Below are 64651 nucleotides of genomic sequence, written 5' to 3' on the forward strand. Positions count from 1 at the left end.
GGCATGTATTTGAAAATACAGCTGACATGGCAGAAGTTTTTCTAGACTTCGTATTTTTCTGACAGAAAATGACAGACTTATCAGAGCTGAAATGTTCTCAGGAATATGTTGACAAAACATTTGACTGATTAAAGGATGGTTGCCATGGAAATCTGCTTGGTCGCTGGCCCTTTTGCCCTCTCCTCTTTCCTCCCCTCATCTTTCCAATGACCAACATGGCAGGGAGTCATCAAGCCAGGAGTGAAACAGTAAGCAGTTCCAGAGTCAAGGAGCTGGATTCCTAGGGAGCTCATGAAGTCTGTTCTGCTTTTGAAACAGTTTTTGAAAGACTGTATTTTGCAGTGGTCCAGGATAGGAATCTAACCTAGGACCTTCATACCCACAGAAGCTTCCTCCCTTTTGAGACAGATGCAGGGGACTTTGAGATGCTCAGCTTCTACTACGTTTACTGAAAGCATGGCCTTCTGTGGTGCATCTTCCCACACACCTCAGTATAAATTGTCTTATAGTAAGTAGCCTCTTGGATGAAATAGTGCACCATTTCAAAGTAATGGACCCAGACAACAAGCTACCTCCTTTGAAGTAAGTATTTTGCTGGCAGGGAAGGTTATCTTGATGACAAGGTCGCCTAACAGGCATCTGCTGTTACCAAAACAAAGGTAATCATAAAGTTGCTTCAGGGACTGGAAAACTTACAAGGTCCACACTCTTTCCTCTTGTTTTGGCCTGTTTTCCTTAGAAAGGGAAATGAGACAGGCTTAATACACATAAGAGTGCACTGAAACTCAGACATTAGGAGGACATCTGTGGATCTGAGCCAGTCCCTTGTGGTTTTGTTCTTTGAAGGGGATGCTAAACAGGAGTTTGGGCCAAGTTCCCTAAGAGCTGCTTGGTGACTTAAAAAAGACTAATTTACCAAGGTCACCTCTAAGCAGACTGAACTAAGCTGCTTTGCAGATGTAGTGTGGACTTTCTAGTGGGGGCTTAGCTGACCTTTGGCTGTCAGATGACATTCTGTTTTAGGATGCAAATTCCCATATTGCCTGTGTCTGAAGTCAGGCAGAGAGAATCCCACCCATAGCACCAAGCAATTCGATATGCATTTTCAAACACAGTATAAACTGGGTTTTTTCCACATGGACACAAGATCTTTCTGTCCTTGGAAAGGTTCCACCAAATTCATTTCAGGGGGGTGATTACATGTGATTCTCGCTGTGCTTATTTCATTTTTTTCCTTAGTCCAGATCAGGCATGCAGAATGGTTATTTTCCTATTTAATAAAGTGCCTTCAGATCACTCTGGGAGGAGAGCTAAATGCCATCTCCTTGCCCTCAGGAAATCGTGTCTGCCTTGTCTGAACCATAATGATACACAGGAGTCTTAAGCAGTACAAGTCTAACCAACGATGATTAGTCTAACCAACAAGTTAGAAAATGTGTGTTTGTACACTAGATTCTAGTCCTTTAAATACAGAATAACAAATTGCAAAGGGCACATGATTATGTTTGGTGCTCAGGGCTTAGTTCCAGGATAAATTACTAAACAACTGAATTTTACCACCATCAGGAATGGCAAGAAGTGTTAAGACACACAGCTTTCTTGAGTTCACGATTAATGTTGAAGCACAAGGGGTCTAGGCTGATTTAACTTGGCCCACATCTTGAGAGACATTAACAAAGAAGGCGGTTTCTTTTCTGATTTTTTTTTGAGGGGGTGGTAGTATAATTATATAAAGTTTTAATTCAATAACTAGAACTACCAAACTCAGCAATAGAAATAAGATGTGACATGTAGAAGTTAGAGAAGAAGGATGCAAAACTCATTAAGGCTGTAGCTGTATCATTTATAAGAACAACATAGCCTGAAGGAAGATTGTGTACATTTTAAAAGGGTGACCCAAGAAACCAGACTTACACAGAATTAACAAACGAGTGTAATCTATTGCTTGTGACAGGTAACAAACCGACAACCTTGGCAACAGAGTTGTTTATCCCGGGACCATGGACAGCCTGGACAACACCACCAGCAATAAACTACTTCCCACTTCACAGAGAGCTGTCCACAACCCTAATGTGAAAAGATTACATTCAAAAACAGATAACATGACTGTGTTTCTATGGTCCTTCTTTCTTGGATACTCATCAGCTGACGACCAAGCTTACTAAAACAATTTTTGTCTTTCCACACAGTCCCCATTGCCACTGAAGTCCAAATACAGACTTATCTTATTCTTCATCCATAAGCTCTCCACTAAATATTTGGATTCCTCATTTGGGAAATTCAAAACTGGTAAAGACAACTTCTGTATTCTAAAGAGAGATACATATACTCCTCTTCTTCTGTGACACAGTCATTTTCTTTTTGTAGATCTCAGAGATATCCCATCTTTGAGGTTCCCTTTGCTTAGATCTGCCTTTGTAGTAGATTTGACAAACTGTTTTTCTTCACATGCCCTTCTTTTTGACATTTTTCATGAAACTGGTGTCTTGGGGTTTCTTCTTATCCTTTGGAGTGTTACTTTCTATTGAAGACTTCGAAGGACACTTTTTCACATACTTTTGGTAAGAAGTCCTGGCCTTGGCCAGCTGATAGCTGGGAGGCTCTGTATCAGAAAAACAGGGAGACAGTAGATCTGTAAAGAGTTATTCTGTTCAATAAAACAGCCCTTGAGAAAAAAGTAATCTGCTGCTCTGCTCTTGCACATCTCCCAAACATGCCAAAATAAGTGAGAAAGACACGCTGTTCTCATTCTGCAGAGCAATCCAGGTGGGGCTCTTGGATCTCTGAGAGGATACAGTCCCAGAGCAGATATACATGGAAACATAAAAAAATATAATGAAAAATCGAAATAATGTAAAAAATTAAAATAATGTTAAAAAATAAAGTAATATAAACTATAAAATTTCTAACCCAGTTAAACTAATTTCAGCAACTTCTCATATTCTTTTGTGTTTCCTTCAAAGTAGCTTGAGTTGTTACATGAAACTTTAGTCAGATGAACTGATAGATGGCAACTTAAATCAAAATCACACTGCCTTTCACAAATGCCACTCTAAACATGGTTCCACCATAAAGTCCTCCCACTGATAACAAATACTCTTTTGTTCATAGCCTCTGGATTTTGGTCTTTTTTCGGTCATATTTACAAGCAGTCTCAATATTTCTGAACGACTGCCAGTCCAAAATTTTCCTTTCCCTCTGTTTTGGTTGTGTAAAAGGACTTCATGTGTTTGGCTCATTAACTTTGTGCTGTCTGGGAAGTGAAGGCAAAAGCTCTGCTTCTAGGCATAATTTGCATGTAGCTGACTGCAGCAGTTCATCAGGTTCTTGGACCTTAATATATCCCAGAATCTGGGGCTCAGTTTAATTTCTAAATTAAGTAAATCTTTAAAGCTATAATCAGACACTGTTTTCTAAAAAAAAAAATCTTATTAGTTAAGATGTTATAATTGTCAAGGTATTATGCAGACTATAAGCAAGGCTATATGCATCTAAAATCGTAAAAGCCTCATTGCTGAAAGGCAACCTGTGACAGAATAATATGTATAGTCACATATACAAATATTCAACCTCTGATATCAGACCTCAAAATCTACCTGGGGGGAAGTTTGGGATTTCTCATTTGTAAGATACTGTTAAGAAGACAATTAAAAAATTCTATACTATATGAACATTTAAAATTACATGTCTTGGTTTACCAATCTTATACTACTACTTTGCACTCTGTATAAGCAATCTATCTTTAAAAACAAGGTTGAAATCACCTCAATTCAAGTTTTACTTGCTGCTCAAACAAGCAGTCATAGAATGTGTTTTCAGTGTTTTGAAGACCACGGTCTTAAATTGAAATAAAATTGTAAAATCCAGTAACTCTTTTGCTCGCTATATGTAGTTGCCCCATATTTCAGCCATCTTTCAGGAAATTTCCCAAATTAACTTGGAATGAATATTTCTATATCTTACACTGGGCTAATTACTACAATGAAGCTACTGTCATTGCAGAAACTTGATTTGTTTAATAAATGAATATCATATTTTTCTCCATGTCTCACTCTTTTGTGATTTATTTGTGCATTATGCATGGTAACCTTTCAAGTGAAGCTTTCCATAACAGTTCACACACTAACCTTCCAAAAATCTAGACTCAACAATGAAAAACAAAAAAAGAAAGAGAAAGCAAACCTGATGAAAGGAAACTGTTAATCACAGAAGCACATATTTTTTTGCTTTGCTGAGTCAAATCAGTCCTTTAAGCTATCCAGGTGCTACAGTTTCAGAGGAGCAGTAGAGTAGAAAACACAAAACTACTCTGATTAAATTTAAAGGGGTTGGTGTATGCAGTTAGTGGGGGTTTTTTAAATGTGAACAGGTCTGAACCATACCAAGGCATGCTTGGTTTTTCCTTAAGTAACTGCACTACAGTTATAAATTCACTCTACTTATGCTTTCTGCTTGGTAGCATGCCAAAAAGGTCCCCTCTTCATCTACACTGCAACGTTCCTGTTTCCTTCTGTTCTGCCTCAGTAACTTCAGAACTTGCCGTCTAGGTACACACACAACCACAGATGCATATAACTACACCCTTTACAGAAAAACATCTGTCTCCAAGGTAAAAATAGTACAGATTGATGGGATCAGTATTAAAATGGTTCCCTCTAATGAGTTAAAGACTCCCATCTGTTTCATATACTAAAATGTGGTTGAAGCCTGCAAGAAAAAAAAAAGATCAATACAAATTTATGTGCTCTTCATAAGCATTAAATTAAGAGCAAGAGAAAAGCAGGGTTCCATGGAAAGGATGCTCATGATGTTCCAGTGAGGCTTATAAAGCTAACTGAGCACAAAATTATGTGATTATGGTGTTAAATAAGACTTCTAGAGTAAAGTACCTAGAGGATAAAAAAAAAAAAAAAAGATGTTTGCTACAGCCTTGGCAATTGAAAAAGTCTTTTCAAAAGGAAATCTGCACCATCAGTCTATCTGTCAGGGATCAGCCATCCCCTTGCTCTCTCCCTTTCTGCCTTTCCAGTTTCTCTTTTTAATCCTTCAGCATTTCCAACTCCCCCATCTAAGGCCCTGCTGCCCCTGTGTGTTTCCCCAGATCTTTACTTCATCAAGGTATAATCTTTTGATGCACAGAGTCAAAGGTTTGCTATTTTCCCCTTTGGGCCTTTTGACCTCTTTCAAAGATGCTTTTATAGTCCAATGATTTACTCTCTCCTCCTGCTGTTAAGTCAGACAGTTCCTTCTGAACTGCAAAGTAAAAATGGTATCTATTGAATCTATTGACATGTAAAAAAAAAATCAAGCAAACGAACTAAAAAAACCTTCAGCTCCTGATGAACCAAACCAAAGTTAATTAAAAAGGGACACCATAGCCACTTCTTGTATGTTACAAAAAAAAAAAATGTACTCATGGTTGCATTTTGCAAAATATCTTTGGGAACATACTATGAGTTTGATAAAAAAGCTTATTAGATAAAGCCCTTTGGAGGAAAACAGGCAGAATAATGACTCTTTTCCATCTCCCAGCTGGTCACCTCTGAAGTCTCTGTCCTGATGAGCCTGGGCAGTAATGAAGATGTGAAGAATTGACAGGCAGCACAGCAGCCACGGCAGATTACTAGGTAGTGGAACAGGATTTTCAGGATCTAAATGCATTCTCAATCTGCCTCTACTCAGCAAAAAAAGTATGCTGTACCACAATAGTCTTTCTTGCCAATGAGTCAGAAATACTTTTATGAATATAGCTTCACATAGTGCTCCTAAGTGTCAAGGGCATAAATAGAATTTTAAATATTAATACGTATAATTAGAATGTTTTCAGGAGTCAGTATTTTCCTTGCTTTTACAGAACTACATAACACAAAAGGACTACATTTCATGTGAAGTCACAGCAACAAACTTGGAAAAAAACATTCCTTTTTGGAGATCATATAAATTTAGAGACAGGTTTTATTTTCTGTTTCTTAGCAAGTTGCTGATAAATAGCGCCAGCCTTTACTGTAGTCTAGTTACCTTTGACACTGAAGAGTGACACACATTAAAATCAACACAGTAAGCATCAACTATGTATCTAAAATTTGAATGTGAAGGAAGGTAGCTTCTCTAAATTTGGAACGAAGCAGTGCTTAGTTGTCATTTGTTGCAGTTTGGTGAATTTTTAAAGTTGGTGCTGCCTACAGAGGTGGCAGAATGGCTGTGGCTTAATTTGTACCAAGACCTTTTTTAAAAGCAGGTTTGGGGCTTTTCAATGAAATCAGTTTCTTTTCCCCTTATTTGTTTTGCAAGAAAGTACTAGGGAGAGTTATCTATTCTTTCAGGTTTTCAGATTGCAGAGGAAAAAGAAAATATATATATATCCAGCTCCAACAAGATCCCTAGAGTTATTCCTGCAAACAATCTACATTAAATGTGTAGAAGTCAGAGGAGGAATTCACAAAGAGTGTGGAATAAGTAACACAAAACCTCTAAGGACATCAGAAAAACACTCTTGGTAAGCCTCAGTGTCCAGAAGTCTTTCATCCTTTCAGATGCTGCACATGTATGAGGTTCAGTCTGGCTAAGAATCACCATTACTTATATGAGAAGAAGGTTTTCCAACATTTTTCAGGTGTACACTAGTGTCCTGTGGTCCTATGCAGTCTAAGGTTTTTCTGCTGCTAAAAGATGACAAGTGAACGAGTCCTGGTGAGAGAGGTACAGGGAAGAGTGGAAAGTTTCCATATGGTATTATGAGCCATTACAGGTATCAGTATTTCCACTACAAGTAATGACTCAGAGCCAAAGGAGATAACTGCAAAACATAAAATCAAAATCAAATTACAAGGTGAATATAATTTGTTTCTGGGTATGCACATAATTGTTACATTCTGCTTTAGTAGGAGGCTCTTTGAATCAAGGAATCCAGACTCGACATTGAGATTAATTAAAATCTTGAGTAAGTTTTGATGTTTACAGTTCTTTGACCGTGTTCAGAAAAGCTTTCCATGTGTTTATTTAAGTTTATAAAACTTAGGGAAGAGCCCTGGCAAGGTAACTGCATAGTATGAAGGCAACCCTCCTCACTCACGAGCAAAGGACACTGGCTTTCATTCTGAGATGAAATTCAATGCCAGGAACAAGAAGTTCCTGTAACTCTGCTAGTAGGTGCAATCAGAATGGAATATCATTTTCTGAACTCAAATAAGCTTGGCACTATTGTCAGTCTCCTTGCAATCCTTGCCCATTAATTCTGGTAAAGCTGTTCCCATAGCTGAAATCCTATATCCCTAGCCTGGTTCAGGTCTTCTCAGCCGGGCAAGATGTGAGCTAAGACTTTGAATCAGGTTAGCAGGCTGCACACCAGCCCAGCAGAGAAGCTCTGAGTGCTGCATCCAAGCAGGTTCTTCCTGAAAGCACCACAACTCATTCCAACCTGAATTAAAGGTCTTCCTCCTTCCAGGAAGACTGTTTTATATGCATACATCTACCTGCTTGTATTGTTAAGTTTTAGGAATGTTCCAACTCCTTTTGTTAGGTCTTGTCACCCCATTACAATTACTGAATAATAACAGAGTTATGAGGTGCTAAACAAGCTGTTTTGCATACTAGCTTCAGGAGTGTTGCACAGACTAGTCCTTGGCTGCCTGGTTCTCTTGTGCTTCCACCTAAGCCTCCCCCCATTCCCTCTCAAGAGAGCTGAACTCAGCTCTCTGCACAGTATTTTCACTACAGTTTGCCTCTTTGCCCCTTCCCAGCCTTGTGGCAGCAATCTTCCTTTTCCTTGTGAATCCATCAGAGCAGAGCTGGTGAACAAGAAGGGAAATGTATGGGTGGGTGAGAGGGATAGCTAATGGGGATGCATCAGCTGCCATGCTTTAGGTCACTGATGGAGATGGACAAAGTCCTGCTGTCATTCTGCTCCGCCATGGGGAGTTTCTATCAGAAAATGCCTATGGCCCCTCTCACCATCCAAATTAGATAGAGGGGTGACTGAGACTAAAAAAGGGCAGAGGATTCTATCTCAACTCACGCATCTGAAACTGTTCAGATTCCTTGGCTAAAAGGTCTAATAATACTGACATACTATACCATTTTTAGCACACTCAATGATGCTGAGAGTATCCCTCTTCATTAACAAAGGACAGTTTTAAAGCCTCATCAGTCCTTGATCCAGAAGGGACCATTAATCTTGTAGTCTAAACCCTGGGACTAGAACTTCACCTAATGTACTCCATATTATCCCTGAATTTTGGCTGAATCTGAATGAAGTATTTCAGAAACATGTCCAGCCAGGTTTCTTAAACTTCTCACAATGGGAATACACCACATCCATTTTGAATTGCTTCAGGAGATAGGCATATTCACCACTTAAAATATTTGCAACTTGTTTAAAATCTTTGTTCACTTAGCTATGTTCCCAGTCTTGAGTTTTGTGTTGTTGGATTAAAGAGCTGTTGGTTTTCTGAAGCTTTTCTTACATCTAGATGTCTGTAGGCAATGAGGAAATCACATCTGCAACATGAATACTTTGAAGTAATTGGTTCAGGTTTCTACCTGTTTGTCAGGTTTTTACCTGTTTTCCAGATGACAGCTTAGACTCTTCCAAAACTTTTTCAATTTTTTCAGAAGAATTCTCAAAATTAGGACCTCAGAGCTGAAGTGCTCCAGTGATGGCCTTGCTAGCGGTGACACAGATGGCCCTGCCTCTCCTCCTACCCATGCCTTTGCTGATACCTCCCCAGGTCACATTAGCTCTTTGGCTAACCATGTCAATGGAAGTGCCCATCCTGCTAGTTGTGTACCTTTTTTTTAAGATCTTTTTGATGTCAGTGTAACAGTATCCTATCTCAAAAGCGGGAACCACATTCTGTGTTTCAAAATCCAGTCTTCAATTCAGTTGTCTTTAAAAGCTCACAACTCAGATCAACTCACTTTACAGAATAATCCAGCTTACTCCGTATGGTTAGTTAGCTTGTCACCTCTCCTTATTTCCTTATCCAGTAGCTTGAAGTCATCTGCAAATTTTTCAAGTAATGATTTTCTATTTTCTCCCAGCTGATTGATATAGTTACAAAGAATGCCTTTAATTTATTCACAGTATACATGTAATCTCCTGTGAGATAAAGGTTCTGGATCTTAGTGAAAGAAGAAATATAGAAGTAACTCTACTGACGTTTCTTCTTTCCTCATTAAGAACGTCTTTTCCAGTTATTGTTGCCAGACATTTTTATCTTGAGCCCAAATTGCAATAGAACTCATTTGCAAAACTCTGTAATTTGGCAACAGCCTCTGAAATAAAATGGATTAACCGTGACATTCACCTTGCAGGCTACTGAGGGTCTTTTTCTATCACTGCTGAGTTTTCATTCAATAAGACAAAGCACATTTACAGAGAAGATTTGCAGGAAGAAAGACTGACATCTATCTGTAATCCAAACCAGCATTTTGATGCTCAGTGCACATGAGAGAGGATCAACAAAGAATAGAGCACACCCTTTTGTTTATGCTTCGTACAGACCCTCCCATTCAGATACTTATGACATCAGAACCTTTTAAATTTTCAGTCCCTCCACCCCCCACACATAACTCCTCTACAACAGTCCCTCATTCAGAACTAGCTTTTTGTCTTCACAAGCTACATCTTCCTATTCTTTCTCTAAGTGAGAAAATGCCAGTTTCAAATCAGCAGCTCAATTCCATCTTCTTTAAACATAATGGAAACTTTCCAGATAGTGCAGTAGATACAAGATGAAATTCCTCAGATACTTGACTCTTAATTGTAATTTTCCAAATGTATGTTTATAAAGTGTGTACTAAGTTCAAAGTTTCAAAGTTGATTGCTCAAGCAGGACAATTTTAATGTTTCTGGTCCCAGGCAGAGCTCCTCATGAGACTTTCCCAAGTTTAAAGCAGGAAAAATATACAGACAAATTCAGTCAGCTAAGCTGTCATTCTTACTGTTGTGTTCAAGTAGTACACAGAAAACTTGAAAAGCAGTTGGCCAGATCGAACGGATCAGCTCCAAAAGCAACAAGTGACTGCCACCTTTCGCGCCCAGACTCACAGAGCTAAACATGCTGACCGCTGAAGGGCAGCCCAAAAGTGATCAGCCCTTGAAAAAATCCTCTTTCAGTCTGCCACCCTCCATATTTGTCCATGGGGCAAGTCAGCATCTGTTGGATTATCCTGAAAGTAAAACTACAAACATGGCAATGATTGAGGCATGTTGATGCAGAAACACATGGTTCTTTCCTGAAGGGAGAAAACACACTCCAAACTTATAAAACAAGCAAGCTGCTTCTCTGATGGACTTGCAAAAAGAGGAATAGAGGGATCAAAAGAAACTTCAGCAGATGTTCGGTGCCACAAAGAGATAAATCGTGAGGCAGTTTTTTTCTGCTAGAAGAATATACTGTACACTATACAGCAGAATCACAGTATGCTACTATTCACCATCAAAAGAAATCAGCTAGTCCATCAAAACCCTCTTCCCTGAGCTGAAAGTGTGCAAAACATTTTCTTTCCTCCCTGACCAAGTTTTGCATAAATATTCACAAAGGACCTGAGGAAAAATATGAAAAGTTATAGAAATGTTTTAAGCAAATAAAATAGTGAAATGGATGATTCTTGCAGTGAATAGCAGGGAGGTTAGAATGAAGATGGAACGTAAAAATTACTGGAATACTGGCAAACAGAAGGAAATACTTCTGATTAAAAAGTGAAAAGGACTCCGAGTAGCACACATAGTAATAAAACCATTTATAGATTACTAAGAAAACATTCCCTGACCATAATTGAGGGCATCTATCATTTTGTGGGTGCAAAATTTGGAATATCTGCAGCAAAACCTTAAGGGAGCAGAGTTCAACCTCTTTCTAGTTGAATGAAGTGTCAAAGTACCATATGTTCTTGTAATAAGTTGCTTGGAAAGCAAAGAACACATTGCAAGCTTTCTCTCTTTCAAGAGAAAGAATGGTTCATTCATGGTCTGTAAATCTCTATTTTGAAATCCTATAATTAAAGTAAATAAGTAATAGTTTCTCAGTTTTATATTTCTGCTCTCCTGGCATTTATTATAGATTTGTATTTGGAGTGAAAAGTGGGGCTTGGGCTTACATATTTCTAAGATCATTATTTTACACAGTCTTGTCTCTGCAACACATGATAGATCTGGTCTTCAGTAGTCTTATGTTACTATCACACGTATGTTCAGATACTGATAGAAAATTGCCAGGTTGTGTGTGGGAAAGAGGGTTAAGCCACTCATTACCCTACATAGCAGGAGATAAAATTTATAATCTGGAGTTGCTAGGATCACTAGATGTTCTAAACATAAAGCATAGGTTCCTCCATTTCTCCTAGAGATTGTATTTTTACATATATGAGTGGGAATTGTGGGAACTCCATTTGAACATCAAGCATAGGATTTGGTCAGCCAACCTCATCTCCCTTGCTTAACTTTTAGAAATCACCTGTGATTAAGACCCATTTTTACAGAGATGTGGGAGCTGCTGTTTATGATCTTGCTCTGAAGCAACTCCATTTCCAGCATGAGTTTCTACCTCAAAGGTGTTGTAGCAATTGCAAGTGTCAGAAGTTTGAGCTGACACAGAAAAAAAATTCATTAAGTAATTTTTCATTTATTAATCTGTCATAGATGAGAACAGCAATAACACATTTGCTGAATGCTATATAGCTGAGACATTCTTCTCTCAACCGCTTTACTACAAAAAGGTTGAAAGCAAGTTAAAGAAAGAAATACATACTAACAGAGAAATGTTTTAATCAGAGATTGCAAAACAAAACAGAACACCAGATGAACCAGGTCTTGTTTATCTGTAAGGGCCATAGTTATGCCATTAGCTTTTCCTCAGTACAATTTGTTCAGGGTAGTGGGAAGTTTCGTGTAAAAAATCAATGGTTCGATCTGGCCCTGTAAACATCAGATAGTGTAGCCATCTAAAGCATTCTGGCAGACTCAGGACAAGATGGATCAGATTCTTTCTTTGAAATTTGCTCTCTGAAAGTAGAAAAATGACCAGAGGGTGGCATACTAAAAAGATCACAGTCTTAAAAAAAATAGTTGCCTAGGATGATTAGAAAAATCAAGTAAATTGTTTACTTTTTCCTAATGCAAAGTGATAGCCACTCCCCAGTGTAACTTGTATCATCCACACCCAAAGAATCAAGTAAAGCAACTACTGTGATGTACACGACTTCCACAGCACAGATGTGCTGCCTCATAGTAACACCCACCATGGCAGCTCTTTGCAAGCAAATGTCAACCCTCTGGCTTCCTTTACAGGCCCTTCCTAAGGAACTCAGGCAGATCATATGAGCAGGTATAGACTGCATGGTAGAAAAAGAGACCATGGCATTGATTTGAGTGTTTAAGCACTGACTATCCCTCCACTCTTACCAAAATGTGGAAACCCCTGAAGAAGTCACTGATTGCTCTAGGGACATTACGAGAGCTCTGGACATCTCTGTGTGACATCCTCTCATACTAGTAACAAGGTGCAGGAAGTGTTAAGTCTCAGTTAAACTCACATTTAGGTGGAAAAGAGGGTGATGACCCCAGCTCTAGTGTGATTGGCTTATCAAATCTTCTCAGAGATAAATCCTTTTTAAACTGTGATCCTTCCCTCATAGCCTATAGATGATAAGTGGTCCTCTGCCTGTTACATCCTCATTGTCTAAGATGTTCTATATAGTTGCTTCAAATTTATTTACATAGAGGTAATGGATTACAACTCTGTAGCCGCTCTCCCCCTTCTGTTTATATTTATTTTCTAAACATGTAATAAAGTACGTTTCCAATTTAATTAAGAAAAAAAAGGGAAGGAAAAAGTTACTGTTGCTCAAACTGCATAGCATATTACTGCATAATTTATGTGCTCACAGCAAACTGCAGATTCATTTATAAATGGCACACACAATGGCATTTTTCTGATAATACAAAACTTCAGGATGTGACTCACGATTAAGTCATGGCTCATAGGCATAAGAGAAATGCTTAAATGCCTTCTCTGGTGCTCAGAAATGTGCTACAGTCATGGTGCTCAGTGCACCAACAATGTCATATAGTTTGCAGCCAAACAGGTGGACCGTAGAGTGCCTGAAACAGCAGCTGTACTCTCTTCTCACTCTGGGCAATGGAAGAGGAATCTTCCAAAATAGCGTTGCCCTCCAGGCTACTGTATCCAGAGGTCAATCCAAAATCATGAACTTAGGGCCATTGCATCTTTTATTTTGGCCATGTCAGTCACTTACTTCAATACTCCATGAAGGTATTGCCCAAAATCAGTTGTGACTCAAAGCCATATGTGGCTTAGATGTCCATGGGAATTCTGTGTAGGGGATGAACAAGTAAGAAGTGTGAGATTTGACCCTTTATGGAGTAACAGAGTGAAGCAGAGATGAGTCAGCCTGTAAGGAACTGATACAACTCTGCATTCAAGGTCACCATAATGAAATTACAGTGTATATTTGAAAGTAATCAGAAGGCCACTCCAATGTTCATTTGGCACAAGGCACTCTCTTATCAAAAGAATCAAATTTTGAGAGCCCTAAATAGACTTCTCACATTTCTGTGCAGCTCCAGTTTAATCCTCTAAATTGCTCATGCTTGGCCCACAATGGCAAATGTAATCAAATAAATTAAGATTATCCTCTAATGTAATTTGCCAAAAACCAAGTTCCATAACAGCTTCTGCACTACAAGAGTATCAAGTACACAAGAATACCTAGTTCTACAGAAGGTTTTCCATGTTGTGGAAACACTCTTCTAGACTGGACATTTAATGGGGAGCCAGATGAAAGAGAGGAGCACAGAAGTTACATACACATGCTGGTTATTTTTCTAAGCATCCCATATTGTACTTTCTTCAGAAGGACAGATCTTCTTTCCTGCGTAGGAGCTGTAATAATTAAGCCTGTAGATCTGAACTAGAACTGCATAAGGTAAATATCTGCCTGATTTGATCTTCTGAAATCTAAAATACATGATTAATCTCATTTAGACCTTAACTATATAGGTCTAACTGAGTCATCTTCAGCTCCTTATGCTTTACATAACAAGAGAGAGGCATAAAGAAATGGTGGCTTTACTTGCTGTTGTGGTTTAACCCCAGTCAGGAGCTCAACCCCCATCTCTGCTGTGGGTTGGATGAGAGAATCAGAAGAGCAAAAAAGAGAAAACTCATTAATTGAGATAAAGACAGTTTAACAGAGAGCCTTCTCTGAAGATTTTGTGTCTTCTTTGGGTAGTGAAGAGATAAGAAAAAGCTGTACATCTAAAATGAGTACAAAGGAACACCAGCTGATGACTCAGAGGGTGTCCTGCACACATTAACTGACTATCAGGTATAGTCACTATGAAAGCAAGTGCCTTCATTGTGAAACCTGTAACAGAAAAGGCAAATTCCCTCTTCAGATTAATTTGAATTTAGTCATGTTTGACTTATGTTTTAGGTAGTATTCTGCATGCAGATGTGAAAAGAATAAGATTACTGTTACTTTAAAAAGCCATAATTTTTACTTAAGACTAGGTATCTGCATGTTTAAGCCTCAGTTTAGCATTGCTTATCATGTTGTTCCCTGGAATATGTTTATATAAAGAAATGGATTGATTTTTTTTTTTTTTTTGAGTAATGCTGCTTTGACTTTCCAGTTTGGCACTTTATTTCAGAAAAATGACACTTTGCTTTCACTGATATCTTTTTGTAAGGATGCCAATAAAACAAACAGACAAAAAAATGTGCATTATGCCTCAAATGCAAATGCATTTCACCCCTGTGACTCTCTTGTCTGGAGATAGAAAGTCCTGGGGGAAACCTAATAGCAATCTTCCAATAGTTAAGGGAAGATAACTGAGACAGAGCCAGGTCTTTTAATGAGGGAACGTGGAAGAACAGACAGTAGTCACAAACAGAAACAGGGAAGGATCCATCTGGATATAAGGGAAAAAAACTAAAAATTTACAATGACATTTCAAGCTTTCAGTCACTACAGAATACCATGTTTGAATGCCCTAATGACAAAGAAGTCTTGAAATTCTCATTCAGGTAGAGGTGTTTTCTGGCTAACCGCAAGCTGAAAACCATGTATTCTCTTTCTCCATTCATGGATCTTCTCTTAGGAAGGTTCAAAACATATCACAAGAATTTATTATTATATTTAGAAATGTGTGATGACTTTTTTCTGCTAAGAAGAAGAAGGAAACTATTGTTTCCACAATACAATAACTCTTCCTTTAAAGGGAAAATCCCATATAAAATAAAGCCTGCTCTGGAACCCAGTTAACTTGATGATAAAAATGCCTTCACTCATGAGTAAATGCCTAAAGGAGCTCAGCAGACTTTCTGCAACTTTTATTGATTTTGGGCTTTGCTGTGCACTGTCTAGCTTGCACACAGAGGCAGCATTTCACTTTATCATTTCTCTGTGCTAATCTAGTGGAAGCCATTGTACAAATTAGAACTGAGCTCCTTAAGATTAAGATTCATAGTTATGGGCTTTGTCAGTGTCTTTAAGTAATTTAATAACGCAGTGTATCTGTTGGATTGAATGGACAGTGTTCAGATAAGTTCAGCTTTTGAAGATAGATGAGACTAATTTCTCCAGTGAAGACCACATGCTGCACAGAAAAAAAGAAAGAAAAAAAGGAAAGAAAAGAGAAGGAAAAAAAAATAAAATTCATAAATGATTCAGAAGTCAAAAATTTGAGAAGAGATGTGAGAGGGCATTACAGTGAGGGAAGTTTATTTTCCATTCCCTTTCTTTAAAAAGTCCCGGTAACTGAAAGGTACATTTCCTTTTCTCCTTTTTTTCCCTAATCTATCTCTTCCACTTACCTGAAAGCACATAATATTTCTTTTGTGTTCCTTTACTGGCAGCAGAGGAGGACAAATGGAGCACTCAGCACTATCCCTCACCATAGTTCATAGGAAGTTTTGTTACACCAAGACTGGCCCAAGAGAAGAGTCATAACTTGGAGGCCCAGCAGTCCAATAGTAGTATTTTGACCTTTCCCATCTTCCACACCTTTGGTAAGAGATAGCACAGAAAAAATTGTCAAAGGTCTATAGAAAGATCCCTTCCCACATGCCTTCTCACATGCATGACTGATTCCTTGTTAATCAAGATTCTGATTTTCTTATAACAACCCCATCGGTTCAGAAAATTAAACACTTACTCTAAAAAAATCTCCATACTAACACAGTTATTATGAGCACTGCGAAGAAAATATTTAAGTCAAAATAGGGGATTAAAACAAAACTAATCATAGCTTGTGGGAAAAGGCATTGTAAATGCATTAGCAATCATTTAACCACTCACTAATTTCAGTGTGTTCAAATGGCTGCTGCATATAAAGCCATCAAAAGTTTTCATTGATTAGGTTGCTTATCCACAGTTATCTGAAGTATTTTGTACAGTCATGAAGAAGTAAAACAAATGACACTGTGTTAGACAACCAGTTCCTTGTATTTTTGGGGCCAAGTGGTGAAATTTCCAAATATTTTATACTTGTGTTTTGTTTCACACACTCTTCTGAACAACCATGCCTGTGACTCTCCAACCAGGGAGCCAGAAAAGTGAATGGCCAAGAGTGTGGGAATTATCAGTCTTTCACCTTGGTGCCTCTAGTTTTTTGCTTTATAAATCAAAAATAATATTGTCACCATTTTTTTCTGGAACGTTTTAAATATTATCAGCCTCACCTACAGGCAACTAATTCTACAGGCCACATATTCTACTCTGGCTCAATTGAGGTCAATGGCAAAGTGCCTGTCTATTTCCAAAAGGGCAGATTTTTCTCTCATTGACTTGAACAACAGATCAGGCCCTGTTGATAAGCCAGAATTTAACAATTATTGTTATTTTAAACTCTATAAGTATTTACTCGAAGCACAAAACCACTTGTGTCAATCCTACCTCATCAGTGGATAAGCACAGGCCTAACACCTATGGCTGTTGGCAGAGTCTGGTCCAGTATTTCAGGTGGGTCTGTTCACAAGCTGCAGGTGAGTGTCTGTTGGTACAGCATATCTGTAACACATTCCAGAGTAGATGTAATAGACAGCAGACAGTGTTTTCTTGAACTGACATCTTAAAGTTGCAAACATTCAGTTGCTGCTTAAACACTCAGAAAACAGCTCTTCTTGAAAGTTTTGCCAATTTTTTATTATCTTTTTAGACTGTGATATAGTTTCAGCACCAGCACATGGCAAAATTCTTGCAGCAATTAAAAGGATCTTGCATGATCATAGAATAGGTATAACTATAACTATGTTCTTGTATGTCCACTGGGGCTCCACAAAGTTCTGTGTCATGTCACACAACTTCATTTAGACAAGTGAAAGTACACCATTCTGATTTTAACAATATATGGCTTTTATCGACTTATCATAAATGAAGATGAGTTTGTCCCTGTCAGGCTAGAACAAATCTAAAGAATGACATTGCTCACCGTTTATCACCATGAGAAATGTTATAGATGATAGAAACTATTTTGATAATGATTCATTGTGCTAATTTAATTATTGCTTATTCCCACTTCCTTTTAAAGGAAGAAAATACCAGCTTTCTGGCAATGAGTAGAGAAATAATAAATCGTGGCAATAATATTAATAAGAACACACTAAAATCTTGGCCAGCATTTCTAAGCCCAGATATCTACAAGTGGATAAAGTCACATCCGACACCTCTGCAGAGGTACAGGAAGAACCTGCATTTCCTCTCTACTCCATTGGCTTTTGGTAACAAATCAGCATGCCTGAAAATTAGGCCTTTTTGTATGCAAGTATCATCTCAGATATAAGTGACTGATTTTAGGAATATGGTTATAGCATGTTTCTTCTCCTCTCACTGGAAGACAAGTTCTGTCTGGACAATACCAAGGTTTCTGCAGCATCTATAGGCCTAGTCTTCAGAGTCTTGGGTAACATATTGGTTGTTTCTCCTTTGGAGATAGGCTAGATATGCTACAATTCTTCAGACTGGAACACGTATCTCTGGGAGGAGGGGGGTCAGATGGGATAAAAAGTCATGAAAAACATGGAAAAGTGGAAAAATAAATAGAAAATAGTTGTTTCCTATTCCTTGTAACAAAAGAACTATGAAATGTTCATTAAATGTTCAAACATGAGGTTTCAAACGAAGACATTGGTTACAATGAAATTGGTTGTTTAGTCTGGAGAAGAGGAGGCTCAGGGGGAGACCTCACCACTCTCTACAACATACTGAAAGGAGGTTGTAGCCGTTTGGGGGTTGGTCTCTTCTCCCAGGCAGCTATCAGTAAGACAAGAGGGCATGATCATAAGCTGTGCCAGGGGAGATTTGGGTTAGATGCTAGGAAGAAATTCTTTACAGAGAGGGTAATCAGGCATTGAAATGGGCTGCCCAGGGAAGTGATAGATTCTCCATCCCTGGAGGATTTTGAGATGAGACTGGATGTGGCACTTAGTGCCATGGTCTAGTAACCACGTAGTTACCGGTAGTGGATCAAGGGTTGGACTTGATGATCTCAGAGGTCCTTTCCAACGCAGCTGATTCTATGATTCTATGAATTTGTCACAGTACATAAATGTATTTTGACTGCCAAATAAAATTGAAGTAGGAGCAAAAATGGTTGAACTAGTTGAAGAAAGATTAATCCACTGGGAGATTTTAAATATAAACAGCCTTCAGACCAAGAAATCCCACTATGACCTGTGCTCAGAATGTGAAAGATCATACTGCAGTGAGGTCTCCCCTCAGTCTCCTCTTCCCCAGGCTGAACAGACCAAGTGCCCTCAGTCGCTCCTCATATGACTTCCCCTCAAGGCCCTTCACCATCTTCCTTGCCCTCCTTTGGATAATCGCTAATAGCTTAATATCTTGCTTATATTGTGGTGCCCAAAACTGCACACAATATTCCAGGTGAGGCTGCACCAGTGCAGAGCAGAGGGACAATCCCCTCCCTTGACCAGCTGCCAATGCTTTGCCTGATGCCCCCCAGGACAGGGTTGGCCCTCCTGGCTGCCAGGGCACTGCTGACTCATATTCAACTTGCCATTGACAAAGAAAGCTTGCTGCTTCCCATCACATTTTCCTAAGCATTTCTAATTGGATATAATGGTGGAGATTTAATCATAGATATTTAGTCTGACCCAAATCTTTTACTCCATCTTGAGATCAAGAGACTAAAAAAAGGAAAAATGGCTAAACAAATGAAAGTGCAGGCAGTTGCAGCCTTCAGTGCTCATTGACCTCCTCATGACCCTGAATTTTGTCCTGATTTGTATGCAAAAATTTTTCATCCGAAATTTTGCAAAATGTTCCAAAATGGAATGCAATTACTTTAAAAGGATCAATAATGTTGTAAGACACCTCGCCTAAAATAAATTCTTCTTTTTTGGAGGGAAAGAGATTTGGAATAAGCTTGTGCGTATGTTCAGAAAATATTAAAGATGTCCCTGAATTAGATTAAGTGCTAGCTCTTTGGGCCCTAATATCTTGGCATGCTGCCAGATAGCAATCTTAGTGATTGAGTCATTTTGTATAGGGAGACGTTCCTCAGATAATGCCCAAGTGAGTCATGAGATCTAATTCCATTAAAAAGAGTCATGAGGCCCACAATATTAATTAAATTTGTGCTACTAAGCAGAGGAATGCTTAATGGAAGAGGACAAGAATAATTCATTTTAAGTCCCTTCCAATGGAACCAGAATAGAAGGAGCATTGCCCATACCTGAAATATAAATTTGTCTCTGTGTGGTCTTCCAGTTATGAGCTCCATAAGTGCTGGAACAGTTAACGATACTATTAGTGAGATTAGAAACATGGGGTGTGGGGTATGGAAGATGCTAGAAGGGATGGTCTGGTGCTTCCCAGAGATTGTAACCTCTGCCTATCTCTCTATACATGAAATTCTCTTAGATATGTTCACATGACAAGATAAAACAATTTAATGACTGCTAAGTCTAGATAAATATAGACTCAGGCAGCACTTCCATTATTCAGACAGTCAGAATCCATGTTTCCCTGTACTAATCAAAGAGTGGCCTTGTTTTCTGTGTCAGCTGGATGTAACAGAGATGGAGTTTTACTCACACAACATAAGGACAGAATTGTATTGTACAGCCTGTAGCCTTTCTAAAAATGCAATTTTTAGAAGAGTCGACACACTTTCATGGTTTCTTTAATACTTTGACCAAACAGGTATTCAGAGATTGGCACCTGTTGAAGTCAAAATAAAGATACATTTTCAAATACTTTTGCTAACTTTTCTGCTGTGGCCCAAAAAGGAGGATTATTAATCTGTATATTTTTTAGTAATCAAATCTTTATTCTGGGGTTCCTGAGTTTAATGTATGATGGGCAAATTTCATTCTGCACCCTTCCTTTTTGCTTTCATTTGTGAGTACCCCAAAGGAGGCAAAAAAAATTCCGCCAACACAGTATACACTTACACCATATATAATATAGACACATACAGGATATACCACACTAACCCACTTGACTTGCAGCCAGTCAAACCACCTGTCATGTATGGCACGAGCTCTGCTCCATCTGCACCAGCAAGCAGCACAGCACTGCACCAGGACTGTAGAGAGGTTGCTGAGGAGCTCCCTTTTTGTGTCAGGGGTGCTTTGGGCTGCTGTGGCTCAAGGACCCAGAAGCCCAGGAGCAGCCAGAGCTCAGTGAGTGTGCTCCTGCAGCACAGCGTCTGGTGACATTCCACCAAAAGGACTGCAGCATTCATAGACCCCTTGAAAAGTAGTGACCTGAGGGACAAATCTTCAGTTAGCACTTCCATTAGTTGTGAAGTGAATATTTTAGTCTCTAAACTCCTCAATTACAATGTTTAACATCATTTCTTCACTGCTTCTTTCTGCAACTAATTAAAAATATTCATCATTAAAATCAGATAAAACCTATTTCAGTTACTACTTCCTACCTTGTCTTGACTGAAAAGGTGGTTTAATGCCTTGACATAACTAAATTGGTTGTAAGTTCCAGACTGCTGAAGCAAGCTTCCTATAACAAGATGATCTGTCTTCAAGTCATTTTTGTCTTGGCAGTTGCAGACAATGATTTCATCAAGTCTAACAAAAAAATGCCATATTTGCTTCTCAAACAAATCCTAATCTTGTAATCCGGGGGGGAAAATGAAGCATGAAAAGGCAGCACTTCAATCAATGAATTTAAAAAGGCTCCAACATACAGTCTTTATTTTGGTTCAAACCAATTACGTTGTAAAAAAAGCACAGTAAATGATGAAAGAGATTGTTACTTAAGTCAGGTGAAAAATCATCTTTAGTAATTTTAGTTTCTTCAAATTGGATTTAACTTTTACATACCACTCTGGAAAATATGCACAGATTCATATTTTATTTTCTTTGTGCGTCTTGATATTGAGAAGACAACTGCACTGAGCCACAGGCTCAACATAAAACCAAACAGTAATTCAAACTACTGATGTAAGCAGGTCTCTCTATTTATTACTTGATCACTTGGTGCTTACTTGTGCAGTTGACTTCAACCTAACAAGGATAAAAATAGAAAAATAAAAAAAGAATATACTTGTCTAAGGATGCCCAAATGTATCACTTACCTCATGCAATTAATTACAATTGTTTGAAAAAATACTTTCTGAAATAGTTAGGAACATTTACACACTATTTTATTTCTCAAATTGTTGGACTAGATCTTCAGTTCTATCTTTATCTTTTCAGGTAGATATTCTAGTGGCACAGAAGGTCAGAAAGCCCCTTTTGCACAAGAAAACAAAGTAAATACAATCTAAAAACCTTAAGAACAATCCACTAATTCCACCCTCACTTGGGTTATTCACTGTACTCCTGCCTAAAGCTCTGTTGCACCTCTGCTATGACCTTTGCAGGACATCAGAGCGGTGACCTGCCACAAACACAGCCACAATGTGCTTAAAGAAACAAGACAGAGGAAGCAGTTGAAAATCTGGGTAAGCATCCTACAGAAATACCATCCTGAAGCTGCAGTGCTATTTTGTTCTCTCCTCCAACACGGTTCTTGCTGAACAGTAAATCGTCCTAATGAATTCATAAGATAAATGGTCATTGGTCAAAGTACAACTCAATCCTTCTTGGCAATTCACAGGAAAAAAGTAACAAGATTAATAAGAATAAAAGAAATAATTAAAAATCTTGTAAGAGAAATCTCTCTAAACAATCTTCATTTTGGTCTGCTCCAGCATATCCATTTTTAAAACTAGCTATTAAAATATAAACCACCCAGTGAAATATTTTCATTGTCTCCTCACAGTCCCTTTCTGAATTTGTGCCAGCAGAGCTATTAGCAGTGATTGAAGGTGAGACAGACAAGACAACATTCTCCAGAGAACAAGGCAAGAGACACCTTTCTGCCCTCAGCCCATCAACTATAATGAATGATAGGCACAGTGCATGACAGGGACTGAAATAGGAGACTGTGACAAAGACAGGCTTAGGAGTGCTTCAGAATAATTCATTCAGTTGCATTTGGCAGCAGCAGATCATAATATTTTTTGTGTAGCAACGCTGTCAATGGAAAAAAATAAAACACAGAATCGCATTTGCATGCTGATTCTATTACAGTCAGAAAGAAAGGAGTAGTGAGTTAATCAAATGTTTAAGTTATATTCTCCCTCCTGTTTCCTGCTGCCCATAAGCACACAGAGCAGTATGAGACAGACACATGGGGCTGAGTGGGGAGTAAGGCCTAATTCACAATGTATTCATTACAGCTGCTTCTCCTCTCTCCCTAAAGTGACGGTCCATGCTAGAAAAAACCCACTGCTTTATTCATCAGCTGTGTTTGGAGTCTCTGCTGAAAAAAGAGTTGGAAACATGGTAACATGGCATTGCTCTTCAAGAGAGGAAAGGAATCAAGGAGAAACTCAGAGGAGATCCAGTCTTGATTTGGAAACCAGACTTCAAGAAGAAAAATTTCAACCCTAGCCACCACCTTACAACTGTCATCACATCACAGTGACTCTCTGTCCATGCTTTACCTGCTGAAATCAGTGGCCCCAGGACTCCAGTGCCTCTGTGTCCACACAAGCTCACAAGCACAGTGACTTGTCACAGCCGGGCAGAGCTCCATTGAACAAGCCCGTATTTCCAGCCTGAATTCAAGAAAGCCGTGTAACATGGTTGGTAGAGGACTTCTGTAAGGTGCCGCTCCTGGGGATGGTAGCGGCAGACAGCACTGGCATATTCAAAAGAACTCAGATCAAAAAATGGACCCTGAAAGCAGGGTTACACTCTAACATCTCTAACACAGTCACTTCAGACAGCCAGGAGCCTGAGGAGAGGGAACTCTGGGAGACCAAGCGCTCAGCCCAAGCCCTGGGCCCCAAGACAGGGCCCCATGACCCCTGTCCAACATGGCAGGATATTTCCTATGTTCTTTGTGTTATTCTCCATCTCTGATGGATTTAAGCTATCGGAAATACACCAAAAATGCCTATTTCATTATGTCCGGTGCAGAAGCTACACAAATTCCCTACAGTCTACCTATAGTAACCAAAGCATTCATCTGGGATATAGAAAAATAAATATAATCACTTATTCAATTATGTAAACAGGTACAGTCTTTATACAGGAGGTATAAAATGTTTTTATGGCAGAGACTGGTACAGTCAATGGGCTATGCAGGGACTTTCCTTAAAGATGGAAGACACGGTTTTGAATTCCCATCAGGCAGGAGAGGGGACTGAACTTCTGTCTATCACTTCACAGATGACTGCCCTGAACACTGAGCTTACTGCTGGGGAGGAGGAAGGACACTTCCTCTGGTGGTAGTATACAGACATGACCCCTTGCTCTACTTAGAATAAAAATGAGCATGGCCACCTACTTTCAGGAGTTTTGTTCAAGGAGTCCCCAGCAGAGAAAGGCACTTTTCTGAGGCAAAGAACAGGCTGGCTCAGCAGGCTGCTTGCCAGTCTCCTCATTGTGGGGTTATTCAGGATCCCCATCCTCTGCACAGAGGTTGTCACCGTTCAAACTGAGGGCTGGTGACCATTTTAGGAGCTCAGCACCTAACTCTCTCCCAGGACATTGTTTCCAGTCCAAGCTGTGATGCCCTGAGGGTGATAACTAACATGAAATCCTTCCTTCAGCACACTAACACACTAACTGGGACAATCTGCAACCTCCTTTCTTTGTTCTAAGTAAAAAGATAAATGATGATGAATCACAACAGGTGATTTACTACCTTTTTTAGCATGTTTAGTTCTGTCTAAAGCAAAGACCTTGCTCCACTGAATTCAGTAGCAAAACTTCCATTTCTTTTACAAGGATTCCCAGTAAAGAAATAATACAATACTAAGGAATCAAAATAAGACTATCGGTTAATTGCAGTATAAATATTCTTGCTGGAAAACTGATTAGGTGAGTGCAGTGAGGATGAATTACAGAGCCTGATGTAAAATTAAATGTACTTATCATTTGGTGACACCACGAAGCAGTTAATATCTTCTTTCACTAACATTTCATGCCCACAACAGAAACACAGATAGGTCTGAATCATGCTAGTGTTAAGAATTAGAAATTTGCCTGTACTACATACTGTGGGAAAGCAAATGGCTGAGTTCATTCCCCCAGCTAAGCCCACTACCCCACCTCAAGATGGATAGAACATGAACATGTGGAAATGTATGGTAAATATTTACCTTTCTGCAACAACTACTGCTCCTCCCAAACTAGCCAAATTTCCTCACACAGATGATACTGCCCAGGAAGCAAGTAAGAAACCTTTCCAAACCTGGAGGGTTACATCCTCCTGCAAGAAGTCTTACTGTTTTCAGGGGAATTATTTGGGAAGAAGGGAGCTGCAATTCCAAGCATTAGGAAGAAAGTCAGATGTGAACAAAATGAAGACAGATGTTTACAAGCATGTGAGTGTAACACTGAGCATAGTGAGATACAGCAGTCACTTTGACTGGCTACCCAAAGAGCTTGGCCAAGTTAACTCACCAGGAGCCAGACTACAGGTACAGTTCAGTTTAAGATGAAGGCACTTAAATTTAGGCTTTTGCATGTAAATGCAAAGGATTTGAAGCAGCAATTTGAGTAGATTGAGACCTGGAGCTTGATTTAGCTGCCCAAACTCTATGCCTTTTAGAAATCCTTGCTACTGAGATCTCCCTGGGGAACCTGGTAAATGCAGTGGGCACAGGACAGGTCAGAGACCCCCTGCCCTCCAGGGCAGCCACTTGAGGCCATCAGAATAACTGGGGCATCTCACCCCTTGGACACCAGAACCATGCCCTCAATTCACATGTGAAAAACCTCCCACCAGTATCTAAATGTAAGTATGTTAGTCTGGAGCTGATTAAGATTGATTAGGACCTACCCATGGCACCTCTGCATTGAAAGGACACTCCTGCCATCCCTTCTTCTGTGTGCATATAGGACACAAGACACGAAAGCAAAACTGTTCCTGTGTCAACAGGTGCTGATATCTGTATGACACACCTCTGTCACTATTTATTCACAGGAATACTAACTTTGGGCAGAAGAAAAAACAGTCTTAATTCAAGAATCCTAACAATAATGACAATTTCTTCTACGTATACATCACATTTTTTTTTTTTCCAGAAGATACATTAACAGGTATCCACAATGTGTATGCAAGCTACTCATCTCCTAATAAAACACACCCTTGTATTTTTCAATACCTAACATTTTAAAAGGCTTGACGAATCTAACAGCATTTTTACAGGCAGAAAAAATACAAAGCTTTTTAATATACAAAACTGAAATAAGCATCTCATTTTGTGTATTGATTCCTCTCAAAACCCTTTGAGGCTCTCAGGAAGCTTGAATAAGAAATTCTTATGAATGTCTTTTGTCATTCTCCTCTCAAAAACAAAACAGCATGAATAAAATAAATAGCAAAGCAGTCTCTTTCTACTGCATGACACACAAGCAAAAATGGCATAAATCATCTTTAAGATGTCCGTGGGCAAAGTGTGTTCAGAGCTGTTTGCCTATCAGTTTACAAATGAGAGTTTAATCTTTGCATGTCAAAGGTAACAAGCAGGACATGGGAAAGATTTATTAAAAGTCATGATTGTTTTGCTTCAGATCTAGACAATAACCTGCTTCTTGGAAACCTGTCGAATGAAGGCCCAGCTGTTTCATTTCAAGCCTAACCAGAGTGACCCTGAACACAGCCTAATTGGCTCCTCCATTTTTACTGGTTCCATTTGCAGCTTGCTGTTGCAGCAGGGCAGAGACAATGTTCTCAGGCTTAGCATACCCAGATGTCTTTTATTTATAAACCAAAATCTGAATTTTATCAGTGTCTAATACTTGATTTTGAGACTATTACACCAGCTAATGCCGTTTTTTTGGTCTAAACTATTCCTATGTAGCCTCAACCTTAACTGCATGCTGATATGATTTATATCTTGTAAACTGTCAGAGGACTGAATTTTTATTGCAGATGTGATGACTGAAACAAACGTGTGACTCATTGCCACATCTTTTATTGATGGGGCTGGGGGTTACACTGCACGACATTAGCAGAGGAAGAAAGATGATTTGCAAATTAAACTCTGTGAAAAGGGTAGCATCTTGTAGGAGACTATGGCCAGGAATTAGTCTCCTCGTAGGGGGTTGGTCTTTTAGAATCATATTCTTACTGATTTAGCATTTTTCAATCCTTGGTCTGATTTTATTTCTTAGTCACAGTCAATTCTTTTTCCCTTTGCCTAGCCATGTTCTCATTGCTGCTTGCCAAAATGAAACCAGTTAAATACAAAACACACAGTGGTAGACAATTCACTATTTGTCTTTCCTTGAAAGCCTTCTCACATATGGTCAGTCAATGCAGAAGTAAATCACTGCTCCTGAATCTCTCTTCTCCAAATGCCTAGATAGCCCGATTTTCTCAACTATTTTGTTTTTCTTTCCCAGTTTTCTAAACCAAACCAACATCCAGGCACTACCTCCAGCCAAATTCTCATAGAACAGATATTACTTTCTTTCTGTGAAATAGCAATAAACAAACCCAGAGCCTGATGAAGACCAAGGGTTTGACAAAGACCATGCATTTCTCATGAAATAACAAGATCTTTCTCAGCTCCCTTAAAGCTACTCACCCCTAAATTTCCACACACCAAACAACAATAAATGAACAGAGCCAAGTAGACTTACACTTTAAGTTGGCAATCTACATTTATTTCAGGTGGAGCTTCACGCACCTAAGAGGAGAAAGGGCTGCAGGTAATTGTAAACTATGCATGCCCCCTTCCAGTGTCAAGATGCTGCAGGAACAGTGGGATACTGAAGAGTCAATTATAGAAGTTGCTGTTCTGGCCTTTGGCTAAGAAGATTTATTCATGAGAGGTTTTGTCAGAAGGTCTTTCAGTAGTGCATGAGAGATAGTTAATTGGAGGGGATCAAGGATGGGACAGAATCACAGAATCACAGAATAAATTAGGTTGGAAAAGACCTCTGAAATCATCAAGTCTTTGCCCACTAGATCATGGCACTCAGTACCACATCCAGTCTTTCCTTAAACACCTCCAGGGACAGTGACTCTTCCTAATGTCAGACTAAACCTCCCTGGTGCAACATAAGACTGTGTCCTCTCGTCCCAATGCTAATAGCTTAGAAGAAGAGACCAACGCTCACCTGGCTACAACCTCCCTTCAGGTAGTTGTAGAGAGCGATGAGGTCCCCCGTGAGCCTCCTCTTCTCCAGGCTGAACAGTTCCCTCAGCTGCTTCTCACAGGACTTGTGCCCCATATTCTTCACCAGCTTTGTTGCCCTTCTCTGAATGCTTCAGCATCTCAATGTCCTTCCTGAATTGAGGGGCTCAGAACTGGACACAGTACTTGAGGTGTGGCCTCACCAAGTACGGGGGAAGAATCACTTCACTAGTCCTGCTGGCCACATTATTTCTGATACAGGCTAAGATGCCATTGGCCTTCTTGGTCGCCTGGACACACACAGAAGAACTAGGAACTCCATTTATAAACAGTGTGTATACTGAGCTAAGGAAAAAAGAAAACAAAAGTAATTGGAGAGCGTTACAAACTTCTCTCCAGAAAAGAAAGAGTGAGATATGAGAATTATCCAGGACAGCTGGGAAGGCACCTTTATTAAAGACAAACTATAACATCAAATGCAGCAATCTTACCATGGGCTACAGCTACAACAGAACGAATGATCCTACCAATCTGCTGGGAAGACATCATGTGATTTATCATTGTATACCTGTTGAGGTTTCTCTTTGTTTTGTTTTCTCCAGTTATTTCCCATTTTGTTTACTCTTTTATTGACATATTGGAAATCACAATCTGGGCAGAGTTAGTATACCTTTCACTAACTGATCATAGCAACCTCTTGAATAGAGTGAAAGAAATTACTTCAATAAAGACATCAAACTGAAAATATTTTTTCATCCATTAATTTTTTCTATCATCTCAGTAATTTATGCAGTTGAGGAGTCCACTTGCTCCTCACCATGATGATGATGTTCCTATTCATGCATCTACATCTTCCTTACCAGGAATAATGAAATATTAGCTAAATTGAGCTTTAGTGTTACTGGGAGGAAAATGTCTAACACAAGTATGTGTCAGTATCTGTGTGCATGCTTTGCAAATACATATATATACAGATTTGCAGACTGCAGGGATGGGGAAGGTAGTTAAAAAACCTTGAGATTAAATGAGTGTTCATCTAGGACAGAATGAAGTAGCTTGCAAACTGCTGCAGATAAGCACCCCTGTGTTTCAGAATGTGTGTTAGCAATGCCTGTGACCCTTCAGGTCCCTTTCAGCTGACAGGAGGGTCTGTTACTGCTTTTCTCAATCTGTTATGGCCATCAGTAGTTGTTGGCAACAGAAGAGATCTGAACATCTCCATATTTTGAATCCAACAAGAAACTAACAAATATTTATCATCTAGCTCTCTTGCACAGCTAATCTATCACTTCCAAAATTTTGTTTCTGCTAAAGAAATAAGAAATATTTTTGCTCACAGTCAGTAGAATTATAATTTTTTCTTTAAAAAATACTTACGAAAGCAGAGTTGGTAATAGACTCTATTAGAGGGTGTATTGGGTTTGCATGGCCAGGTTTTGGGGGGGGGGAATACAGGGGTGGCTTCTGTAAGAAGCTGCCAGAAGTTTCTCCCGTGTCCAATGGAGCCAATACCAGTCTGCTCCAAGACAGACCCACCACCGGCCAAGGCTGAGCCTGTCAGTGACAGTGGTAGAGCCTCTGGGATAACAGATTTAAGAAGGGGTAAAGTTACTGTGCAATAGCATTCAGAGAAGAGTGAGAATATATGAGAGCAACAGCCCTGCAGACACCAAGGTAAGTGAAGAAGGAGGGGGAGAAGATGCTTGAGGCACAGGAGCAGAGATTCCCCTGCAGTCCATGTGTTACAACCCAGTTTAGAAGCTCCATGGCTGTTACACTTTTATTTCTGGCTTCAGGAGACACCTACGCAAATTCTTGCAAAGCCTTTTGATTCTTTGGTACCTTGAGTTCTTGTCCAGAGAAAAACTACACATTTTTCTCTAGGAGATTTCTCTTAAGCTGGTGAGAAAATAAGCATTTTGGCAAAAAAGGTTTTACAGAAATAACATGCAACTTCCCAAAAGCATTACAAGAGATTATGAGACTAGCAAGCATTGCTATAGTAAGGGAACCTTCATTACACCCAGCAAACACAAAACCTTATACAACTTAAGCGAGAAACTTGCAACTGAAGTGAAATACAGAAAATACCTGTTTCAGTTGCCCACAAGAGTAAAGGAAGAGAGATTAAGAGAAGAATAAAGAGAGAAAGAGAGGAGAGAGATGTATTTACCACTCTAGAGGTCACATGTTGACAGATAAGGACAGAGGCCAAGGGAAAATGGAGGCCTTGTGTGTGCATTTGTAGACTGGCTATTGTGGTCACAAAATATATACTCAGTGTCATGAGTATTCTGAGACCAGACAAGGATCCAGAGATCAAATAGGCAAAAAAACTCATGTAGACCCCAAGGCAATTGTCAGGACTTTTTGGAGACATCATATAGACTACTGCTTTGGAAAGACCAGACACATCTTGATCTTATCTAGGAATGGTCTTCTTTCACTTGCAGAAAATGATCCCACAGGTCCCATCTTGCAAGCATTTTAATCAGAATGAATTGTACTAGTTAAAACCATCCTCAGCTTCACTCAATGCTCACAAAGCAACAAATACTGTGTCTGGCTGCCAGATTTGCAGCTCTTTAAAAATGACAATATTGAATTTTCCCATTTCTTTATTGTTTGTTGGTTATTTATCTTGGGGTTTATTAGCATATTTTTTAAAAGTTTGATGAATTTTGCATAGTTGACCTTTCATTGCATAGGTGAAGTTTTGATAAATGCATAATTACTTTGCCAGTATATACTCATGTCCAGAAAAGATCACAACCGCCTCCACTAAATAATGAGCATACTGAATGTCTCCAGTAACTGAGTTGCTAGTGACCCAAAGGCTATATTTAAAAGGCAGAACGAGCAAGTTTTAAGCAGAGGTACTCAAAAAAAAAAAAAAAAAAAAAAGGAAAAAAAGAAAAAAAAAGAGAAAAGGAAGAAGAAGAAGAAGACATTATTTAACATGGATTATTCTGGCTATGCCTGACTGAGCATGCAGAGCTAACCACCTGAGGCCATCACTAAGTTTAAGCATGTGCTGACATCACCACTCAGCCTGTTTAATGCAGTGCTACAGTTAGCTTGATTTTGGAAAAAAGTGGTTTGCCCAATGCCTTTAGCAGCTGTGGCTGAGTTAACAGCTTGTCAAAGTAGTGGCACAATAGACTGTCTTCCAGGACAATGAGATACTTCTATTTTTTGAAAACAAAAGTGAAAAACGTGGCTCTGAGGAATACATAAGGCATTTCCTGCCATAAAAGATATTCTAATAAAGACTATCTTCCTCTCAATTGAGAGTATGTGGCAGATTAAATGTATGTTTCAGGAACACACCGGGAGTCCCACTGAAACCCAACCAGCCTATAAATGACATGCAACCTTCTATTTTTTTTCTGATGCTGCCAACGTACCTCTCTTCGAAAGCTTTTTAAAGAACTATTATTTCAGCCTACAAAGGGTTTTTGCTGCTGTTAGCTTCCATAAACACTGCGCAAAGAAAGAATAAACCCATTACACTGATTTTTTCTGCTTTTATCCTTTGATGAGCTTTGGGAGGAGAAAAAGAGAAAGAAATATCTCCCACAGGCAGCAAGTATACCTAATAACTGTGCTCACATTCCTCTAACAGGAACAACTCACTCTCAGTTTTAATGATAGTTACTTCTTATGTGCCTGTTATTCTCACAATTTTATATTAGATTTCAGTGCTTACTGCAATGAGACCACAAGTCCTTACCAGTGCACAAAACCCAGATGTGAGAAAATTTAAATTATTCCACAGCTTCCTTTGCTGAATGGCATCACAGTGAGCCATGTTTTATTCATCAACCACAAGCCTGACTTCTTAGAAAAATTCTTTCCCACTGTTTAAAACAGCAAAAAGAGCATTTGTGTCAGTCATTTGTTCTATAAACTGAAGCTCTGGGGCAGACTTTGGCTTGGACGAGTGCATCTTTATGCAAGTCAATGTAGACATCATATCAGAAAGCTGCTGCAAGCCTATGTTCAGAAACAGCATGACAATGTCTATGCTCTCCGCACAGAGGATGCAGTTTTATGTTCTCCACACACACATTCACTTCTTGTACCCTACACTCTCATATGACTGCGTACACTTGGGTTTCCTCTTCTTATGAACGTGTCCAAAGGCTTCTGTGGCAAAGGCATTGTTGCAAATGTCTTTTGGCATCATCGCTACAAGTTACTTTGTTAAATGTACCGTGGTGAGTTGAACAAAAAATATGGACTTTGTACAATTTTGCAATAAAGAACCAAGAAATGCAACAGTGAGAGAAAACAGCTCATCTCTACTAGGCTGAGTGGTCAAGAATGGATCTGAGAATGCAGCCAAACACCTAAGAAAGGTGTCTTAAGCAGTGAAAGCTTGTATCTCAAGGCTCACTGATGGCATAATGGTATTTTGATTACTGCTATCCTATGTGTGCAATAAATCTATACCTGTGCAATTACCCCTGAGATACTTATTCAGTTTATTGGCAAAGACTAAGGAAGACAGACATAAGATATGCTTCTGATGTATTTGCACAACTGCAATCCTAGGGTTATAAGACAGGGAAGGTAGAAAGACTTACTTTGATCCTTTGTCATTTCTGTGTGCATGGACTGCATGCAAGTCACAATCTATCAGTTGGAAACTATGAGAATTGACATTTGAGGATGAAAAACAATTCTGTGCAAATTTTCATATTCACCACTCAGGATGTATCTAAGACAAAAACAAATTGTGCCTAATTACTACCTGCAGAGCCATAGAAGTGCCTCTTATCTTAGTTAACAGCAGCCACAGATGGACAATCAAGAATAAAATTTGGCCAGCAGTCAGGATGAGAACCTGTGGAGAAGTTATGCTTACCACATCACAGGCAATACAGTAGGGTTAAAAACAACAACCTTCATCAATAATTTAGCCACCAGGCAGATTCACTTCTGCATCAGAAAACTCCAGCAGGACAAATCAAATTCATACTCTTTAATCTGGCATTCAACAATGTTTACTACTTTATCAGAAATGGCAATAGGAAAGTGTTTCCTCTCTTTCATCTCACACTCTTTCATAAGGAATAAACTGGAACACTCACCAGCTGGTTGCAAATTACTGGTCATTAGTGCTGACTAGGACTGAATTATAAACTACAAATTTTCTAAGCTCCTTTAGTTCCAGCATCATTTTGCAATGTGTGCATCCTATCCAAGAAGGTGAGAGTATGTAGCTCTCTTGGTTGTAATGTTTAAGGGGTTTGTTTATTTTTCATGGAACTATGAATAGTCTGCCTCAGCCAGCTCTACTAACAAAGTTGTGAAGTGCTTCAGTTTGCTGAGGAAAACCAAACTTCCTTATCAGCACTTTTAAGAGTATCTCAAGTACCTGGTAAATGGCTGAAAGAAACAACAGTCATATAGCCACCAGCTGTTGGTGGATTATCTTGCACAGGCATACACAGTACTGGACACAGTGGCATTCATGGAGACCCTGGGAGCCTGGTGAATGCTCCCCTGCAGCTACAGTTCATTCATGTTTCAGTTCTTGCATTTGACTTTTTCTTTCCCCTTACGCAGTTAAATCTTCTGGTGTTTTGTGCAACAAACCAAGAGCTGGGGTTTTATAAGTGATTCCAGTAAGGATAAGCCAGTGAACCAGTTAGCCATCATTGGTTTAACATTTTGTTTAGAAGAATGCCCAAAGAAAAGAAAAAAATTCTTTGGGTTTCTGTTTTTGTCTTTCCTCCTTTACATAAATAACATGGAGCTGACTATATTATATTCTAAATATTCTTTCCTTATAAATAATACGGCTACTTGCATTGTGTCCTTACTTTAACTCTCTCATTTCAAGGTCCAAAGCAGATGACACATAATGTCTCCACTCTGCTGGCTGCAAGAACCAGAAAAACAACAACTAATTCAACTTCTTCCTTCCTCTGAAACTTGCCTGCCAGCAGTGTATGATTCAAGGGCCTTATCCTTGCAGAGTGGCAAAGTCAGGGGAAAGACTTCCATCAAACCTGATTAAAGTCCTTCATGGGCTATTGAAAACTATTCATCAAACAGTTGAGCAGTGATTAACGTGTGACAGTCAGGCTGCTCAGCAGCAGCTTCAGAGGAGCAGCCCATCCTCAAACAGCTTTCCTGATGCTGGTTACTTTTGATTAAGCACCTCACTGGCTCAGCCCCAGTATGGGCTCTCTCTCCCTCTCTCCACCCCTGAACTTTGGGATGTTGTTGCCAGGGTAACTTCTTCTGCAGAGGTTTTAGATTCAAATTCCAATATTTACCTCACCAGTGCACATAACTCCTAGTTATTGTCTCTCCCTTCACTAGGATTTCCTCAGTAAACCCATCTGCTAGGTATTTACCAAACCCCTAGGTGAAAGGAACATGACCATGGGTGAGAAGACTTTTTTTTCTAAACCAGAAGAGAGCTGTGGAAAATTAATTCAGTCAGCCACAAAGTGTCAGGCTGCTCATCTCATGTCTGGTGCTCCGTATCCTCAAACCCACCACTACTGCCCTTACAGCTGGTCCCAACCAAGCTGGGTTATTTTGTGGTTTTCTGGGACAGGACAGTTTGGATACACAATGAATATCAGCACAAACATGGGCATTATATGCATGAAAAATTGAGCTACAAAAGTATACAGGTTATAAAAAAGCATTTGAGCCCTGGATAAAAAGGGCCAAGGCCACCAGTATCCTATTGAACAGATGTGATGTTCTACTTCATGCAAAACCCAGGGAACGTGAGGTTATTTTGTAATTTGTACGTTCACAGTGATGTACAACATCAAACCTCCTGAATGTCAGGTGGACTTAACACTGAAGTTTTTTTTCCCACTTTTTCAGTCCAGTACCTCAATACCGTATACATTGCTGTCATGACCACACACAGATACTTTATAATATTGTGATTTTTTCTTTATCATTTAGTGTTATTTTCTCATCCACAAACCCTATATTGCCAAAATAATAGATAGACCCAGCTCATCCACATATATCACTTACATTTCCAAGCTGCCTTGCACTGTCTCTACTTGGGGCTGAAATGTATGCCCTGGTTCTTCATACAGCTATCTTAAATGAAGGATCTACTCATTTCAACAAAATTTAACCCAGCCTATAATTATATAACCTACTCTGTCAAACAATTAATACATTTTGAATGGTCAAACTGCACTTGAAACTTGCTCATTCTAAAGAAGACTGGTTTCTGACCTTAATTAAATAATTCACACCTGCTGGCACAACTATAATTGTAGCCTAGTAGCTCTGAAAGTGCTTGTTCCAGAATGAATATCGGATGCTTATTCTTAAGCCCAGAGGCAAACACATTTATTACATTTTGCAATTGGCAATCACAGACATAAGAATTAAAGTCTTTTTTGAAGAAAACCCTTTTGAGATTCACCTGTTTGTCTGGGAAATAAAATTTTTAAAGAGGAAGGAAGAAGAATGACAAAAGAAAGACATCTGTGTTAGGCATGTTTCAGAACTACAGTGAAGGAGCACTTAAAATGTATCCTGCTGTTCAATTAAGGAGTAGAAGAAAAGAAAGTACCTATAGGTTTTAAAATGTCATGACATTCTTGTACAGAAAAAAAGTAAGAACAGGGTGTCCAGAAAGGTCTTTGTTTTCAATTTCAGGCAAAATTGTAGCAGACCTCACAAATTTAGACAAGTAAACATCTAATGAAATTGATGATCAGCATTTCTACCAAATATTGAAAAGGAGTGGAAGGTGGGTTTTGCCTTGCCTCTTTATGATGCATAAATTTCAGCCCTGCATTAAACACATTTTATAAAGTGCATTACATTGTGAGTCTGGTCAATGGAGGCTGTGTCTTGATTGGTAGAGTACTCTATTCCCCAGTGGCACTGGCTGCCTTTTTACATCGAATTTCTAAGCCATCCTTTATTGCAGCATATATCTGTGAAAGCATTCAGTCGTGCAAACAATAAAAAAGCACAAACAAAGGGTGTTTGTATTTTAAGCCACACATTGTAAATACAGAAAAGATGACCTCAAACTACTTACCAGAGTAGAAAATGGCAGTGGACAATATTCACGTTTACTTGTCTGAAATTTTGCTTTTAGGGAATTGTTTGCCTGGGGAAAGAGGTGGGGGAGAATCTAGTGTTTCCTGGTCCCTGGCTGGCCTTAGTTTGGGTTTTTTGAAGGGTGACACACAGCACAGTGAACCAGCTGTTTTATGTATTTGGAAAACACCAACTCAAATTCCCACTGAAAGTTTTAAAAATAGAAATGTTGCAGGAACAAAGACTGCCCAGTGAAGGCTATTTCTCCTGAGCTTTTAGAAAGCTCTAGGAAAAAAGTGTCTGGGTTATTATTTTCCTCATGCTCATGTTTACTTCCCCCACAGCTCAGACGCAGGGAGGGCATCCAGAGTTTCCCCTCTCTGGAATCAGAGTAAGGCCAGTTCAATAGCCAAAGCCAGCAGTCAAAAAGTGCTCCCAGATCCAAAAACTGTCCCTGTTTTTCACCAGAAAAGAGTGGTGTGGTTAAAGTACCAAACTTCAGAAGGGAACTCACGAATAAAAATAGGAAATAAAAACAGAAAAGGAGCTTTGTCCACTACAAACATTGACACCAAGTCCAATCTGACACCAAAGTCCTCTCATTCAAGGACAGAGGATTTTTCTAGGCACTAAGATACCTGAAACATAAATTTTCCAATCCCCGAGGTCCTTTGTAAAGTGAGATTTTAGGTCCCTGCTTCCCTTTGTGAAAGTAAAACAGCAGCACATACACACAAGAGGGTGGACTCAGCCCTCAGCAAAGACACAGTCTCTCCAAAGCACTTCACAAGGTATCGGAAAGGGACATTTCTTATCGCTGACACTAGCAGCAGATTTTTCTGTAGCTTGACAAAATGAACGTTGAACTTGCTGAAAACCAAAATGGGGAGAGGGAAGAGACACAACGAAGCGAAGAGGGGGAAAGAGTTACTATGAAGCGAAGCAACAGGTACAAGCAGCAGCCAGCAAATCACAGCAGCGGGAACCAATTATTTTTCCTCGCTAGCAATCTCTTGGAAGAATGCAAACGCCTTCCCCCGCCGGCCTGAGGGCGGCTGGGGACGCTTTAGTGCCACTCCCCGAGCTCCGCAGCGGGGAGCTCCGCAGCGGGCAGCGCCGCGGGGCCGCGGCAGGAGCAGGAGCCGGAGCATCCTGAGGCGTCGCTGGCGCCGGCTCAAATTTATTCAGAGCAGTGCCATCTACCGGAGCCAGCTGAGTGATGAAGCCTTTCCCGGAGGCCTGCTCTTTGTTTTTTTGTTCCTGCCTTTAATTAACTTGCGTGTTTTGATAGACGAGGCGACGGCTGACGAATGTTGAAGATTTTAGAAGTACCCTTTGTATTTCATTAAAGTGCCTCACAAAATGTTTTCTAAAGGTCAAAATTCTCTGTATGGTGCTCGGTTTCTTTAGATGTTTTGAATCATGAGGGAGAAAAGGGACTTTTTTTTTTTAAATTGATACTCTCCAGCACAATAAAAGCTCAATCAGTAAAGCACTTAAGCAAATCCTCACCTTTAAGCATCTAAGTGGTTTCTCTGATGGCAGAAGTAATTGCATGTCCTCAAAGTCCTGTAGAGCAAGGCATGAGATCAGGGTAAAAAAGAATATACTTCTAAAAGTATCTGTCTTTTATCTACCAAGGAAAAAGTATCTGTCTCTTATTTACCAAAGAATTATTCAGACATATTCTGGATTCAGAATCGTGCATAAAAAAAAAGAAAAAAGAATAACTATGAAAGAGTATATAAAGTAAAAATTTAGTTCTTGTATGTAGAAAATATGTATATTGTAAAATCGCTCCATTGTTTGAATTAGAACTAATATAAAATGGGGTATTTAAAGTCATTAACAAGTTGATATTCACAAGTTCAAAAATTCTTATCTTTTAAAATTATTTGTAGACTTTGCAGAACTGGTGCTTATAACCTCAAATGCTTCCTGGATGTTTTAATATACTAAAAATCTCTCCCTACTTATGTGTCTAAGAGCATCAGGAACAATAACAATTCTAACTTTACAGCCTCTGTATTAGCTCTAGTTTTACGCTTGAGAAACTCAGATACAGAGCTAGAATTTAAGCTGTGCTAATCAATCTTGAATAGCCTACCTGAATTATTGAGGGAATCTGCAGGAGATATAAAAGATGGTTGCCTTATCACTTTATGGACTGTACAAAGAAGCTGATGAGGAAATAATTTTCAGAAGAAAAATAAAGGACCTCTAGTGAAAGTATTCTGGTTATATTTTTAAAGAAAAAATTCTTAGAACAACTTGTAATTAAATTGTGGGCTTCGGTGCTATGTTTTATTATGGATATCAGAAGTATAAAAATACGTTCCTAAAGGATTATTGACATTTATGGATGATAACTCCATCGAAGAGTTATAGCGCTATATCTTTGTTTTCCAGAACTGCCTTTTTATGGTCTTATGGATATTCAAAGCACATTTTCAATCAGCTCCTGCATGAGTTGTGAGCGTGTTTAGTACCACCACAAACCTATCCCTAGATCTTTCACACTGTTCTCCAGGCAATGTGATGCACATCATTAGTGGCCAGCTGTGATCATTTTGTCTTGGAGCTTACTGCCACATCTACAGAAAGGTTTTGAGCACCCATGTGTAGTGTCATGGCCTGTGTTGGCAGCTAGGAAGTCTCCAAAGAGCCAGTCAGATCCTTCAGAGCAGTGGAATCCCTGGAGCTTAAATCCCTTATATGCAATTTTTGCCAGAACACTTGCCTAAACACTATTGGGATGGGATTTCCTTAAATACTGGTGATCTCTCAAACCTCTAATCCAACAGAGAGCATCAGAGTGTGTTTCTAGGAGAAGCTTCGAGCTCAGGGTAAACTGTTGCTTTGGAAGAAAACAAAACTTCTAAAATTAGGTTGGTTGGTTCAGGGCTTGATGAATGGGTATAGCTGTCATGGGAAGCTGTACAAAGTGAGGGAGGTAAGGAGTATCTAATATCAACCCTGGCTGCAAGCAGGCCCACAAACCCCCATATCCAGCCATGCAAGAGTCACCCAAAAGCTCTTGTTATCTGTACCAGATCCAGCAGGTCCTGGTGAAGCATTGCAGTTTTGGGGATTGCAAGCTTTCATTTCTTTATCAAGTTCCTACATCAATTCTCCCAGCATCTTTAGAAGCTCTTATTTAAGAGCTTTTAAAGGAGGAATGTGGGATAAAGTTAAGCTGGCAGCACCTGCATTCAGTCAATTGGAATCAAAAGGGAGTGTTTTGGCCTTGGAGCTGAGAAGGAGTGTGTGAATCAAAACACTGAGTTTGCAAAAAGTCCTGGGAATTCGAATTAACTGAATGACAACACTAGGTACTGTTTACCAAAGAACCCTACTAAAGTGGAAATGCAGGGAGAGCTCTGTGGAGAATCCTGAAAACCGAATCATGGTGTGTGTGCAGCCTCATTTCGTCATTGTCTGTACTTGGTGACCGCAATGTGATGTGCGTTACAGGAGTTTTCGACGACCACGACCCAACAGGGGTAATGGAGTTTGTTCTGCCGGGAAAAAGTCTGTCTCCACTTGAATTCATTCGCCATAGAGGAAAGCAGAGGGTTGTAAACACAAAAGGCTGAATTTCATGATGAAATAGTAAAGTACTGAAAGCACCTCCATGGTTATGAAAGCATCTGTACCGATCTTCTAAGAAGAGGAACGTAAGCTAGAAGACTCTGGCAGAAAACCAGAGAGAGACAGACAAGCTTTGGAGACCAGCCAGTCTTTTTTACTTATATCACTCCCATACTCCATTTGCACTGGATTTTGAGTGGGCATACAATCAAAATCCAACATAAATGTAGCAAGAAAATCTGCTTATGGATTTAACATCACCTATCCAACTGTGATATATTACAGAATCCTAGTTTCAGCAGCCTGCAGCTGGGTTAGCTTCTTGCAGACACCAGGGATAAAAGGTAGCTGGTGGGTGCCCAGGTCACTGTAGTTGAGGTGAGATGGAGTCCTCAGATTTGATGTAGACAGAATGCTTCCTCCTGGAACAGTTCTCCTGAGGGTGTTCCAATCCACTGCTGATATGTGGTAGATGCTAGAGACACACTAGGAATGTTCATAAAGTAGTGCTGTCAGCTTTTACGTGCTAAAAAAGGAAACAAGTAGTATATAATCATAGAATCAGCCAGGTTGGAAAGGACCTCTGAGATCATCAAGTCCAACCCTTGATCCACTACCACCACGGTTACTAGATAATGGCACTAAGTGCCACATCCAGTCTCATCTCAAAAACCTCCAGGGATGGAGAACCCACCACTTCCCTGGGCAGCCCATTCCAATGCCTGATTACCCTCCTGTAAAGAATTTCTTCCTAATATCTAACCCAAACCTCCCCTGGCACAGCTTAAGACCATGCCCTCTTGTCCTGCTGCTGGTTGCCTGGGAGAAGAGACCAACCCCCACCTGGCTACAACCTCCTTTCAGGTACTTGTAGAGAGTCATGAGCTCTCCCCTGAGACTCCTCCAGGCTGAACAACCCCAGCTCCCTGAGCCTCTCCTCATAGGACTTGTGCTCAAGTCCCTTCACCAGCCTTATTGCTCTTCTCTGGACCTGCTCCAGCACCTCAATATCCTTCCTGAACTGAGGGGCCCAGAACTGGACACAATACTCCAGGTGTGGCCTCACCAGTGTTGAGTATGGGGGAAGAATCACTTCCCTGGACTTGTTGGTCACACTGTTCCTGATCCAGGCCAGGATGCCATTGGCCTTCTTGGCCATCTGGGCACACTGCTGGCTCATGTTCAGCTTCCTGTCAATCCAAACTCCCAGATCCCTTTCTGCCTGGCTGCTCTCCAGTCACTCTGTCCCCAGCCTGTAGCACTGCAGGGGGTTGTTGTGGCCAAAGTGCAGGACCCGGCATTTGGCCTTGTGGAATCTCATCCCGTTGGAATCAGCCCAACTCTCCAGTCTGTCCAGGTCCCTCTGCAGAGCCCTCCTGACTTCCAGCTGATCAGCATTCCCCCCCAACTTAGTGTCATTTGCAAATTTGCTAATGGTGGACTCAATCCCCTCATCTAAATCATCAATAAAGATATTAAACAGAACTGGGCCCAACACTACACAGTCCTGCTGTATGGCAACAAATTGCCTACAAAAATGCTGGTGGAAGCCTTGGCAACACCAGTTGCTTAAACAGAGGAGAACATTGGATTCAAATTTTGAGGGAGTGTTAATACAGGAAAAAAAAAAAACTTCATTTCTGACTCACTTCTGCACTTGTATCATGAAATGCTCACAGTTCTGGCAAGGGTGAGAAGGCTCCTCATATGAGTGTTTCCTGACCTGACTTTCTGAATTAGATTTGCTAAGTGTTGGCTGCCAGCTGGTAAATGAGAAGTGAAACCAGGCGTTGGTTCCTGCATTGGCTGTTCTGGGACAGCAGCTTCAGGTGCTAAGTCGTGAGATTGGTTCCCTGCAGCTTTTGAAGACAATGGAAGGAGTTTAATACATTTTATAACTATAACACATAATTGCATTTCCTACATGCATTGGGATGTATCCACTGTCTTTGCAGACTAAGGGATCACTGAGTTACTTACACAGAGTCCTTCAAACAAGTCGGGTGCTAATTTAGCATATTTCCAAGACATTTGCCCATGGCTGACAGATATGACCCATAGGAGATTTCTCTCCCTCTGGAGATGCAATGGGGGGACAGATGGAAGTGTCCAAGGTGATTAGATTCCTATTGCTTAGGCAATTAAATCCACATAGCCCTTATGCTATCCGGCCCCAGATTAGCCCATCTCTACACCCCAGGACTAGATGATGGTGTACAGCCCCTCCACAGCTTCACCACCAACCACAAAACTCCCTGAAGCCAGCAGCAGCTGCCTCCTTTGAACAGCAATGCCACCCTTAGTGAAACACAGGAAATTCCTTTAAATAAATCTTAGAACTTGCCATTTTGTTACAAAGTTTACAGCATAGACAGCATTAGGAGAGCACAATGAACATGCCAAAAAAAGTAATTCAAGTGATGATAAACAAGATAAAGAGGTAGCTGCAGTTATGTAGAGGTATGTCTTTGTGGTTTACAAAAATGAATACTTTTTAATAGAAAGGTGTGATTATTGGTCATGTTCAGCAGGCTACTTACAATGAAAGTTTTATTAAAACTCACAGTTAGGTTATGCAACAAATAAAAAAATGAATAGCTTATTTTGAGGGGAAAAAAGGAGGTTTACTCTCAAACTTTTGATCCCAAAACAACAAAACACTTAGACAAATGTTTGACTTCAATCATATGCTGAAGTTCCCAAAATCAGCAAAATAAAATGTAATGGGATTTCAGAGTGTTTTGAATCAGCCACAAACTTAATTTCCCTGAAGAGTTCTGTTTCAGTTATATTTTATCATAAAATATGAAGGTCATGGGGGGAGAGCTCTTAACTGCTTTTGGTATTTCTAAATATATTTCTGAATCAGCCAACTTGTAAAATATGGGTTTGCAGAATTCCCTAAACTGAGTGGCCAGTAAAAGTCACAAACTTTCTGGTATTACAAAATCACAACTCAGCATGTTGGCAAACTCCAGGTCCAGTTTTTGTATTGTTTATGTTAGGGGGTTTTAATAGTTTACTTGAGCTAAGAGATTCTGCTTTCCTTCAAATAACTTAGAAAATCTGTGTAGCTGACTGTACAGGAAGGGTTAAAAAGGCATAGTCAGTCTTACATAAAACCTGGAAATAAGCATAGGAACATGTAAAGAGCAAGTAGATTATTTCACTATTTTAATTCGCCAAATTTTAAATTTGGCATATATGTTAGTACTTACCTTGTAACTAGTAGCTAGTAGTACAGTAGAAAGAATAAAATTAATGTTGAACCTGCAGAAAATCACCTTCATAGGGTCGCCATTTAGCCATCAAAACCCAGCAGTGATCATGGTTCATTGGTAGAAAGTTATGTCATTAAGGTACAACTCAAAAAATGTTTAGAAGCATTCTTACATGTGAAAACAACACACCTGAAGAAACAGTGCTGTCAGGTAGGTTACAGTAACATGAAATGTTCAGAACACAGAGACGTGGGCAGGAACTCCAATCTCAGAGCTCCACTATCACATGATAAAAATGATTGATATTCCACAAGTTGCACTCTGAACATCATGTGCAAAGATAGCCTCAAAAATTCAAAGCTTAGACAAGCGTCTTTGCATGTTGATTGATGGCCTTGTGTCACTCTGGTTTATGGGTTATGACCACTGGAGACTTCAAAATGAACTAAGCCAAACATAACAGCATCCTTGCTCAGTGAAGCAAGGATGCAGGACTCAGAAACCAAACTGTTCTGTCAAAAAAGAAAATACTTAGCTCAAAAAATCTGTCAAACTTTCAACACTTTTGACAGTTTCCATATTCAATGCATACAAAAGAGAGTATGATGAATGCAGTCAAAGCATCCAGAATGTTTCTTTGACATTAAAATACCTAATCTGGTATACTACCCCTAAATAATTCACACATCTCTTTTATGTAGGTTTCCCTGTCTTGGTTGTTCTATAGAAGAAACATCTTCATTAAAGTAAACAAAAACTACTCTGTTTTAAAGCTGTCCTCACACAGTACGAAAGTATGAAAATACTTTAATATACTGGTGAATAGCATATATTAACTGCAATCCTTCAAGCATACAAATATCAAGTGTATTTATCCTGTATTAGGGCTGTAATTTCTTGTGACAGGAGGAATTTTTCTCAGCATGTAAAATGAAATGTATATAAATGGTCATGATTACCCAATCATTCAAATTCAGCCATAGTTGTCATAAGGACATCACTTTGTAAGATATTTGTGGTTAATTTGCTATCTTCTTTAATTTCGTTACGAATCCTCACATCTCATATAATTCTTGCTGAAAAAGAAGAATCATATAAAACTGGATTATTAATATATTGCTGAACTTTTCACAATTTAGAAAGCTGCAAACAGGATAGAGTTTATGAACTCTCACCAAATTCAACAGAAGAGTTTTAGATCAGACATGAGCAATGTAAGAAAATACACTTATCCAAAATGATAAAAGGATAAGTGGCCATAATTTTCTTAATTTTGTACTGAAGGCACACATGAAGGATTTTAACTGAGATTTAATGCTCGATAGTGACTTTCCAGGAGACATTTTTCGAGACAATTAGAAGACTAAAGACTGAACATTGTTAAAAGATAAGAAATTTCTAACAAACCATGCTCTCACACTTTTGTCATTCATACAGTTTAGATCAAAGGACAAGCACCTGATAGGTAATTTTTTATTCCTATAGCATTCTCACTTCATATCTGTTTTGCCCTTAAACTCTATCTTTCTGACAGATAAATGCTGTCCTTCTCTCTTGCAGGTGACATGTGCAACTGCATAGTTAGTATCCCAAAGAACAAGGTTGGAGCTACAGGAATAGAGAGTATGACACAAAGTACACAGAGAACCAGAACCTTTACAACCTCTGGACAAGAGGATTGCTCTCTATGAGATACACTTTTAAGCAGAGCGGGAAAAATATCTGTTTAGTGCAGAATTTTTAGATGCTTGTAAGATTTTTTAAAGCCTTACAAATTACAATAGTTTTTAAGTCTCCACCATCACAAACTAGCTCTTCTCCCATTAAATTCATAGATACACCACCGTACATTTTTATAGAAGCAGGACTCTAGCCACACACTTTAGAAATGAGGCTATTTATGCAGGGGGTTTTTTTGAGACCTTCTGTTCAACACTTGGTTGGAGAACAAAGATTTAGACTAAAGAATTTTCTTTATTTCTATACGTACATATGTTTATATATCGGTTACTATTCCTCATATATGGATTTGTGGGTGAGATTACTTAAAGTGTGCAGTTCCAAATCCATTATATTGATAGTCATAGTTGAGTCTCTATCTAGCTTGCCTAACTTCAGGAACTTGAAAGGGTGCCTGCACCAGAATTCTGGTTGCTTTAGCTGCCACACTTGTCAATGAAGAGAGGTAGACAATTCAATGAAGGCAATTCAGCTGCATCTGAGACTGCAGATACCATGCATGTGGAGTTTTACACACACAAAGGGAGACCTTACATGTGGCAAAGCAACCAGGAGCTAGTAATATATGGAGAAAAGTCCTGTCCAACATGTCTTGATCAGTTACTACAAACTATAACTGTGTGATACTCCATCCTGATAGTCCATGATAGTCCAGCTGTAATACCCTGATGTGAAAAGACAGCTTGTCAGACTTGACCAATACAAACTGGCTGTTCAGAAAAGGTTTTTCTAATCATATTTCCACTCTATGAGGGTTACACCAGAAGAAATGCAGCCACGGGCTGTGTAAATATAGCATGCAACACCACAGTTGCCATTGTATCTTGACAGAAAGGTAACAGACATTTTAAGCCCAAAATTACGTCTTAAAAGCATGAGAATTTCTTCCCCCTTAAAGCTGCCACAAGGAATAGTGTAGTACTTAGCCTGTAGTGTAACACTGAAACACAAGTACTGTGTTTCAGAACTGTGTTAATTCTTCAGAAAAAGTGAACACTGCTATTTGTTTCTATGCTAGTGACCTGAAGGAAACAGGTTAACTGATTTGTTGACCTATGGGAAGAAAAATTCATAGCAACATCAACAGATTCATGAATTCTATGTCAACTACTCTCCTCCTGTTTTATACTGGTGCAATTCCATTGATGTGAATGACGAAGTCCCCAGAAGAGTGCCCATATGAGAGGTGAAACACATCCATTAAACTCTGAGCAGATTTTTATCTATAAGATGAAAAAATCTAAAAGAATATTTAAAAGGGGAGAGGAAATAAATCCCACTTAAATATTCTTACCTGCATCAGTTCCACTAACATCGCAACAGGCAAGCTCAGCAGGACAGTGAGGCATCTGGGCTCCAGAAGTCTCTAACATCAGGTGTAAGACCTCAAGTCTTGAGCTATGAGCTCACCAAAGGGTTTTATTTTAAAAATACACGAGGCACCAACAGTATTTGCCTTCCAAATACATTAGAAGAGCCCTCAGTTCTTTTGACACCTTAAGAGAGAGCACAAAGGAGAAGCTGCACACGTTTTGTCAGGAGGTACTTTACTAGTAAACTTTAAGAAATAAGAATACTTGGCAAAAGTTTAAAGGGTAACATTCAACCAAAATAAAGCATTCCCCAAAGCATGGACTTAGCGCATGCCTCAGGAAACTAGTAGGGACTGAGGTATGGGATAGAACATTACCTCACCTCTGTGAAATTTGACCTATCCCTTCTCCACACACACACACTTGAGTTGACCTGAGCCAATAATTAATGATAATCCACACCAGATAACCTCATCCTGGTACTCATCCACAGATTTTGAAGTGCTCTTTTGTGATAGGACTGGGAAGGGGTGCAGATTTCAATCTGTTTCAACTTAAGTTCTGTGAATTTTCAACCACACAAATGTCTTTGTGATTGAAAATGTGAACAGACTTTTAAAAATAAATACATAAAAGACCTTTAAAATGTCAACCATTAAGGATCCACCACTCTAAATTAAAGCTGGCTTCCTGGATCAAAACACGCAGGCAAGTGAGACATATAGACTTCTTTACTTCTGAAGAGTGTCAGATTTTATGTTAGTAATTAATGTTTTTCATAAAATGTTGGTGGTAATAATTTAAATTTTATACTCACCAGAAAACCTAATAATAATTTTTACAGCTTTGCTTTCCTTCACTGCACTTTGTTTAACTGAGTAAGGTCTTTTTACAACCATGCATAATGACAGACATTGCCAAGAGAGAAATTTTTATAAGCCTTATTGGTAAGAGTTTCTTGTAGCTCAAGTATTTAATATATAGCTTAAGTATTTAATATATAATGTTCTTTCTGCTACCTAATAAGAATTGTGACACAAAGACCTATGGTACTGAAAACAATGATAGAATATACATTTGAATTTTTCTTGTTTGCAGCATCTGGATTCCTTTCTTTAAGTAAAGAAGTAGTCATATAAGGATTTCCTAGAACCAAGCAGCACAAGGCTGAAGAAGTAAGATTGTTGGGCTTACAGAATTTCAGAGAGGAATTTGGTTAATGATCACAAGCTCAACATAACATGAAAATTTCTGAAGCTGCTTTCTGAAGCTTCACATCCAGAGGGATTTTCCTGTCTACAAACAGATGTTTCTAAAAACTAAACTGGAGTTATAATTTGGTTGGATAAGCAAATGGCTTCTGAACTGGGAAAGGCAGTCTTCATGCAATGAAGTCCCAGCTTGAACAGCAGATGTGCCACTTAAACAAAACTCCCTTTAATTGTTCCAGATAAAAGGTCAAGATGTTTTAGTGCCTAAGGTATTACAGGGTAGCACTTGAGCATCCTGCTATACCACCACTAATGCCAAGAATTAAATTTTCCACCTCTAGGCTTCATCTGTAATGAAGAAGTGCATGTTCTTCTCAGGAAATAATTGCAAAAAATAATTGTGCAAGTCTGGTTGTGTTTTGCTCTAACCTACCTTCTTATTTTCATATAGCCTCAGAGTCAGGCTGCAGTTGGCAGTAGCCCCAAGAGATCCACATGAAATAGTAAATCCAAGGCAGTGAAGCTATTTTGTCTCAATCACATCCTTGTCTAAAGGGGTATAGAAGATGTATAGGTGTATATAGGGTCTTAAGAGCAAATGCATTTTCCCTGGCTTACAGGCATTTTGCTCTGCTGATGAGATTCAAATACTCACTAAATGGTCAAATTGGAGCCTCAGAAAGAAATGCCAGTTGAAAGAGGACAGATATGAAATTATGTCAGTTTACACAGTCCCCTTCAAAGAAGTTTTGATCACATCCTTAAAGAAGAGTCAATAAAGAGATCATGCAAATAGCCTGTTGGATAACTTCACTTAATGTGAGTGGAGGTATCCACAAGAAGCTGTGCTACAAAGCAGATGTTTGGCTTGAATGGAAATATTTTCACATCAGTTCATCAAGGCAGTTGCTAAAACAATCGCCACTATTACTGTGGCATGAAGCTTGCATGTGGATCCTTAAATGCAACACATGACAACTTACTCTGTTTAGGAGAACTAGAATCTTGGATCCAGCTTTAAGAATAAGGGTCATCTGTTGATACAAAGAAATCAACACAGAGCTGTGGACAACGTGTATTATTTTTGTAGTACATATTTTAAAAGCATTTCTTTCCTGCTGTAATTTGGCAGTTGCAGGATGATAGGAAAGGATGGAGAAAACAAATTATATCTCAACTTAGTGGTGCTCTGAGGAAAAGGACCATAGGTACTCAGTTAGCACTTGTTCATCAATTCATGCATGCCTGAAAACTTGGACACATACCCTTCACCTGCAATCTCCAGGCTCTTCAGTTACACTTGCTCTTAGTCCACTTCTGTCTTCACCTCTGGTTGCTCATCAGCATGAACTAAGCATTGGGGCACCAGTCCCACAAAGCATCTGGCACAAATTCTGTGGTTTCCTTTGGGAAGAAACAAGGACACAGCTGTGCCAAGCACCTAAAACTAAGCAGTGCTCCCAAGTTCTCTAAGGCAGACTTTTGTCACACTGATGTTCAAGTTTAAGCTTGAGAACATGAACAGCTTCTACCTCATCTCTGTCGAGTAATGATGCTTGCACTAGTATTGTCCACACTGAGCTCGCTAGCAAAGAGGAGTCTGCAGCCAACTGAATCAGGTATTGTCATGTGAATTAATGTTTTAAAGTACACTCCATCATTTATTATATACAAAGGGCACCAAGCTCTGTAAATGTTTATTAAAAAGTTCTGTTTTTCTTCCCCTGGCTCTAAACCAAACCTCATTTACAAGTGGGAACGTATTATGTTATTCTGCATAGTGAATACCTGATCTTTTATTTCTACAAAAGAATTTCCAGAAACAATGCCAAAAGCATGCAGTGCCACTGATAGGGTGACACTGCAGCACTTTATATGCATATTTTCTTGGGAAAAGTATTTAGAAAAAGCTGCAGGATTTCAATTAAACTTATTCACCTGACTATGCATGCCCACCATAACAAGATTATATATTAATATGAATGTGACCCCAACACATACAGAGCTGGTCAGAGTTATACACACTGGGGGCTCCAGGACTTCCTCAGTAGGAAACTCTGCTGGAGCGAGGATACTTAAAGCAAAGAAATTTCTCAAGTGTGATGGTAATGGAATGTAAGTTCTTTACTGATAGAGACTGTGCTTAAATGTGTTGCTGATTTAAATCCTTAGGACTTTTCATTCCATGTTTACACTTAACATTTCCTTAGTACTTACTTTGGTATTACATAAGTATATCTGTGACAATTATCTCACCTGTACCTGGCTTCAACCCAGACATTCATTAAATAACCATCACAAGATTGGTAGTACTGTTCCTATTTTACAGATACCTGCAGGATTGTTCTCAACAGCATATGGGCTGTAACAGCCATGAGTCTGGATATTGTTTGTGATAACTCCAGATGCATCCCACAGCACAAAAAGCTTTCGCTGCTTAAGGTTACTCACCGACTCATAGTCAGGTCAAGCTTAAATCACTCACAAAGAGATGAATGCAGCTTTAAAATTCAAGAAGCCTCAAAGTGAAACCTAGGTCTTTCCAGAGAGCCTTTTCATTTCTCCAAAGCACGCATTTTTCTGAATGAAGAATACAGGTTAGTATCTAAGGATTTCAATAGCTTTAAAATGTAATGCTAAATTCAAAATATTTTAACATCTTTTGGAATAAAGACTGTGTTTTGTCCAGCAGAGGGAGATTAGAGTTTTAAAGAAATGTAATATAAACACTAAGCATAACAAGGAAAAAAAATTCACTCAAATGTATCAGATATAGATTTTAATATAGAGTTTAATTTATAAGACATAGTATTCTATATTATCAAGACAGGTAAATATAGGCAAAATCTGATGAAAATCAGACTTAAAATCATATCATAGGGCTTGATACTGATGTAGGATTTGTAACCTTCATCCCATTTCAAGCCTGATCCTGTGCAAGTAACAAAACACAGCAAAGCTAAAATCAAATCAAATAATAAAATAAAATTAAATAAACACGGTGTGTTTTACATGAGGAAATACCTGCCAGCAGTTTGCACTCAGGAAAAGGTTAATGGAAACCTGGAGGAAGCTTTCTGCAGAGTGCCTGGTCTTTTTTTAAAGGAGCCCTGTAAATCATAATCCCAGACCAGAAATCCAGTCCCTGGCCCAGTGAGTTTAATTCTCATCTCCCTGCGGTTTTTGACCTCACTGCAGCTTATCGGGCAGAGTGCCCTGTTCAAAGGCTACTGAGATTCACAGCTGCAATAAAAGAGTCATTCAATAAGCAGTTCTTGGCTTTTCTTTGTTCATACCATCTGATATGCTTTGGGGATTACTGCATTATCAACATGGTTGCATAACTGAAAGGGTGGTGAATAACATTACAAACCAGCAAATGAACTGCCAGGTGTAGGTATGAGAAAAACAAATAGAACCAGCATGGGTTTAGCACAGAGAGGAAAATGGCAAATCTTCCCATGACAGAACTTGAAAGTAGAAAGAAGAAATATTAAACCTTAACCATATATTCTCTGGTGGTGTCATCCTTCAGAAGAAAAACCTGATGTCAGAGCCAGAAAAAGATCAAGTGGTTGACCAAAGACCAAGGGCATATTTCATACCACAAGACACCTTCTCAGCAATAAAAGCTAAGAGGAAGGAGAAGGAAGAAGGGGCAATCATGATATACAACATTTACCTTTTGGAACAACCACTATGTGTGCTGAAGCCCTGCTTCCTGGGAAGTGGCCAGATATCACCTGTTGATGGCAAGTAGAGAGTAAAATCTCCTTGGCTGATATAGTTGTCAAGCCACTCTCCATGATATTTGAAAAGTCATGGCAGTCACGTGACTGGAAAAAAAGGAAAAATTGTACCCATTTTTAAAAAAGCGTAGAAAGCAGGACCCTGGGAACTACTGACCTGTCAGCCTCACCTCTGTGCCTGGAAAGACCATGGAACAGATCCTCCTAGAAGCAATGCTAAGGCACATGGAAGACAGAGAGGTGATTCAGGACAACCAGCATAGCTTCACACAGGGCAAGTCCTGCCTGACCAAACCTAATGCCCTTCTATGATGGAGTGAATATGTCAGGGGACAAGGGAAGTGTTACAGACAATATTTATCTGGACTTCTGTAAAGCCTTTGACATAGTCCCCCACAACATCCTTCTCTCTAAATTGGAGAGAGATGGATTTGGTGGGTGGACTGTTAGATGGTAAAGAAATTGGTTGGATGGTCTGATCCAGAGGGTAGTGATCAATGGCTCAGAATCCTGATGGACAGCAGTGGCGAGGTATCTGTACTGGGACAAGTGTTATTTAATCTTCATTAATGACATAGACAAAGGGATCAAGTGCACCCTCAGCAAGTTTGCAGATGGCACCAAGCTGAGTGGTACAATTGTCACACTTGAAAGACAGGATGCCATCCAGAGGGACCCGGACAGGCTCAAGAAGTGGTCCCATGAGAATCTCATGAGGTTTAACAGAACCAAGTGTAAGGTGCTGCACCTGGGCCAGGGAAACTCCCAGTATCAATACAGGTCAGGGGATGAACAGATCAAGATCAACTCTGCCCAGAAGAATTTGGGGGTAATGGTGGATGAGAGGCAGGAGATGAGCTGGCAATGTGCACTTGCAGCCCAGAAAACCACCTGTATTCTGGGCTGCATCAAAAGCAGTGCGGCCAGCAGATCGAGTGAGGTGAATCTGCCCCTCTGCTCTGGTGAGACCTCACCTGAAGTACTGTTTCCAGCTCTGGGGGCTCCAGGACAGGAAGGACATCAGCCTAGTGGAGCAAGTCCAGAGGAGGGCCACAAAGATGGAGAGATGGAGCACTTTTCCTGTAAGGAAAGACTGAGAGAATTGGGATTATTCAACCTGGAGAAGAGAAGGCTTTGAGGTGACCTAATTGTGGCCTTCCAGTACCTGAAGGGAGCCTACAAGAAACATGGAGAGGGTCTTCTTACAAGGGCATGTAGTGGCAGGACAAGGGGGAATGGTTTCCAACTGAAAGAGAGCAGGTTTACACTAGTTGTTAGGAAGAAATTCTTTACTGTGAGGGTGGTGAGACACTGGATAGAACAGATTGTCCAGAGAAGTCGTGAATGCCACATCCACAAGATGGAGATAATTTCCCCTTAAAAGCCCTCACAATGCTAGTAATTATGAGTGCAGTGGGCTTACATAGAGCAACTCCTCTGTGGGCTGAACCCCTGCTTCCTGGGCAGTGGCTGGACATCACCTGCTGGTGGGAAGTACAGAATAAAATCTTTTGGGATTTTTTTCCTTTGCTTGTGCACATGTGACTTTTGCAATTTAGTTAGATATTAGGAAAAAAATTAATTATTCCAAGACTGTTGACAGTGACAGAGATGAATTAAAATAATCTTGCTGGAGTTACTGACCAACATTTAATGTTGTTGCCAGTAATGAATCATACTTTAGATGAGAATTCAAAGTATTTTTCTTTCACAGGATTAGAAAGGATTTCACAAAAAAGGATTTCACTCCATAAAAACTGCTCAGCTATTGGCTGCTGCTGCACTTCCTCCTTCACTCACTCTCCTCACACTGATAGGAAAAATGGAATCTCCACCCACCCAAGCTTTCGTCCTACTTATACCTGAAGATCCAACTTGCTGTGTAGTTATCCATACAGCCAAGGACTGAAGACATTTAAGCAGAAAAAATTCTCTGCCAAGTTTCTTCCTTTTTTTTTTTTTTAATTTCTTGATTCATTGCCCAGCCACCAATCAAACATCTTGCTTTGCTCAACTGAATCTCTGTGAAATTGCTGTGAGTATCAAGAAAATGAAAGGAAATAGTCTAGCAATGTTTGCGATTAGGATGGAAATGTCTTTTCTCTTTTCTGGCTGATATTTTTAATTGAGATTAGTTCTATAGCCTCCCCTTAAGCAGAGCTTTCCTCTGACCAGATTTGGAGCTCTAAAAGTTATGGCTAAGAAGAGGCCTCCTTAAAAGAAATTCAAAAATCAATAACTAGTTACTCTAAAACAGATTGATTTAAGTAATTAAAGCCTAACAACCTTTAGTTAATGATCTATTTATTTCAGGTTATTTATATGCAGTAAACTTCAAAATACAGCAGAGAATTCCAGGAGTGAAAAGATCCAGGAACAAAAGACAGAAAAGGTCTGTAAATATTTTCGTGAGTATGAAGCACAAAGGGTGTTAGTAGGAATTTCTATTTATTTTCTCTGTGGAGGAAGGGTTGGGTCCTGTATGCTGATTTCATTGCCAAATGTTATGCTCTGTTTTCTTTTGAATCACACCTCTTTTTCTTGCCTTTCAAAGGCTTCATATCTACAGTCACAATTTCACATAAATATGTTTGGTATGGGAATAATGGCTTTTTAATTTTTTTGCATCTGAGTAAACAGAGTGATTTTTAGGGACACGGAGAACTATCAGTAATATACCAAGCATTTCTGAAAATGAGATCCAGCTTTAAGGAGTCTATATATGAATCCAGATAGGCCAAATCATGGCCAAAGAAATCAGAGGACATGGAATTCAGTCAACAAGAGAGACCTCAAAAATGGATGAGTAAATTTAGGGTTTTTTTCAGAGCAACCATGTTAATTCCAAGCCTTTCTTTCTTCATGCAGTGCTCAACAGTCGTGGATAAAATGAAAGATTTGAGTCTGAAAGACACAATTACCCGAAGTGAGTTATTTGACATGGAAGGTGTTCCCCTCACAAAACCAATGGGCATCACATGGGATCAAGTACAAAAGTTCAAAGCCAGACCTGACGATGTGTACATTGCAACCTATGCAAAAGCAGGTTGGTGCATGTAGGGAAGAGAATAGAAAAGTTTGGGATAATGTTTATTGTTGAAATTGAAAACTGGTTTTTTTCTATTGTGACTGATATTTGTATAATTCCAAACCAGACACATTTTAAAGACATGAAGCCTTGTCACCTGTGACTAGTAACTTCTGACTTCTTTGGCAGAAATAACAACAATCTGTTACTACTGAAGTACAGATGGCCAAAGTCGAATGACCTATACTTAAATGTTTCCTTTAATTGAGATTACATACATTTATATTAATGACAACAATGGAAGTTTTCCACCAATATGTAGTGATTTAACAATGCCTAGAAAAATGTCATCATTACTAAGAAGTAATAGAAACTGACTGACATGATTATGGAATGAATAATATTTGGGGAATTACTTGGTGTGTAAATGAACTGTGGTTTCTGAAAATAGATTAATTATTTTAAGGAAATAACCGAATTCACTTAATAATTTCAGCCAATAAAATTAAATACTCACCATTAATATTAGTTATCTGACATTTTATTCAGTGGCTGGCCACTATTGCTCCCCTTCATCAGACTTACTACACAGAAAAACAGTGAATAACAAGCATCAATATTAATCCCCCATGAATAAAAACATGTACAGTTTAGGAAATTCAGGAATAGATATGGGAACACTTGATGATCATAAAAAAATAATTACTAGAATTAACAACAATATTTAAGGATGGGTTTGTTGGGTTTTTTTTCAGTAGGGGAAAAAAACACCAAAAAAAACCCCACCATTAGTTTTGTAGAACCTGAAAGCTTTTAATTTACTGTCTGCATACTGAAAACAAAACCACACTATTTTAGTCAGTCTGGATTAAAACCTCTCGGTCATTGAACTGAAAAAAAGTTGGCAGTCCATTTGACATTATGTCATATTTGCCAGAGATGCTCAATTCAAGCATCTCAACAGCTGAATTTCCTGCCCACATGGCTTTCCAAGTTATACCTTAGCCTGTTCTCTAGCTGACCTGCCACGGTAGCTCAGAGGAGAAGTGGTTAACACAGTGACCACAGCTATAAAAGAAAAGAGGCATGAGATACACAACACTGTAACACAAGATTTTGCAGTTGCTCAGGCAGATGAAGTGTTATGTTCTGATCTTCATTAAAGTGGTTCAAATGGAAACTTTGCAAATACTGCCACTGTCTTATATTTTCAAACTGTATGAAATTTTTACTCACTTGAAATTCAGCTATTACATTTTTTCACTCAAATTTAGAATAAAAACAAAAGTTGAAATACCTGAATGTTTGTGAGGTATGAAAATTGGAATGAGGGAGTTTCATTTCCTCTCTGCAAATAATACAACCTACAAATAATAGTGAGTTTATCCCAGAGCTTTTTTTCAGTACTGTGTGGTGTTGGGGGCTATTTCTTTTGGCATGAAGAGGCCTGTTGTAAAATGGAATCCCTGAAACTCTGCTTTGGGAATTACCTTTGTATTCCTAATTAGGCATTTTTCCCCCATTATCCTCTCTTTCCACTTTGTCCATTATCTTCTCTGCTGTTCCTTCCTCCTTTAATGCAGAGTCCATCCTTCTGGCTTTCAGTTCCCTAGAAGAAGAGACTCCTGGCTATCCTGGAGAGAAATATCTAAACACTTGACATTTTCAGGTACCACATGGACACAGGAGATAGTGGATATGATTCAACAAAATGGAGATACTGAGAAATGTAGACGTGAAACGACTTACAAACGCCACCCTTTCCTTGAGTGGTTTGTTGCAGAGCCTCCATCTGAACGTTACTCAGGTGAATATTATATAAATAGGTTTGTATTTTAGACAAAATGAAACAAAACAAGCACTTGGTGCTGATGTGGTAAGTTTCCTGAGAAAGATCCCACTTACTTTGTTACTGAACTATATTCATAGCTACTGAAAATCCAGTCGCTCCCCGAGTTTCTTTTTACATGCGATCCAGAAAGTCTAGTCAGCCAGTCATATTCCTGTATTCTAGAAAGGAGCAAAAATTTCTTACCTGTACAAGTGGGAGGAGATCACTAAATATTGCAAAGGAAAAGCTTTGGTTGGGTAAATACAAATCAGTATTCATCATTATCCCTTAGAATGCACGAGTCAGATGTGGGCCCAAGAAAGCAAGAAGAAGATATGAACCAGTATTTCCCCTTTTAGCTTGAATATATAGGCAAAAACGTCCCTAGAAACACTGAAGATGCTTATGTAATGTTGCTTATGTTACACTGTTATGTAACTGCTTTGGAGATGAATGATTGGTGCAAGATGTACTGCTAAAAATCATGGTCAAAATCACATGTATGAGAATAACAAAGAATTGCTAGTGCAATTGAGAGAACAACTCATATCTCATAATTAAATATCCCACAGGTGTAGAGTTAGCTAATGCCATGCCATCTCCAAGAACAATAAAAATTCATCTGCCTGTGCAGCTGGTGCCTCCCTCCATCTGGGAACAAAACTGTAAGGTAAGGCTGAGGAGGTTGGACTCAACTCTACTTCATGGGCAAAGAAAGTGACATAAACTAGGACAGAATACATTTTCCAGAGTGTCCACAAAACCTAAATGTCCCCACAGATATTTTCCCTTTAATGTGCAAAGTCTGTGAAAATCTAAAGAAGTCATGACTAAGTTACCTGAGCTGGATTTTAGAAAATGCCAGCTTCAAAGCAATATCTCCTAAAACACTGTCATCAGGGTCCAAGACAAAACTTTAGGATATGCTCAATATCTATATAATCATGTGCAAGTTAATTTTTTTTTCTCTCTCTCTTTTCAAATCAATAAAGATAATCTATGTGGCAAGAAATGCAAAAGACAATATGGTGTCATACTACCACTTCCACAGAATGAACAAGGCTATGCCTGAGCCAGGAACCTGGGAGGAGTTTGTGGAGAAATTCATGTCTGGACAAGGTGATGAACTGAAATCAGTTATATAAGTGATTTTGTTCATTTTAAAAATGCATTGTAATGATTTATTTATTTCAGCTATTGATATCTAGTGCTGATTTCACTCTGTGGAATGATAACTACTGAAGATGTTTCAGTCATAATTTATCTTCATTCACAGGTTTTTATTAGTACCTAAAGGATTATTAAATCTATCTTTACACTCCCATTTCGGGAAAAAAACACCAACCACTACTCTTTATTCTGTGATCTTTTAGAAACCTATATAATGATTTTCAGTCTTAGTCTCTTCTCTCTGACTTTAAAACAAGCCAGCTGAAAAGGAACAGTGGTTTAATTTGGTTTATTCTAACATGATATACAAGAAACTAAGGGTTAATTTTGTTAGAAATGTGCAGTGGGAATTTTAGATACGGAAGTATTTTTACATAAATTAATCTACCTAAAAATAGGGCATATGAAAAAAAGACAATTATCTTACTAAGGGCAAGCAACCCCAGAAGCTGATTCTTCCTTTTCTAAAAGATATGTTGATATCACAGAATATCCAAGAAAGAAAACCTGGTCAGGTGAGTGGCAATTTACAGTTTGGGTCATTAAAACTTCCTTAGGTCCTTAATATTTTTGCCACCATGTAGGCCTAGAAATAACACTGTCTGGACCAGCATGAGAGTTTCATGTCTAAAGAAGACCTTGTGTCTGGTGTTTGACCAGCTCAGCTTGAGAGCCGTCTGTCCCAGTGCAGACATCTAGAAGACTGATTAGCTACCTCTGTCCTAGCTGATCATCTTGATACTTGCTGGAGAGAAACAGGCACTTCTGATAGAATACCAAATATTTAAACCAGTTAGAATCACAGAATAATACAAGCTGGAAGGCACTTTCAGTGTCCATCTGGTCCAAACCCCTGCTCAAAGCAGGGCCAGTCAAGACCAGCCTTGTCCAGCTGATGAGATGAATCACTGGAAATGTCTGTTTCTTTCCACTGACTGCAAAGACAGCCTGGATTTTTCATTCAGGAGTAAGAATCTGCATTTGTTGCCCTCTAAAGTTACACATGGATCCTGCTCTGAGCATCCATACACTAGAGGGATTAATAGCACAAACGCTGTGATAAGCACAGAGCACAGCAGTCATGGCCACAGTAATTTAAAACCAGATGGTAAATTCCCAGGCATTGGTCATAAGGGAACCATGAATGCCACATGTGTTAAAGACAGTTAGGGCATTTATAGCTGCTGTTGATGTTACTTCTTTTTCAGTGCTCTGGGGTTCCTGGTATGACCACGTAAAAGGATGGTGGAAGGCCAAAGATAAGCACCGTATTCTCTACCTCTTCTATGAAGATATGAAGGAGGTAAAAGGCATGTTTATAGAGCTCTGAAATCCAGAAGTCTAGTAGATACTGCCTACAAGCTAGTTTTGTATTATAATGCCAGCTGTATCAGTAAACCTTATGACGACCTGATCTTTTCAGTCTGAGAATTGCAGCTTTAACACTGTGTTTGACTTCTTTTCTTTTCCTGGCTCTATATCTTATCCTACTTCATTGTCTCTGCAGAATCCAAAGCGAGAAATTCAGAAGATTGCGAAGTTCCTGGAGAAGGACTTGAGTCAGGAGGTTCTAAACAAGATAGTCCATAATACCTCGTTTGAGGTAATGAAGGAAAATCCCATGGCAAACTACACTAAAGATTTTCAGGGAATAATGGATCACTCCATTTCCCCATTCATGAGAAAAGGTACTGAGGTTTGTTACTTAAATCAACGCTTTTTGGTTTTCATTCTGTTTTGAAATAAACCTTGAAGTACAAGTATCTAGTGAATTGTGGATAATTGGCTTCAGGAAATACTGGTAAATTAATCATTTTTCTTTTTTTGCTTTGCTGTTTCTTAGGGGTTGTTGCAGACTGGAAGAATCATTTCACTGTGGCACAGAATGAGAAATTTGATGAAGATTATAAGAGGAAAATGTCTGATACCTCTCTTGTTTTTCGCATGGAATTGTGATTATTTGCAATGGGAATTAATGATCTTCAGCCTTTTCCATGTTATATATTTTGCCTTCACAAAATGCCAGTGTCCCTAGGATTTCCATCTCTCTTCACACTCCACTGGTTATGCCAAAGTTTAAGTCTCCCTGAAAAAAATAATTCCACTGGATACTTCTTATTCATTCCTCCCACAGTAACTTTCAGCATTAATAAAAATATTTCACACATGCTTTGAACCTCTGTCTTTGTAAAACTGCAGCTGAAATTGCTGGCATTTTCAAATCAAACTCTAACAGAAACTAGGAACCAATAGGAAAAGAGGGTGTTAAAAGAGCGCACCAGATTGTACAAACATTAATCAACAAATAACAACAAACAAATTTAAAGGTGATCACTTATAAAGAGGGCAACAGAACAGCATAAAGTAGAATAAATTTCCTTTTCTCTCATTTTAAGGTGGACATCATAAATGCTGTTGAGATGAAAGCAACGTCTCCAAAAACAGCGAACACCCCTTACCTCCTTTGATCAAATTGGCTAAAGGGCTACATAGAGGCATTTATTTACAATCCAGCTGTAGAGACAGCAGCCCTTACTGCATTAAGAGAAGAGGCTTTTCTCACATTTGCCTTCTCAACTGGATATCATATTCTTCTGCTAACATTCGGAGAATTCTGAAAGTTGGTACAAACCAGGTCAAGAGTCAGTGCTGCATATAACATCTCCATCTCCACTGTTGTATCACATTATTTCCTCCTCCTTTACTCCACTCTTAATCAAATATATAAACATCCCATTGAGGGCTCTTAGTTGCAATAGGATCTGATTGATATTAGGAAATAAAAACCAGTTCTCTTTAGCATTAGTACCACCACTATATGCATGCTTTGAGCTTGTGCAAAATTAACTAAAGCAGTTCATAACCCAGTTAATTATAAACAACTGTTACCAATCCACTTTTGGTTTTAAAGTGCCACCATTGAGCTTGGCACATAAGAAAGGCCCCAAACAGTTCCTGCTTAACTGGGTTTGCACTCTGAATGTCAGAGGGAACACAATGTAGACTACAGAATCTGAAGGAAAATATTCTCTTAGTCTCATTTAGTCTAGTTTAGTCTAGTTTAACACAAAAAATGCTTGCTGGGGATATTTTCTCATTGGCCCATGTCAACATGCACAATCCATTTCAGGCAACCTACTTAATCCAAATATCTAAAATAAATGCAGTCCTCTAAAGGGCAGCAATAATCTTGCATCAAGTTTGAGAACAAACGAAAGGCTTCATGTTAAACGTGGAAGTTACATTGGCAGTTCCCTCCTCACTGAGTTTCCCCCAAAAATGAAGGAATCACTGAAACCAGAAACAAGCATTTAATACATTAGCACAAATTTTACTTCTTTTTTTTTAAAGCCTTTAGGTCAACAGATTCCTGCCCACAAACAAAGAATGTTTCTTTAAAATGACTACATGAGAAAAAAATTACCTGTCAGAGGCACTGCTGTTCATCACAGCAAGGCTAAATACCAGCCTGAGAAGCTTTCTGCTACTTGTTTGTTTTTTGTTTATGATTAACTTGATTTACTATCTCACTATTGCCAGTATGAGGAACAGGCGTTGCCTGCTCTCTTAGATATATCCATTCTCCTGGATTGCTCTATGAAACCACGAGTCAGCACACTTTGTCAATCTAATCCTCATTCAGTGCCACAAGAGATATCAGTAAATGGAAAACATGCTTAACTCAGTATCTTGGTGACATTTTATGAGCAGTTCTGTACAAAAGGTCACACAGAAGACATATTTGTTCCTCCTTTAAAATTTCTGAATCTATCAGAAGTGCAAAATGCTGACAGCAGCTGAAGCCTGATCTGAAAGGGAGCTGCACAGCCACCACAAGGGGTAGAGGCACCATATAAGGGGTAGAGGCTTTGTATCACATTGGAAAGTCACCTTTGCTCCCTCACTTGCTTAGGTGACTCTTGACCCAGATGCAATTCAGCTGCTATGAACAATAGATAAAAAGTAACACAGGTCAGAGTGCAGTCCTAGAACAAAAAAGGGGGGAAACAAACACTTGATGTGCAGCTACATGAAAACTGGCTTTTCTTATGGTATTAATATTCTCCTTCTATATATTCAAAGACAGAAATGTTAACTTTCTTGACAAAATATAGCTGGCAGGGGGATAGAAAAGTGGGGTGTTTCTGCTTTTTATGCTGTCTCAAGCCACCACAGCTGATAGAGATCAACTTAAGGGTTCAGCCATGAGTTGCAAAATGTTCTTCATTGTATCAGTGTAAAACTACAGGGAATAGTGAATTGTTACCAGGGAAAATTATTTCATCTGTAGTTACCAGGAAAATTTGGAAAAGAGATTAATGGGCTGTATGCATCCCCCAAATGGGCCTAGAGACTATTGTGGTTTGGTGTCTATTTTGACAGTATGTCAATAGGGATGTGCACATGCTTCTGGGCAGATGACTGGAGGGTGCCCTCACCTAGAGTGCCTTTAACTTCCATATGTTTAGGTCTGTCAGTTGTTATGTACAGAAGAGCTTTAAATTATGTGTTGGTATATGGAGATTGTTTACTAATACCAACAAAAGTTGGTAAGAGATTTAATGTACTTTTACATAAGATACTGTAAATCAATCAAGATATTGTAAACCTTCAGAAGGAGATTTCAGGTGTTCAGTCAAATTACTTGAAACCAATTAAACTATTGTCAAGCTTCTGGTGCAAACAAAGGACTGCGGAGATAGAACTCTGTACAGAACTATGTTAGACCTGAATATACATCTACGCTTTATATTCATCCAGTTACCTAGATGCACAATTTTACTAACCTTCTCAGGTGCAACATCATCTATGTCAGTTTAGCTAATGCAATCCCTCAGCAACTTCTTCAATGCTGCTTGTGTCTTCTTTTATAAGAGAGCGTACATGTAGAGTTTTGATAGTGGAGAAACTTTGTTATTCATCTCTAAAAAAAAGTCTCAAAATCAGTGCTAATTAATACATGTTAACTGTTCACATGGTTCTGTTTCATAGGTCTGCATGAACAACTACCAAAACAAATCCTCCCCCAGGAATGACTGAAGATTCCTGCTTTGATACAGACTGTTTAACAGGGACTGCTGTATTATTCCTAGAGTAGTCGTGACCAGCCTTTAGCTTGTCTGTCAACTGCAACTGGGGGAGCTGTTTTACTTTCACAGGGAAAGCAACCATTTGCGAAACAGAATGGAAGAAGTACCAAGCTTCAAAAAATTAAAGAAAGAAACGAGCTGCCACAGACCCGCCAAGGTAAGCGCTATGTGCTCATCATGGTGGAAGCAACCACTGGATGGTTAGAGACTTTTCCAGTGTCTCACACAACTGCCTGAAACACCATTCTGGGTCTTGAAAAGCAAGTACTCTGGCGACACAGCACCCCAGAGCTAATTGAATCAGACAATGGGACTCATTTCAAAAACAGTTTAGTTACTACTTGGGCAAGGGAACATGGCATTGAGTGGGTATATCACATCCCATATCATGCACCAGCTGCTGGAAAAGTTGAGCGGTGTAACGGATTGTTGAAAACTACTCTGAAGGCATTGGGTGGGGGAACTTTCAAAAATTGGGATCAGCACCTAGCAAAGGCTACATGGCTAGTCAACACTAAAGGCTCCGTCAATTGAGCTGGCCCTGCCCAATCAGAGTCTCTTCATACTGTGGATGGAGACGAAGTCCCAGTAACTCACTTGAGAGGTATGTTAGGTAAAGCAGTTTGGGTTAACCCTCCCTCGAGCAAAGGCAAACCCACTCGTGGGATTGTCTTTGCTCAAGGACCAGGATATATCTGGTGGATAATGAGAGAAGATGGAGAAACCCAGTCTGTACCTCAAGGAGATTTAATCTTGGGGAAAAACTAATTCGTATTCCGAGTTGTATGTTGCAGGAAATGAGTAACCAGACGAGGAAGACCCGAACTAAGCTGAAGGGAGCTGTTTTCTCTTCCTAGCTAGCATTCAGAGGGACACAGCTTTCCTTTCCACAAATTTAACTGTAGATAATCTGCTTCATGCTTGGATTGAAAGTCACTGTTTGTCCAGTTAGGAAAACAGACCGTGTACAGGAAGAAGCTTTTATTTAATTTGTCCTATCTGTATAGGATATGGCTATATACCCTATAACGTATACTTTGTAAGTTTTTTATAATGATTAGTGACAATATGTTCACAAAAAGCGTTATCTTTACAACAAAGTTAATTATTAATTCTGCCATTTTCCAGAGGTACATTAACATATTTTAAGCTTGGACTGAATCTTCCATATTCCCTCACATCCTCAATGAATGTTGCAAGGTCTGTGTCACTGTAGGTGAGCCCGGAGGCACACTGAAAATGAAAGTTAAGGCCTTCATACTGATAGGTTGCAACCAAACTGTGCTGCCAGACTGGAAGTCATGGGCTTAGGCTTGGATAACAAGGCTCTGTCTGCCCTCCAGACCAAGAACAGACCTGTCATGCAGCAATATCCCATGGTTAATGTTGAAGAGGTAAATTATTCATGGACTATTTTGCAGAAGGGCTTTGGCATAGTCTGCTGCAAGGGCAGTTGATACTTATCTGCAGTGTGAGCTCACACTGCCTTTAGGACTGTGTGAAGGCTCACAGTTGAAGTTGAAGCCGTCTACCATGACATGGAAACAGAGGGATTATGTCAAAAGCAAGCTACATGGCGTCCTGCTCTGGTACAGTCCATATAGGTAGAGAGGAGGGGAGAACCGACCTGTCTCTGTCAAGTACTTGTCTCACAGGAACAGGGAACAGTGGGGATGAGTAGACCCCAGTCAGAATCCCCAAAAAGCCTGGGATGAGTGAGCCAGTCTTCACTACAAATACATCTGAAAACTCTTTTCTCTCTGCCTTCGATTGTCTCCAAAATCAATTTCTTTATAGGCTAAGACATGAGATGACCCAAAAGCTGGATTATAATACATATTTTCTGAGGACAGATGGAAGGAGCACATTTGCATGAAACATTGTTTTCTCTAGGGTTTTCCATAGTTTGGTAGAAAAGCTTTAGCTAAGAATGGTTTTGGAAGGACTGTATCTAGAAACGGTCTTCTTGAAATTGTGTCAAACACCCGTTAGATCATGGCAGCACAGGTGTAGGTACTCGGTTCAGAGTATCCCAAAGGGGAAGGGGAAAGGAAGAATTAACCTGTTCAACGCCCTATGAGGCTTCTAAAAAGTATAAGAGAAGTAATGAAAAAACAGCTGCTTGCTGTTTGGTTAGGGACGTCTGTTCCTCGCCAGCAACCTGTGTGACCATGGAACCATATGTTCCTGGCACAGTTGTGTACCTGCATAGATTACAATACACAGTAAATATATATAATGTACAGTGAATGCATTGGAGGGGAAAAAGAAAAAAGGAAACAATTTCTGAGGTATATGTGAAAAACCTTTCTGTCTTTTGTCATTAGTTGCCATTTGAAATTTAAAAGAATGACTGTAAGCGGACTTGGAAAAATGTAAATTATTCTTCTGAGAGCAGCACTTTGACTAACATGACTCTCATTTTTTAAATTAAAATAGATATTCTCTCATGACATTATAATTAATTTGGTGATATTCAGTATTTATCCAGTGAACCATAAATATGCCTAAATTGTTTCTCTCAGGCAACTTCTCATTAAAAATCAATTACTTATCGTGAAATGTGAAAAATAATTCAGGCACTACCAAAGTGCATGCATGATTACAATGAAAAATGTGTACCCTTTAAAGTAGTTATCAGTTCCCTCAAATACCTACCCAAACTGGCATAAGAAATGTCTCTTAAAAAACACTTAACTACAAGCCATAATATCTGGCTTCTGCTAATTGCTCTGGAAGTCCTTCACCTTCGTTTTTAAATTTACAGAATGACAGAACACTTAGTGTTGGAAGGGGCCTCTGGGGATCATCTAGTCTAACCTTCCTGCAAAGGCAGGGTCACCTAGAGCAGGTTATACAGGAACGCATCCAAGTGGGTTTGGAATGCCTTCAAAGGAGGAGACTCCACAACCTCCCTGGGCAGCCTGTTCCAGTGCTCTGCCACCCTCAATGTAAAGTTCTTCCTCATGTTGAGGTGAAACTTCTTGAATTTTAGTTTCTGGCCAT

The 64651-nt window shown here is 39.3% G+C and overlaps 1 protein-coding gene and 1 long non-coding RNA gene across 4 annotated transcripts; one reads left to right on the forward strand and one right to left on the reverse strand.

Moving 5' to 3' along the window:
- Positions 1–1920: 1920 nt before the first annotated feature.
- Positions 1921–21264, reverse strand: LOC135410084 (uncharacterized). 2 transcript variants are annotated; one of them, XR_010428513.1, is made up of 4 exons: positions 20927–21264; positions 20481–20753; positions 16921–17034; positions 1921–16029 (listed from the first exon to the last, which is right to left on the reverse strand). It is a non-coding gene; the product is annotated as an uncharacterized LOC135410084 (long non-coding RNA). The 2 variants fall into 2 exon arrangements; XR_010428514.1 differs by lacking the exon at positions 20481–20753.
- A 31138-nt stretch (positions 21265–52402) lies between these two features.
- SULT1C4 (sulfotransferase family 1C member 4) lies at positions 52403–58722 on the forward strand. 2 transcript variants are annotated; one of them, XM_064646390.1, is made up of 9 exons: positions 52403–52561; positions 52840–52918; positions 53395–53572; positions 55224–55361; positions 55958–56055; positions 56378–56504; positions 57764–57858; positions 58063–58243; positions 58399–58722. In XM_064646390.1, exons 3-9 carry the CDS (start codon positions 53416–53418, stop codon positions 58509–58511), a joined length of 909 nt encoding a protein of 302 aa, XP_064502460.1. In that variant the 5' UTR covers positions 52403–52561; positions 52840–52918; positions 53395–53415; the 3' UTR covers positions 58512–58722. The 2 variants fall into 2 exon arrangements, with proteins under 2 accessions (XP_064502460.1, XP_064502461.1); XM_064646391.1 differs by having other exon boundaries at positions 53395–53452.
- The last annotated feature ends 5929 nt before the right edge of the window (positions 58723–64651 follow it).

Source organism: Pseudopipra pipra, chromosome 2, assembly GCF_036250125.1.
Source record: "Pseudopipra pipra isolate bDixPip1 chromosome 2, bDixPip1.hap1, whole genome shotgun sequence".
Lineage (NCBI taxonomy): Eukaryota > Metazoa > Chordata > Aves > Passeriformes > Pipridae > Pseudopipra > Pseudopipra pipra.

Bases quoted from the DNA above. Each gene is read 5' to 3' on its own strand.
- SULT1C4 (XM_064646390.1), top strand. From the start codon at position 53,416: ATGAAAGATTTGAGTCTGAAAGACACAATTACCCGAAGTGAGTTATTT. The intron at 53,573-55,223 runs GTTGGTGCATGT...TGACATTTTCAG, and splicing joins TGCAACCTATGCAAAAGCAG to GTACCACATGGACACAGGAG. The intron at 56,505-57,763 runs GTGATGAACTGA...CTTCTTTTTCAG, and splicing joins GAAATTCATGTCTGGACAAG to TGCTCTGGGGTTCCTGGTAT.